General features: G+C 42.0%; 1 protein-coding gene across 1 annotated transcript; it reads right to left on the bottom strand.

Moving 5' to 3' along the window:
* Positions 1-19163: 19163 nt before the first annotated feature.
* On the bottom strand, positions 19164-62882 carry LOC148025469 (nucleolar protein 56-like). The gene is made up of 9 exons (XM_087692611.1): positions 62750-62882; positions 61622-61823; positions 61209-61423; positions 60622-60779; positions 60289-60476; positions 20976-21228; positions 20147-20295; positions 19871-20047; positions 19164-19774 (listed from the first exon to the last, which is right to left on the bottom strand). The coding sequence occupies exons 1-9, from the start codon at positions 62771-62773 to the stop codon at positions 19458-19460; spliced, it is 1683 nt and encodes a 560-aa protein (XP_087548737.1). The 5' UTR covers positions 62774-62882; the 3' UTR covers positions 19164-19457.
* Between the last annotated feature and the right edge of the window lie 9207 nt (positions 62883-72089).

Raw genomic sequence — 72089 nt, 5'->3', positions numbered from 1 at the left:
GTGAAGGAAGTTCCAAGAGGTGTGAGCTATGGCTGCCCACAACTTGTTTACAGCCTGTGAGACTTAAGAACTGAAGTAAAAATCTGAAATAATGAAGCAATACCTCAATGTCAATGCTTTGATGGTGCCTCAATAGGCTGCGAAGAAGTTCGGAAATCCGGGGAGTGACAGGAGCTCGAAGGAGTCGGATATGGCTGCCGGGAAGGAGACCCAATGCAAGTAGGGAGTCGATGGGATGCTGAGAATGCCATGCACCAAGCTCAAGAGTCGGAAAGCAAAGCTCTGATACCAGTTGAAAGGGAGCGACGGATCGAAGGTTGGACTCGAGAGCTATGGCGGGAGAGCAAGAGCAAGAAAGGGAGAGACTAGAAATGGGAACTCCAACAGTCACAATGTGTGACCGGGCCTTCCTTTATTCAAACTGTCACTAAAAGAATAAAGAATAAAGTGATGGTGACAGGCGCCCACCACCTGCAGTGTGCAGTGGCGGTGACTGTCAGTGTAGTAATACACGGGCGGCTAGGCGGAGGCGCCTTTACCCCCAACATCAAATACATAGTAAGAGATGTTAAAAGGTAAAAGAACTTATACTAAAAGATATGGAAAATCATCACAATCAAGGGTATTAAAGAGAAAAAAATGAGGAGAGGTTAGCAAGAGGAACTGAGTGCAATGGAATGGAAAGTTCCATTTGAACTCCCTATTATTTAGTTGGCTAAAGAATTACATGAATGACACTAACCAAATCTCCCTCTGTGTGAGCTAATTTCAATTTGTCATGACTTTTGAGAACTTTTTCCCTTGCTTGCCACATGAATGGAGTTGCTTCCATGCATGCCATGAGTCTCTCCCTAGTCGAGCAGATGTACGTCAAATCTTCCTCCTATCCTCCCCCATTTTGGGACAATCTCAGCCCCCATCATGCAACAAACACCCTCCCCCTATTCTTTCATGAACCAGGGATGGTAGGGTCCTTCCAATGCTCTTACGCTAATATTGTGGGGAATCCTCACTTTCACAAGCTCTCTACATAGTATTTGAATAGTTGAGCCCATAACCTGTGGGGGAGAGGACAAGGAAGCAACCTTGGAGTGTTTGGGAGTATCTTTTCTTTAGCTTGGGTAAATTCTATATCTCCATTCATTTCATTTAGATCTATGTTAAGATTGTCTATTGTTTATTTTCATTTTCCTACAAAAAACAAACAAAAAAAAGGTACTCCAAGGTAGGACAAAGTGACACAATAACCCATTTGGGTAGGGTAAAGAGGCTCAAAAGAAGGGCAAATCGAAAAAAATAGTACTCAAATAAATAAATTAACTATAATCTCATACAATTGTAAAGGTCTAACTAACACTAAGAGGGAAATTACTATCAAGGAACAGCTTAAAAAGGATGCCAATATCCCTAAGGTTATTTGCATATAGGAAGTCAAAACCACAAATGACTCTATCCTCAAGAATCTATCCTTGATCTCTCAAAGGATCATACATGGCATACAACTAAACATAATCATAGAAGAGGGGATGCATGCATTGGAGTTTCTAACAAGCTACAAGCCATTACCACCCACACAACAATTGATAAGGACAATAATTGGATAATTGCACACTTTAAGACCACAAATTTGCAGTTATATCATTTTATGCCCCTAACAACCCCTTAAAAAGAGGGAAATCTTGGGGGTCTCTAAAGGTAATACAATGCCCCATCATACTTACTGGGGACTTTAACATGGTGGAAACCATGAAAGACAGATATTTGAAAAAAGACCAGTGCATTTCAGGTATAGAAAAAGATAAATGGTTGATAACTAAAGCTTATCATGGTCTTGTAGAGCTAAACAATGATTTAGGCTTTTCATGGTCAAATAATCAAACTGGCCCTAGCCTTAGAAAAGCTAGATTGCATAGGTTTTACATTTCAGTAGGGTTACTAGCTTCATTTTTTAATGTCAATTGTAAAATTTTCCAAACTATTGTAATGTATGATTATTACCCTATTTAGTTAAGTCTTTCTAATCGTGATCAAGTAGTTAAAGCAAGCTAGTTTCATGCAAACCCTAGGCTATTGAAACTAAAAGAGGTTTGAAACACTATTCAACATATTTGGGGTATTTCCTTCCAAACTCTGAACTCCCTAGCTCAAGCCTAGACTAGAGCCATCAAAGAAACACAAGATCACCTTAGGCATGTCAAGGCCTAGTAGGTTAAAATAGTTGAAAAAGCTAAAGCAAGGAAATAGACCCTTAGTAAGGGTCTAGAAATTAAAATTGATGCATGGTAGGACTACCCTTGCAAGAAGACTTGATAAAAGTAAAACAAGAACTAAGGGGGTTAGAAAACAAGGAAGCCTCCAACATCCAACTCTTTACAAGATAGTGGTGGGCTAGCAAGGTTGATAGACCAACCCCATAAATGTTTCGCATCCTCAAGAAAAGAAAAGACAAAGACACAATTCCCCTTCTTACAAAAGAAGATCGATCCAAAGCCAAGGAGAATGCTAAAAACCTTGTAATAGCTAAGGATTTTTCCTCCAAAACCTTCAACACCCCTAAAGTCAATAACACTAAAGAAACTAATGCAAAAGCCACTATTTCCAAAGTAAGGAAGAAGGTAGTCCCTTGAGCTCTAGCAAAAATCCTAGAAGGAGACTTCACTACTAGAGAAATTGCAGATACCATAGATGCCCTAGCTAAAGGAAAGAGTCCATGCCTTGATGGCCTCCCTAAATATGAATTCTTTAAAGAATTCAAGGAAATTCTCAAACATATCCTCATTCCCAGTACCATCTACTTTTTGTCCTATTGGTAGCCATCTAAGTCAAGAATGAAGCAATGAGAACAATTGGGGAGGAACATCCTCTGGAGTAGGGATGGAGATAAGTTCAAGGTATCCAAAGTCTCTTGGGCTATCTGCACCACACCCAATAATTTAGGTGGTTTAGGACTACCAAACCTTCAAGCACAGGAAAACAAACTTGCTGCCAAGTGGGTTGCCAAGAATATAAATAGAGAAGAAGAAGGCTAGATAACTATTATTTATGCTTCTAGCAAAAATTTTCAAATAACAAGGTGTCCTACATGGAAGAACTTAACCCTTCTCACTACTACCCTCATCCCCCTATGGAAATAAAAACCAAACAATGCTCCATAATAACAAAAGGCATTTGGGAAGCATGGTTTAAATACAATAAACTTATTGTGCCTTATCCACACCCTAACTTAACCTTACCTTGGACCTCATTTGACTCTATCTAGTTCAGGTTCTTCCATAACTCCATCTCAAAGTTTAAGCTAAACAAAGCATTCAAAATCTATAGGAAAGGCATTAAAGTTTGGGGTGACCTAAGGGATTTCAACACCAAGACATGGGGCCGGCAGCAAAACAACTAAATATAAGTTCAGCATAAAACAAGCTAATGTGGAGTTAATAAGAAGCAAGACCAATGTCTGGGGCCTCACCTCCAACTGTCATCAACCTCACCCTCCCCTTCAGTTACATAGGAGAGTGCCTTATAGGAGATAAACCTCTCCTACCATGGCATGATTTGCAGATAGATACCAAGGAACTTTGCTACAAGCTAAACAACAAACGACACATCAAGTGGAGCCCTCAATAGTGGATCTAAAAATTAGTGATTGTGGCTACCTGTCAACCCAAATTTACATACCTAATGTGCTTGATAACCCTTAAAGGTTTATGGACTAATGAGAGGGCTCTCAAAGCAAGTTTGAGTAATGGATTGTGCCCAAATGTACCCAACAAGTAGAATCTATTCCCCATCTATTTTATATGTTGGCCCTAGAATATTATTATTTTTTTATTCTTGCAAATTGTAATTATGCCCTATCATTCAACTAGGATAACTTGGAAGGAGATTATTTTGGGGGAAATTTATGGCTTCCCTCTAGTACTGTGGAACTAGTTGAGGGGCTTCTATCTGTGGAACATATGGATTAGCAGGAATAAAAAGATATTTGTAAATATTTTAGTGGAACCATTGCATGGGTTTAAATCTAATTTTTTGTTGCAAGCTAAGAAGGATGCAAGAAATATGTAGAAGCTGCAAGAGGACTCTCAATCTGGAGCCAATGCTAAGGAAGTTGCTGACATGCTAGTGGAAATGAAGAATAAGTTCAAATAGGATATAAAGAATAGCCCCTTTTTTGTAGTGAAGTTTTTGTGATATACTATTTTTGAGCCTAGGATGCTTCCTTGTATTGAAGCATTTATTTGAGATTAACATGTATATACAAACTTTTTCTTTCTTTTACTATATATTTCAAGCTTCCTCAAAAAAAAAAAACAGAACTTATCCAAAAGCTAGTGGCTTTATGCTTTCTCATGAAGGGGACATTTCTTGGTATATGTTCTAGTTATTTCTAAGTGACCAAGGGCTTAGTTAGGTTTCTTTTTTAAAAAAATCTTAGTTAGATTTCTTTACCTTGCCTCCTTGTTTGACTTTGCATGCCAAGTTTGAGAAGTATAGAGTCAAACCACCCCAAAAAAAAAAAAAGTATAAAATTTTCACCAATTGGCAAATATTGGCCACTAAAATTTTCCTTGATGCAAGAAAAAGAAGTGCAACAAAGCTCCTTATATGAGAATGCCATTGAGAACAACAAAGCTATAGATCAATCAAGACTCCCTCCATCACGAAGCACAGTGCCTCCTGCTTTTGGATGCATTTTTTCTTTTTCATAATATTTAGTTGTCTTTGCTATTGAGCTTCCATAATATTTAGTTGTCTTTGCTAAATATTTTTTCATAATATTTAGTTGTCTTTGCTATTGAGCTTCCATACCCTTTAGCATCTCTTCTTTTAATTTATTCATAATGCTTCATAAGATTATGGAATTGGGTTCTTAAGATCTATATAAGAAGTACAAATTTTGTACTCAATATTCTTTAAATACTATAATACAATCGTCTATACAAAAAATAATACTTTGTAAAAAAATATTATTTCATATGAAAGAATCATTTTGTACAAAATAATAGAATTATTATGTACGAAAGAATTTTTCATGCAAAATATTAGTGATTATATGGTAGTTGGGGTATTATCTTGATTATACAAATGTATGGAACATATAAAACATACTTGTAGATAATATAAGCATATAAGTGCAACCTCAAGTGCATGTTATGAAACCAACCCTACGTTTTCAAAAGAATTTCAGGCGTACAATGTTTTTATGCTTGGTGGATGTCATGATTTTCTCTTTTTAGAGTAATCGTTGCACCCTTAGCCAATACCATCGTTGTTGAGGCTTTCTCTCAAACTCTCATTTTTTATACTTTTGTTGTCAAAAATGAAAAGTGTGCCTAATGTTCTTAATCTATAGTAGTGTGGCAAGGCCCCAAAATTGTCATGATTCTTGACCACGTTTATTTTATAAAGCAACTATGTCTTATGAAACACAAAAGTAGGCAATTTTTATGTTTTTGAAAATATATTTCATATTTCATATGCCATGTGTGTCTTATGAAATGTGAAAGCAGGTTGTTTTTGACATTTAGATTTAACAAATTGTTAGTGTTGAGGCACACCAAGGATCCTAGAGCATACTGGATCAAATGTAGTAGTATTCAACTAGAGATGTTTTGGGATGTGTTATTATTATATAACATGGTATACTAGAAATGGTTCGCAAATGTGCAGACCAACATTTCTGCAAGAGCTTAAATTTTCAATTCAACTCAACAATCATCCAATTAGAAAATCCAAGATACTTGGATGGGTTGCATGATTAAAGGATGAACACAACAATGACCTCAAAAAAGGTGAATATTTTGACAATTGCCTTTTTAGGTGGAAATACAATAATGAAATTGTGGGTGGAGACATAGAAGACAAAGGCATGCAACATGTCAATATAGCCACCCCTCATTCAAGAGAGCCTTCGTTGAGCACTAGTACCTTGAAATTACTTCATGCAGATTATGTGCCAAATGCTCAAGAAGGAAAAACAAAAAATTTGATAGAAGATGTCAATAGGAGAGTACCACTAGCAAAGCAGACATATGGTGATTGTCAACAAAAATTGGAGGATGCAAGAGCAAGGAAAAGTTTAGAGTAGCCATAGATCTATAGAAAGCTCAAAAGGAGTCTCCTAAAGCCAAATTGGAATCCATGTGACTTGAGGATTCCATCACAAGAGACACATTCAATGAGCAAATAGGCACAAGAGCCAATAAAAACCCTTGATGACATACATTCCTCTAGAAATATCGTTATGCCATGCAACTATGTAATCATCTTTAGTACACTCCTTCTCTACAATACATTTGATGAGGTAAACAATTAGATTCCTTTGTGTTAGTTGCAGCATTTAGTTATATTGCATATGCATCATCAATTTGTAATGCATTTCTCAACACATAATGATATGCCTTATAAGAAAGTACATTGTATCCATCTTCCTCATCAAAAAGAGTCTCAAAATCATCTAAGGGTTACAGGATATGGAAATCTTAGCAAGGAACATGTGCTTTGTTGAGATATTTATTCCAATGACTATAAACGCATGCATCACACAAGGAAGCCAATAGCAAAGGCTAGAGAAAAGCATGTATGCAACTCCATAAAGTGTGTGTCTGGCATAAGCAAGTTGGCAAAGGCTATATAAATCCTTGAGTATTAGGCTTAGTCTGCTCGTCCATTATTACTTGGGTGTTGTTGAATGGGGGGGGGGGGAGAGGGGGGGGTGGAGGGACAAAGGGATAGAGGGAGGGACGAAGGGGTGAAGGTTGGGAGAAATAGAGAAAAGAGAGAGATAAAGATGGAGAGAGAGTAAGAGCTAGAGAGGGAGAGAGTAAGGAGAAGGAACAAAAATAGAAAGGGAGATAGTAGAATAGAGAGGGAGAGAGTAAGGAGAAGGAACAAAAATAGAAAGGGAGATAGTAGAATAGAGAGAGAATGATGGATTGAAGAAGGAGAGGGCCTTGAATTGAGGATTGAGCACCAAGCTACTTCAACTCATACGCATTCCTTGCATGATTTACCTTTCCAACTCTCATTAGTCTATCCTACTAAACTCAACCCCTATATCCACCCTCTCCATCCATAAGCTTATCATATTTTCCATCACCTTACTATTAAGCCTACCCTCTTAAGCCAAACTTCTCTCTAAAACTTTGCATATACTTTCTTTAGTTTGTCTGTACACCTCAACAAGCCACAATTCAAAGAAACACAAGTCCACGAAGACTAAAGGCAAAAGGAAGGTGAGGGACATACCAACAAGATATCCCCAAAATGGAAAAACATTGGAATTGGATGAGAGGTAGCACGTGCAAGTGACATCCCCACCACACAAATCCAAAAAATAATGTTGATAATCTAGATTGCAACTATGAGGCATTTTGGCATCCTTGTGGGTACCTAAGATGTCTAGTAGACAAACAATGAGTTATAGACGCTTAAGAGAAAATTCAAATACGAGTCTATGATATGCTTTCATAAGAGATAAGCCTCTTAGTCTCCACATAAAATCAAAGAACAAAAGATTTGGGGGTAAGGATCGCCCAATAAAGGGCTTTGAGCCTTCATTAAAAGAGTGCAAGGACAACAACAATTTGATACAAGGAAGAAGGCCAAGGACAATATGACCGGTATCTTCATTCCATTAAATCAAAACAATGGTGTCCAAAGGTGTTTTCACTACAATGAACTAGGCGACTATAAAAGACAATGTCCCAAAATAAACCACCTTCCTTGACAATGATATTTTCGTGGCCAAAACAAAGGTGTAAGAGGAAGAGCTGATGCAGTAAACTATCAGAGGAGAGGAAGAAGAAGAGCCCTCAATGGAATCCAAAATGGAAAGATGGATCACTCGTGCCACTCTTGATAAAAAGGGACCAAACTAATAATTCTCAATAATTCAGACACCAATGAACCATCAAGGTGAACCCTTCTAAATTTTGATAGCTTGTGAAAGTTCTCACTCCTTTATTTCTCCAAAATGTGCACAGAATGTAGGCATAGAGATTGCACTTGCTTCTAAGCTCTTGGTAGAGTTAGAAAATGGAAAGGAAGTTGTGTCATCATAGCAAACTAGAAATATAGAGTTTGATCTAGGCAATGAACCCACAAGCAAAAGGTTCCATGTCATGAGCTTGGGTGCTTATGAATGCTTGCTAGGAATGGATTGGCTAATCCCTAATTATGCATGTCCATTGTGGTATAGGCCAAGTCTCATTCCAAAACTTGAGGGAAAATCAAGTGGCAACTCAAGGAAATGTCAAAAAATCAAAAATCCAGTTGCTTAAAGTTTCATGAATAGTGCAAGGGCTAAGAAAGAAATTACCTACATACTTAATCAAACTCAATAAAATTAGTCAAGACAATGAATCAAAAGAGGAACCTTCATGGATGAAGGAGTATGTAGGCGTTCTCCCAAAAGAAGTAACTAAACTTCCACCTTTAAGAGAAGTCGACCATGAACCTAAGCTAGTTCCAGGAGCTACTCCAGTTGCAAAAGGGCCATATCAAATGTCCATCCCTAATGCTATCAAGTTAAAAGAACTCAAGAAATTACTAGATCAAGGATACATTCAACCCAAAAATTCACAATGGGGAACCCCCATTTTGTTCCAGAAAAAGAAAGATGAAACTCTTCATATTTGGATCGATTACCATGGGCTAAATCAGGTCACGGTTAAGAACAAGTACCCAATCCCTAGGATTGACAAGTTGCTTGATCAACTTCAAGAAGCAAAGAATATTCAAAGATCGATGTGGGTAGCTCATCCGTACTTAAAAATACCAATTATCTAGGTACTATAAGATAAGGATTAAAACTAGAGGATATTTTCTATCTTTAATACAAGATACTGCCATTATGAGTTCATAGTTATATCTTTTGGACTAGCTAATGCTCCTAAAACCTTTAGCAAATTAATACATGGCATCTTCTAGCCTTATCTTACTGATTTCATTCTCATCTTCTTTGACAATATTTTAACCTATTCCAAGAAATATGAGGAACATGAACCACAACTCTATGTTGTTCTTGAAATAATGAAAGCGCACAAACTTTGTGCTGAGAAGAAAAAGTGTGCATTCTTTAAAAGGAAAATTGAATTTCTAGTGTTTATAGTATTAGATAAAGGGATTGATGTAGATCTTGCCAAGGTTAAAGATGTACAAGAATGGTTGCCCCCAACATTAATCAAAGAAGTGCACAATTTGTTAGTATTAACTGGGTGGTATAATCGAGTTTTTATCAAGGACTATGCCTTGATCACCACACCTTTTATAGACTTCTTAAAGAAGCATATCTACATAATATAGACTTCAATCAAGCAATCTAGCTTTAATCAACTCAACCAAAGCTTAGTGGTTGCTCCCATTCTCAACTTCCTGACCAAAATCAAGGATTTGAGATTATGACATATGTAAGCTCTCTCACATTAGGTTGTATACTTATGCACGAGGAATATCTAGTTGTATACTTATGCATGATGGATATCTCTCACATTAGGTTGTATACTTATGCACGAGGGATATCTAGTTGCTTATTCCTCAAGGAAGCTGAAAAGTCATGAATGAAACTATGCTACTCACAACTTAGAGTTGTTGGATGTGAACCATGCTCTCAAGTTGTGGAGACATTACCTACATGGCAAGAAATTCACCTTGGTAACAAATCACAAAAGTCTCAAATGGATCTTTATCCAACAACATCTAAACATGAGACAATGAAGGTAGATTGAAGTCCTACAAGAGTATGACTCCAAGATTTAATACATGCTAGGCAAGGAGAATATAGTTGCGGATGCTTTAAGTTATAAGGTGTTCCCTAATATTATCATTATAAAAGAACCCTCAAGGGTAGAATCACTAGTTGCTATAATGTCAACGCCGAGTTACCCCATCATGGAAAATGGCAAATGAAGATGCTACAAAGAACCCTAAGTACCTACAATTAAGAAAGGAAGTGTAACTAAATAATCAAGACCCTAAGTCATAACTCAAGTACTGATATTTCTCCATTAAGGGAAGAGCTTGTATATTCAAGAAAAGATTATGCATTCCTTATTATCATGAACTAAAAAAGAAGATACTCTTGGAAGCACATGACTCTTCATTTTCAAGATATCCTAGCTATGCCAAGACACTTAATGCAATTAGGAAAAGCAATCATTGGGAAAAATTCAGAGGTGATGTACTTAGATATGTCATTGAGTGCCTAAGCTGCCAAATGATGAAAGCAAAGCTTACTTTCGCCTCTTGATATTCCTTAGATGAAGTGGGATTTCATTATCATGGATTTCATAGTAGAATTACATTCAATCCAAGGAGGATACAACTCTATCATGGTGACGATGGATATACTAACAAAGGTTGCTTATCTCATACCCATCAAGACAAACTATAAGCTTCAAACATCGCAAGATTCTTTGTTAAGGAAATCTTTAAGCTTCATAGGTTTCTAGAAAGGTTACCTTAGGTTAAGGTCTACCTTGGCTATGTGAAGTTGTGAGCTGCACAATGGTGTGATTGTCATTACATCATTATATGTTTGAAAGGATTGTTTGTATTTGCTAGAATCTAGATCTCTGATTAAAAACATTGAGAAAGAGGATAAAATGAAAGATCACACTAAGCTACCCCCAAGCTAGCTGCGAGACCCTACTCGAAGGGGGTCATGGATATCACTTCAAGAGGCTTAGACCCGCTCTGTAGCGGAACGGTTTGTCTGTAGGGATAGTCTCAAGCAGTAGGAAATGTGGATGCTAGGGGGGGCTTTGTCCATAAATCCCACATTACTCCTAGAATCTGATGAGCCCCTTCGTGACCTAGGATGGGATCTTGGAACATGAGGGCGATGTCCGAGTAGTGCCCTTGGCCATCTTGGCTTTAGGTACCCATATCCACATATTACCCCCATGACTGTAATATCCTGGCCACCATAGCAAATGCACATATTTGTAGTATCTTTCAACTACCGCATGTAGCCTTCACGATATTCTTATGATGTTAACTAGGTGTAGCCATATAGCATGCCACAACTTCCACTACAAATGTTATGTCAAGGTGAGTAGCTATCATGGCATACATCAAACTGCCCATTGCGGACACATAAGGGATCTTGGCCATCCCAACCTTCTTCTCATCTAACTTGGGACAATCGATATGAGTGGCCTTTAGATGGGAAGGTAAAAGACAACCAATAGGCTTAACATCCTACATATGGAATCCTTTAAGCACCTTCTATATGTAAAGACAACCAATAGACTTAACATCCTGTATATGGAATCACTCAAGTACCTTCTATATGTACACTTACTATGACAAGTAAAGAAGCCCCTTAGAGCAATCACATATGATGCACATACCAAGATTATGTGAGGCATGTCCCATATCCTTCATCTTAAACCTCTTCTTGAGCTGACTCTTCAAGGCATCCAGCTCATCATGAGCTCTCCCAACAACATATCACCGACATAAAGTACCAAGATAATAAGGCTACCATCATGGCCTTCTTCGTGTATAAACACGGATCCATATCACTGTACATAAAGGCTCTTTATCAACTTGCACACTAGGTGTTTCCTGCCCTTTTTCATAAAACCCTTAGATTGCTGCATATAGATATACACATGTAAATCCCTATGGAGAACAATTGTTTTCACATTGATATGATAAAGGCCCAAAACTAACTATGCAACCAAGGCCAATACCAAGCATAGGATAGTCATCTTGACTACACAAGAAAAGACTTCATCAAAGTCAATACCAGGATGCTCCTGCTTAAAACCCTTAGCAACCAATCTAGCCTTATATGCTGGCTTAGGGTATCCAAGGGTAAACTTTAGCTTGTACATCTACTTGCATGAAAATGCATGTTTTTCATTGGGCAAAGAAACCAAATCCCATGCATGATTTTTATGTAGTGAATCAAACTTAGACTGCATGGCTCTCTCCCAAGAGTGACTATCAACTCTACACATAGCCTCCTTATAAGTAAGGGACTCACTGAAATATATCACTATAACATATTTCATGAAGGGCACAAACTGATCAAACTAACATTTATCTCTAGTAGACCATCTCAAAACAAACTATGGGGCATGTATATACTGTCCAACATCATGATCATGGGCCACTAGAACATCAGCCTTACAGGCTTCTAGATGGTTATACAATAATAGGAGACTCCTCTTGAAAGATCACTATGCGTACCTCAACTATTTGCTCAAGATGCTTATGCATCTTCCCCTCATGGAAAATAATATCATGGTTGCAGATGATCTTCGAAGCTTGTGGATCCCATAAGCAATAGCCCATCTCACATGTATCTTCATAACCAAGAAAGATGGATTTCATGGACTTAGGATCGAGATTATTATATTTTTCCTTGGATACATGGCAAAAAGCCTTACATCCAAAGACTAAGATGTGCATATGAATGAGGGAGGTTTTCTAAACCATACCTCCTCGATAACCTGACAACTAATAGCAATGCATGGGAATGTATTTATCGAATGTATGGCAATAGTAACTACCTCAACCCAAAAATTTTGTGGTAAGCCTACCTGACTATGGGTATTGTGAACCCTTTCCTGAATAGTCCTACTCATGCGCTCTACACAACACCATTCTAGGATGGGATGTATGGGGTGATCAACCGATGCTTAATGACCCTCTCATCACATAACTACTCAATACATCCAAATTGATTCTCAACAAGAGCAATCCAATGTTGAATAGTAGATAAGACATCCAATTTCTACTTAATAGGATATACCTAGACCTTATGTGAATAATCATCTATGAATGTAATAACAAATTACTTTGCACCACCCAATGACTAATAGGGCATGGGACCACATACATTAAAATACACAAGATCCAACGGCTTGCCCATGCGCGTAATGACAGACTTCATATGAGAACTGTGTATCTACCTACCGTAAAGACAATGGTCACAAGAATCAAAACATTTGTAATCAACAGACAGAAGATACTACAAATGAGGAAGCATTTCCATTCCCTTTAAAAGGACATGTATCCAAGGCGATCATGTCATAAAGATATATGTGGTATGTCAACCATAGCCAAAGCATGGTCAAGAGATCCAGATACAAATCAAGGATAGAGGATGCTAGCCTTTGCGCCTCGAGCAAAGATAAGATTCCCATGGTTAATCTTCCATATGCGGAATCACTAAAAGATACATAATAGCTTGTATCATCCAACTACCCAACAAATAGAAGAATTTTGGTCAAAGAAGGTACATGATGCACATTATGTAGAGTAAAAGAGCTGCCTAAGGGAAACTGCAATTATACATCCCCGATACCAACAACATCCAATGCCACAAGTGGTTTTCCAATCGCACATAACCTATCATGCTACAATAAGACTGAAACCAATCCCTATGTGGGATAACAAGAAAGAAAGCCCATGAATCAAGCAGCCAACACTAAGAATATGTAGAGAAAGCATTGGTCAAGTAAGAAGCATCAATAGAGGAAGCTACTAAGATGTACTTATCATCTGACTCTAGCTGCATTGCATTTATCTCTTCAGTGTCTATAGTAGACTTACTAGGGACAATGTTGTGATCATCAAACTCTTCTTGCACTTTGCCCTTACCTTTCTCTTTGTGCTTATCATCGCATATCTAATAGCACTATGGTCAAATATGACCCTGTTGCTTCCCATAGTAATAAGATGTCAGAGAGGACTTATGACCACCACAAGACTTGCTGTGAGACTACTCGCGAGATTGAGACCTCTGTGAGTCTCTACTACATTAGTCATTATCACTCTTACTATCATATCTGCCCCTAACAATCAATGCATGAGATGTATATGTTGCATCTACACTGATTCTGTTTATCTCCTCCGTGAGTAAAATACCCTCAATATCTTGGAGTTTCAAGCTATCCTTAGGCATATTATCACACATGGCTATACGAAGTGTCCCATACCTTAAATAGTATCATAAGCAAGAACAAGGGACGCACACTATCCTTAAACTCAATGCCTTGCAAAGTCAACTAGCTAAAAATCGAATAAAATTCATTCAAATGTGTGGAACACACTAGTTCCTTCCTTCATGTGAAGGTCTATAAGCTATTTCAACCAATACATCTAAGATGCAAGACATTACTTGTCATAAAGATTGCAAATCCTTTTCCATAACTGCCAGGCATTATCCTCAAGTGCAACAACATTGAAAAAACATGTTTAGACAATGACAATATAAGGGTGGATTTACATAGCTCATCGAACTCATCCCAATTCATGTCTTCACACTCTTGGTTTTCAATAGCCTAACCTGCTTCTTTTGGGTCCATACCTACATATCCGCATCTTTCAATAGGTGAAATTTGTGCCATCAAGTTTTTTGATATTGAAAACGATACTAGCATTCGAAAAACCGGTCATAATGACAATATATCAATATAAAATCCAACAAAATGGGCTACTGTGTAAATGGCTGCGAATCAACCCCAAAAACTCGGCCAAGGGCAACATAACAGGCATAATTCATGTTGCTTGTTGCTACTACCCACTCTTGGTGCTACAAGGCTCACTTCACAATGCTTGGTGGGTCCTGGGAAAGTTCTATGAGCAAGTTGAGAGATTATCTTGAAGGTTTGAAGTCATGATTGCCATAAAACTTTAGCTATAGGTATTTTAATCCAAGATAAAGTGAATGATGAAGAAGCTCCTCGAATTGTGGGCTTTGATACCAATTGAAGGGTAAAGTCCAAGTGGAAGCATGAGCAAGCAGAAACAAAAGAGATGCGAGCTATGGCAGATGGAGAGAGAGAGAGAGAGATGCACACACAATATGTGGAAACTTTAACAATTAGAATGTGTGACCAGCCTTCCCTTGTTCAATAGTTATTGAAAGAATAAAGAATAAAGTGACAGTGGCAGGGCACCTGCCACCTACAATGTACAAATGTGCAATCACAATGTGTGTAGTAAATACAAGGCGGCATAGGCACAGGTGCCTTTACCTCCAATACTGATAGCCAAAGAAAGCAAGTCAATCAGATCGTCATAGAGGATATCCTAAGGGATAATATTACAGAGGACCTAAGGAGCAGATGCAATACCTATCCTTAATGGAATTTTCTTACAATGCTTCTTACCACCAAAGCATTAAGATGACTCCATTCCATGCCTTATATAGGCAAGACTGTCTTACTCCCCTCAACTTCTACAATCCAATGCTAAAGGTAGAAGCCTCCAATAAGATGCTAGAGAAGATGGATAAGCAATTCAATGCCATAAGATAAGACATTCAAGCTGCCAAGGATCGTCAAAAAGCCTACATTGATCTAAACAAGAGCGGATCTTCAAAGAAGGAATATGGTATTTCTTCGTGTCTTCCCAAAGGAGAGCTCATTATCATTTGAAGAATTTAAGAACCTCGGCCCGAGATATTGTGGATCTTGCAATATCCTCAAGTGCATAGAGACCATGCATACAAGCTATAACTTTTCGAGCACTTAAAGATCCACAATGTTTTTCATGTTAGCCTACAAAAGGCTTATGTATGCAATCCCGATCATGTACTAGATTATCACTAGATTGTAATGCCGAGCAAAGTCCTTGAGCTACAATCTAATATAATACTTGACATAAAGGAGAGAGTCTTTAAAAGCAAAACTTTAAGGGAGTACCTCATCTAGTGGAGCGACTGTCATGAAAGGATGCCACCTGGATCGATATGAAGAAGCTCTATGTAAAAATATCCCTAGTTTCTTTAGAGATGTGGACATCTTGACTCCTCTAAGAGGGAGAGGATATAATAACCTTAGTAGTATAGGAAACATCTTACAAATCTTAAAGCTTAAGCTTTAGGCCAACATCGGATTCACAATAATCTTCAGCATCTTCTTATCGTCATCAACATACGTCATCTCAAAATATGTCATCACCACTATGGTCAGCATGCTCAGTACATAAAGCCCGTCAATAGTCAATTTGAATATCTTTCATGAATATCGATTCGTATCAAATGAATGACCAATGCGAGAAAAAAGCTCGTAAAGCTCACGATCACACCAACAAGCTCCGATCAAATTGACTATCAAAAAGATTGGAGAAAAGCACGTATACGACTCCATAAACTGCATGTGACGTAAGCAAGCTGGCAAAGGCTATATAAAGGCTAAAGTATAAGGCTTAGACTACTCGTCGATTACTACTTGGGTAGTATTGGACGAGAGAGAGAGAGAGAGAGAGAGAGAGTGTGTGTGAAGGAAGATGAGTAACAAGATGGCCCCAAAATGGAGAACTGGAGTACAAGTGACATCCCCATCACACAAACCCAAGTCCTTGTAAGCTATTTATTTGTATTTTTAAAAAATCTTGAGAAAATAACGCATAAAAATTTGGATAAATAATGTTGATAATCTAGATCGTGCACAATAGGAAATTGGATAAATATTGTCAATAATCTACATCACAACTAGAAGGCATTCCGGGATCCTTAAGGATACTCGAGATGTCAAGTAGACGGACAAAGATTTATCAATGCCTAATAGGAATTACCCTCCTCTGATGATGCCAAGTCCTTAGTTACGAATTTTTAATACAATTGAATATTTTTGTGCTAGCGATAAACGACTGGTGTAAGGGATTCATTGCAAGCATGGGTCTTTGAGAAAGCCCCCATACTAGATGAGGGTAGAGTACGTTTATTTTGGCCTTCCGACCAAGTTCGGAAATGGACTACAATAGCTATTGAAATAAAAATAGATAAGATAAAATTTAAATAAATATTTTTTTTCCAAAAGGATTGTATTTCTTTGTATTCATATATATATGCCTAATTTATGTGAAAAAATATTGTTTAACGGATTAATTAACAAAGTTATTTTTATGTGTTAAACTAAATTGTGTTAGGATAATTAGAAAACTAAAAATATTCCTAGAGGAAAGTGTAGTTAAATCCCCAACGGATGTATCCTATAGTATGTGGTCTTCGTTAGCAGGGCGGCTTTCATAAAAGCTTTAATGCTAGATTAGGTAAAGCTAGAAAGGGCCAAATGTTGACTATTCTAGTGTCATCCTAGAACCCAACCAATTGCGTTTTAAGGGAGCAGAGTTGAGATTATACCTTATAGGTAGAGAGCTCGTTACGTATCACTCCCCCTCATATCTTTCTCTCTTTGAACAAAGTGCAACAATGTGTTGCTTCAACTTGAGGGATGACAGTAATGCAGTAACCTCAAAAGCTAACACTAGTTGCCTAGTAGGAGAATATCATATTTAAATTAGGCCTTATTTTCAAGCCAACCCTTGCAGAATTGAGGTGGAGCATTCCCTAAAGATAAACTCAAGTAGTTCAAGGTTACAAATGTTCGATTATTCTAAGTTCCAAAAGCCAGTTATTTTGATTTCTTCTTGACGGACTTCTAAAGATACGTGCTATCGAGATTTGCTAGATAGGCATGTTACAAGAGCCCATTGATCAAAATGGCATACGTTAATTTATAGTTGTTATCAATACAATAAAAGAAGCAAAGAGCAAAAGAAAAACAGCCATACAACAGAGGTGTGAACCATACAACAAAGGTGTAGCTGGTTACTAGAATGTAAATTCTTTTTTGATTGATTAACAAGCAAAAGAGACTGAATCAGCTAATCAATCATGTTGAGATAGGAGGGAGGGTGCACTTCACAGATGATGGGCGTGGTGGCCCAATGGACATATGAGCAGGCAGGGAAGCTAAGGTCAAGTTGCCTCTGTGTAGGCATAGCTAGGTCCATAAGATCTCAGAGCAGGTCTAGTCGTTAGCTATGAAGCAGCCTGGGCTGGTGTGGTGAAGAGGGGCCCAATGGCTATCCAGTAGCTTACTGTTAGCTGCTTTGCCATAGCTGCAACAGCAAAGAACATGGATGAAGGCAATTGTATGAAGAGCAGCTGTGCCAATCATAAGATGAGTAGAGAGACGATGAGACACGATAACCATGGAAGGGCAGTGCAGCCCCTCCACCTAATCATTGCAAAAGCAAGAGCTTTTTGAATTGCAATTTAAATCAAAATTATAATAATAATGTAGTCAAAATTTGAGTGTGTGTGTGTGGGCACAGAGAGATTGTCTCAACTGGTTTGTCAAAAACTTATTCCGAAAGTGTGTGCCCATGCATGTATGTATGCATGTGCACATGCCAATACCTCCAATGCCCCCTCCTTTCTGATACAAGGTCACATCAATGATGAACATATGCAAAAGTAACCCGGACACCACCAAAAGTCATTGTAGTAACTCGAATGTAGATCATGCACACACCAGAAGACGAAGCAATCACCCCTCGACTGTTTCAGACACCTAAAAAGAGCTTCGTCATCAAATAATCATAAGGCAAATTCTAAAAACTAGTGAACCTACTGCGTGCAGGATATTCCAGTTCCAGTTTGTTAAGCAATGGTCACAAAAACAATTGTAAAGTAAGGTCTTTCTGTTCTCCCCATTTTGTTTTCTGTAGGCTTTATCCCACTTCTCCAACATAGAGTAGCAGTGGCAGTGGAAATTAACTCACACTATTAGGGAAGATACCTGCACAAGACGGACTAAAGCTTATGTATTACTTGAGGCCAGTGACCCTAAAAGTTAAAATTTGGAGAAAATTATTCCTCCATGCAACTAACGCAAGTGGCTATGGAGACCAGTGTAAGAGAGTATTTGAACAAGGCAGGCGTAGTAGCATTCTTTTGCACGATGAAAAATTTTTGAAAAGCTTGCAACTGAGACTTGGTCCAATGGCCAGAACCATGTGAAATTTCTTGTTGGCAAGTGTCTTCCATCAGAATATCGCGAAGAATCAGCACCATGGTGCAGTATGGCTAGTCAGGCGCCTGCTCTAATGGCAATAGTCTTACCCATGCACCTACAGAAGAGCTTGAACAAGGACAATGCTTCGCTTATGTGACAAAAGTATGAACATCACCCTATCCCTTCTACTATACAAGCCAAGCAAACCTAAGGACAATGCTCATGTGCACGGTGCACTCCTTATTTTAGCAATGGTATATGAGGTTCATTAATATTGGGCTGATCCTTTCTTCGAAAGATCCTTCCTTTAGGAGCTTGATCTTCAATAAAATTTTAATCCAATGTTTCAGCATTACCTAACTCCATACTAACTGTCAAGAAGCCAAATATCCAGTGAAATATAGCATGTAAAGAAACCGTATAAAACAAGGTGCAAACTTTCGCACAGAAAATTAGGTGATGGAATGACTTTAACTGCCCCATACATGCCAGCAAAGTGCTGATAGATACAAGACCTGCTTTTCCTGGGATACTCCCCAAAAAACGTCTTAAACTGACAAAAACCTTCCAAGGCATTTTAGTAAAAAGTACAATGACCCAGAAGACTTGCATCAATTCCCAGCCATCCAAAGGCCAAAAGTACAACTGTCACTACATCAGTAGACTTGCATGGCTCCGTAGCATATTAAACCCCTATTCAGCCTCAACCTTCTTTTTCTTTTTCTTCTTTGTTGATGTGCTTTTAGGTATGTCAACATCAGTTTCAGTCTGTGCATCAGCGTCACCGGCAACTCTCTTCTTTGATTTGGACTTTGTTTGAGGTGTCTCCTCCTGTTCTAAATCAGCCTCTGGCTCCTCTGTGCTTTGAAGACCTTTAGATTTCTTCTTTTTCTTCTTCTTAGTTGAATCTTCACCTGCAGTATTTGCAGCCTCCACTTCATTTGCAGGTTCTATCTCCATTGCATCACCTCCCTTTGACTTCTTTTTCTTCTTCTTCTTTCCTTCACCATCTGCAATGAAATTTGAGAGTAAAGTGCAGGAAGTCATTAGGCCCTGCAGAAGAACTCAGAACTAGAAGAAATTATACATAGGGATAATTAGCTTACTCTCTTGGATTGCATCTTCATGGTCTCCATTTGCAGCCACTCCCCCTTCAGAAGCGGCTTTTAAAGCCTCTTTCATAACGTCCACGTTTTTGCGAGGTGCAACACCCTTGTCATAGAAGTCCAGCCTTTCTTCCACTTGTTCCCGCAGCTTTTCCCCAAATATGTTTGAGCTTACCTCTTGAAAAAATCAGCCATGCTCAGTTAATTCTCAGAGACCACCTCAATTTCACTGGGAGCCAAAGATTTGTACAAAATAAGAGAGAGAGACTGTGAAACCTGAAAAGCAATCGATTCTTGATGCTAATGAGCATTTATTGGCCAGATAACGAGATATTCTCCCTTTATTACGAGCAGTGGCTCTCCCAATGAATGAAGAATGAAAAATGAGACCGTACTTTGGAGTATTACCTTTTGTCTTCAATGCTCTGTTCCAACATTAGCATACATGACATTTTTTTTCTCACATACTAAAGCAGATTGTGCATTTTAAATTGTGCGAGACACAACAGAATTCAGACTACAAAAGTACACCTTGCAACACGCCTTCATTCTAGCTTGCATGAGAAATGGAACAATCTTTATTCACCATGCAAAAGGAATTATATATCATTTACGTTACACGTTCAAGCCATCACATCTAAGATTCCAGCAAGAATACAAGACATTATATATCATTTATGTTACAACACAGACCAAGCACACATTCAAGCCATCACATGACAAGGCTTCCATCTAAGATTCCAGCAAGAATACAAGACATTATATATCATTTATGTTACAACACAGACCAAGCACACATTCAAGCCATCACATGACAAGGCTTCCATCTAAGATTCCAGCAAGAATACAAGACATTCTTACTGGTAGAGCAACTCACTGGCAATCACGCAAAAAGAAAAACGTAATGCTAGAGCAACACATAGCAGATAGTCGAGCTTTTTTTTTTTAAAGGTAACTTTTGACAACATGAGGTAAAAACAAAAGAAACATGCAATCTTAGGCCGTTTAGTGGAAAGTGAAGCTTTGACCTAAATTTGGGTCATAGGCACTACATGCAAAAGGAAGAGCATAGACAAATGAGCACAATAAGAACTGGTGTTAGGACCTGAAGAGTGCCTTCTCTGCACCCAATATTTGAACAGTAGAAGCAGGACACTTTGCAAGGTTGGTCAGACTTCCAGCATGAGAAATGAGTCGTGCACCCACCATTTCTCCAATAAGAGCAGCCAAGTTAGGAGCAATGGCCTGCATCTTGGAAATGAGATAAGAATGGAGCTGCTTCCTGTACTCTGACAACTCCAGAACACGCTGGGCAAAGCTTTCGATATTCAATAGATCAATCACAGAAATATCCTGCCCTGCAACACAGTCAAGTTGTATGAACATAAGACTTAGCCAGACAAACATAATTTAGAAAGTGAATAGGGCACCTACTATTGCCTTTCAAGGACATTTCACACAAGCAATGTAAACATTTTTCCAAAATTCTCTTTGTATTTTCCAAATCAACTTCAGTCAGTTTCAGCAAGTTCTTTACATGAGACAACATACAAACTAGCTCATGAAAGCACACCTTCAACAAGAATCACTAAATGCTGACACACGTTCATAGTGATTTTGGCAAACCACGTGTAGCTCTCTTCAAAGCATACAAGTTGCAAGAAACCAACAAACATTTGCAAACCTGCATTACTAGTCGTAATAGATAATTGACTTAAATCACTAAGGTTACCATGACCCCTACAAAATGCTTGCTTGAATGCAAGCCCGAAGAATCTAGGCCCATGAGCCATAAGGGCAACAGATGCACCCCTCCTATTCAATGAAGCTGCAACTCATTTTCTGTGGAAAGACAGAGATTGAGAAAATATGTAAATCAGAGATACTTATGAGACCAGAGCTTATGATAAATTAACAATCAAATGAGGCAGTGATAAAGAGTCCCCTGATTGCGCAAACAATCTTCTTGACCCTTCATTAGGGATTGTTGAGAATATTGATGAGTCTAAACACATATACAATCCCAAGTTTTGTAATGCAGGAAATATGCCTGCAAGCCTTCATAATAAAGCTAGAAGAGAACCACTAATTTTGGGGCTTTAGGGGTCTGGTATAAAAGGGCACAAGCTGCCATTGCAAAAAACTTTTTGTTCATTTGACAAATTACCAAGAACTGATTTAGCACTAGCATTAGTTTATTTCTTGTACTTTGCAGCAGCCATGGCTTCATGGTGTAGTTAGAACAGGCCTTCTTTACATTGGTATCAAAGCAGTAGTTTAGATCCAACCGTACTATCATTTCCAAGCTTCAGATATGGTGGCAATGGTTAGGACCGGTAATTGGAGTTACATTCCTGGCTACTGTAACTAGTTTGGGGTAGACTTCTGCAATAAACTAAGGTCAAATCTGAGACCATTTCAAGCAGATCTTCACAAAAATGGCAATCTTCTTGCCATTTTGGCAGGTCGTCATCAAAATTGGAGTCATTTTGAAGACCTTTTGGACAAAAGAAGAGCTCCAGGAGGATAGAGACAACTAGGGACACTTCTACTTTTTGAAACAAGGTTTTCTTTCCTCTTTTTAAGCTTTCTTTCAAAGCTTTCATGAAATCTTGACTAGAAATCTCTTCCTCTCTCTTGAATCTTCATCTATCACAACAAATGATTGAAGAAGGCAACTATTGATCTCTCAAGCTTGAGGTAGAGCACCATTTAGAAGTGGAGTATTCATCTTTTCAGGCAAAAGCTGCCAACACAAATTACTCTGAAATTTCAAGCCTGTAGACTCCATTATTAGCAAGCTTCTACTTCATTACTTCATCTCTACTCACTACTAGAATCATCAAATGGAATACTACTTAACATGATTAACCCTCCATGGCCTTTATTTCAAGGATTTTTTTCTTCTCAAAAACCCTCATGGTAGACAGGTCTCAAATGAAGCATGGACAGCCATTTAAATGAACAAAGATCAGCCACATTCTTTAGGCCGAAGGACATTACGAAGCAATTCTCCATTCATTGGTCACCTGCTGGATGTACATCAGCATCATGGCAATGCCTAATGAGTGAGCAACCAACATTAACAGCAGGAATAATTGCAGGTTCTCAGTTCAAAGTGCAGCAAAACAGGGAAAAATCTTGAAGAGATAAAGAAGAGACACAGGTAGACTAAGCCTTGAAGCAAGCCATGGAGAATCCATTCTAATCCTCCTCGATACATCCACTCCCGTGCCAAAGACAGAGATAGACTGGGCCTCGAATCACGCCATGGAGGATCCATTCTAAGCCTCCTCAATACATCTGCTCCCGTGCCGCATCTACACAACCATTTTGCAAACTTCTACATCATCAAGATAAGCTTTCATGGCCTTTTAGCACAATAAACAGCTTGTCCTTGTTAGCGATTATCAGGTCCTGGCGGCGCAGGCAGCCACGTGGCAGTCTAGTCAGACTGACCAGTCGGCCAGCCACGTGGCAGTCCAGTCGGACTGACCAGTCGGCTGCATTTAATGCAGCCGACCTGCTTTTTCTGGGCGCATTCTTTCTGGCTATTTATAGCCGACGTTCTGCACATCTTCACACACTTCTGATTACAGATCTCAGGCTGGAGATTCGTGCAGATTACAGGCTGGAGATCGTGCAGACTGCAGCATACTTCGAGGTGGACAGCAGGTTGCATCGTCGAGGTGGAGACACACAGTCCCGCGCACTGCGCCCGTGTACATATCTGCATATCTTTGTATACAGCACACTTTATAAAGCAGATCTTCATCTTCCACTGTCTCTTTCTCTCTCTCTCTCTTCTCTCTGCGTTCACTCTCTCTCTCAGTCTTGGTCCCACGCTTCCGCATCACTGCACTCTGACATGGTATCAGAGCAGTGAAGAAGGGCTGACTGAGTGAAGAACCTTCCTGGAGAGGAGATTCCATCGCGACACAAGGCTGTGTTTCCAGCGTTTGAGGGCAAGCGGGAGGGCTGCGCATCGGAACAAGACTGAAGCGAGCGTGGGCGCGCGGGAAAGGAGTCCAGTTGGTGGATTTGCTGCTGTTTACTGCTGTTGAAGAGGAGGACGGCTGTGTTTTCAGCTTTCAAGTGCAGGTTTTACTTTTTCATCACCTCCGGCGGGTGAAGAAGGTTCGGGACGCGGAAGAAAGAGCCCTAGCAGGCTGCGTTTTCACAGTCAGAGGGGGCTGCTTTTGCGTTTGTGAAGACATTACAGGTGAAGATGTCTACAGAGATTGACTTGGAGTTCCAGACGATCATGGATCGGAAGGTGCCTATCTTACCGGCTCTTCCCGCAAATCAAAAGCTCGATGGCGACAATTACCACATCTGGCGCGTGATGATGACCATCCTTGAGTCTTACGATTTGGCGGAGCTTGTACAGGAGGAGATCGACCGGCCCTCAGTGAGAGATGAGTCCAAACTCTCTTCCGATGCTCGTGCGGAGTTGGCCAAGGCACAGTCTCACTGGGACAAACTGAATGCCCGGATTCGTTCTTTTCTTTTTCTGTCTTGTACTACAGCCGTGATAGCCCACATCGAGCACTTGACGGTGACTCGGGAGATATGGCTGGAGCTTGACCAAATGTATAACCGGATGACCCTTATGAAGAGGGTTTTTTTGGAGGTGCAGATGCAAACCTTGTCCGTGAACAAGTCTTCTTCGTTCCGGGAGCACATCAACAAGCTTAGACAGCTTCAGATGCAAGTTTAGAATGCGGGGAAGCCGATTTCCTCCGAAGACATGGCAATCACACTCTTGTCCCAGTTGCCACCACGATTCGGTGCTTTTTACTCCGCCCTTATTGCTTCGGGGCGTGAGTCTACTCTTCGGTGGGAAGAGTTGGTTCCTATGGTCTTGGACCAAGAGGAACAACTGAAGGGACAGCATGCTTCCAAGTCGGAAGCATTGACAAATCAAGCCTCTCAGAAGAAGGGGAAGGACCAAAAGAAAAAGAAGGAAGACAACAAGTCAAAGAAGGACAAGGAAAAAGAATCCACATGCCATATTTGTGGCAAGACCGGCCATTGGAAGAAGGATTGCCCCGACAAAGACAAGAAGGATACCAACAAGAAGGACACGAAGGATTCTGGAGCGGTGGCTGCACCCTCATCAGCTGCGTTTCTTCATCTAGCAGTCATTGAGGACTCTACACCGAAGGCTTCTGATGCTGCGATGACAGCTCCCCAGGCTCAAGAGTGGATCGTTGACAGTGGTGCCTCCCAGCACATGACTCCTTCATCAGTTGGTGTTGCCCAGTTGCGACCTTCGCGTGGACAAATTCTCATCGAAGATAGCTCTTCGGTGTCTATTGCACGACGGGGTGAGATGCAGCTTATTCCAGATGGACGTGGTGGTACTCATACCTCAGAGGTCTTGCATGTGCCAGGTTTAGGGTATCATCTACTTTCGGTTCATAAGATTTGTTCACTTGGACTTTGGTGGAGTTTGATAGTGATTCGGTGCGAGTCCTTGATCATGGGTCACGGAAGGTTCTCTCATCAGGATAAGAGGAGAACAGCATCTACAAATTGACGTCTTCTACCGCTCTTCCTACTCTTCTTCTTACCACTCAGACACAGTCAGAACTATGGCATGCTCGGTTTGGTCACCTTAACTATGATTATCTTCGGCGGGCGTCACGTGGGCAGCTTGTTCGAGGGTTGCCGGACATAGTGGTGAGCCAATAGCCATGCGTCTCCTGCATTCGTGGGAAGCAGCACAGGGATGCGATTCCCAACAAAGCTTTGCAACGGTCTACTTCACCAATGGAGCTTGTATCTACGGATCTTTGTGGCCCTATGAGGAACGAGTCCTTGAAAGGGAGCTCGTACTTCATATTGATCATCGATGACTACAGCAGGATGACTTGGGCCTATTTCTTGGCGTTGAAGTCGGAGGCTTTCTCCCACTTCAAGGATTGGCTTCTCTTTGAGGAGAACTGATCGGGCTGGCGATTGAAGACCTTGCGATCCGACAAGGGTGGTGAATTTGTTTCTAATGAGTTTTTATGCAAATAAAGGCATTCACTAGAAGTTTGCTAACACCAACATTCCTCAAGAAAATGGCATTCTTGAACGGAAGAACCGAAGTGTGATCGAGATGGCGCGCACCATGATGGAGCACCGACAGACACCTCAGTTTCTGTGGGCCGAGGCTGTGGCTACTGCAGTCCACATCCTTAACCGATCGCCCACTTCGGCCGTTGATGGGATGACACCTTTTGAGGCTTACTTTGGGACTAAGCCCGATGTTTCTTATTTCAGGGTTTTTGGGTGTGATGCCTATGTTCACATTCCCAAGACTCATCGTGATAAATTTGAAGCGGCTTCTCGGAGACAGGTGTTTGTTGGCTACAGCTCTCAGTCCCAAGGCTATCGTTTGTATGATCCCGTAAAGCGGGATGTGTATGTCAGAGATCATAGCCTGTTTAGGCAGCTGCACAGTCAGCAGCAGCAGTCGGACCAGCAGCTGCAGTCGGACTGTGCAGTCGGACGGCAGTCCGACTGCCTGCAGCCGTTTTTACCAGGCTGCGCCCTATTTCTGGCGCCCCGTTCTAGGTGATTTTTCGCCTATTTATTGCTGACGTTTTCAGCAGTCTGGCCACTATTCTCTGTCGCAGATTACAGACCGGTGCTGTGCAGATTTCTGTCTCTGTTCACAGATCTCAGACAGCAGACAGTGCAGACTGCAGCAGACTTCGAGGTGGACAGCAGGTCGCATCGTCGAGGTGGAGACACGCAGTCCAGCGCACTGCGCCCGTGTATATCTTTGTATTCAGCATTCTTTATACAGCAGATCTTCAGTGTACACTGTCTCTTTCTCTCCCTTCTCTCTCTGCGTTCTCTCTCTCTCAGTCCTACGCTTCCGCACCGCTGCACTCTGACATGGTATCAGAGCAGTGTTTGAGGGCTGACTGAGCGCAGAATCAACCTGAAGAGGAGTTTCCATCGCGACACAAATTTGCGTTTTTTGCGTTTAAGGGCAGACAGGAGGGCTGCGCCTTGGAACAAGGCTGAAACGAGTGTGGGCGCACAGGAAAGGAGTACAGGTGGTGGATTTGCTGCTGTTTACTGCTGTTTGACGCGGAGAAAGTTTGAGTTTTCAACCTAAAAGTGCAGGTTTTGCTTTTTCATCACCTCCGGCGGGTAAAGGAGCTTTGGGACGCTGAAGAGCCTTAGCAGGCTGAGTTTACTCAGTCAGAGGGGGCTGCTTTTGCGTTTGAGAAGGCATTGCAGGTGAAGATGTCTACAGAGATGGACTTGGAGTTCCAGGCGATTATGGACCGGAAGGTGCCTGTCTTACCGGCTCTTCCTACATATCAGAAGCTCGACGGCGACAACTACCGCATTTGGCGCGTTATGATGTTGGCCATCCTTGAGTCCTATGATTTGGCGGAGTTGGTACAGGAAGATATTGACCGGCCTTCGGTAAGAGATGAGTCCAAACTCTCTTCCGATGCTCGTGCGGAATTGGCCAGGGCCCAGTCTCATTGGGACAAACTGAATGCCAGGATTCGATCCTCTCTCTTTCTATCATGCACTACAGCCGTGATCGCTCACATCGAGCACTTGACGGTGGCTCGTGAGATATGGCTGGAGCTTGATCAAATGTACAATCGGATGACCCTGATGAAGAGGGTTTCTTTGGAGGTACAGATGCGGACCTTGTCCGTCAATAAGTCTTCTTCGCTAAGGGAACACATTAACAAGCTAAGGCAGCTACAGATGCAGGTTCAGAATGCGGGGAAGCCAATTTCCTCCGAAGACATGGCGATCACACTATTGTCCCAGTTGCCGCCACGATTCGGTACATTTTACTCTGCTCTTATTGCTTCGGGGCGAGAGTCTACTCTTCGGTGGGAGGAGTTGGTTCCTATGGTCTTGGACCAAGAGGAACAGTTAAAGGGACAGAATGCTTCCAAGACGGAGGCGTTGACAGGTCAAGCCTCTCAGAAGAAGGGGAAGGACCAAAAGAAGAAGAAGGGGGATAACAAGTCCAAGAAGGACAAGGAGAAGGACAAGGACAAAGACTCCACATGTCATATTTGTGGAAAGACTGGCCATTGGAAGAAGGATTGCCCTGACAAAGACTCGAAGGACACCAAGAAGAAGGAAACCAAGGATTCTGGAGCCGTGGCTGCACCCTCATCAGCTGCATTTCTACATCTAGTTGTCATTGAGGACGCTTCACAGAATGCTTCTGATGCTGCGATGGCGGCTCCCCAAGCTCGAGAGTGGATTGTTGATAGTGGTGCCTCACGGCACATGACTCCTTCATCCGATGGTGTTGCCCAGCTGCGCCCTTCACGTGGGCACCTCATTGGAGACAGCTCTTCAGTTTCTATTGCAGGTCGGGGTAAGATGCAGCTTATTCCGGATGGACGAGGTGGCACCCATACCTCAGAGGTTTTGCATGTACCAGGCTTAGGGTACCATCTCCTTTCAGTTCATAAGATTTGCTCCCTTGGTCTTTTGGTGGAGTTTGACAGTTCTACAGTGCGAGTCCTTGATCGTGAATCGAGGAAGGTTCTATCATCAGGATATGAGGAGAACGGCATTTACAAACTGAAGTCTTCCACTGCCCTCTCTACTCTTCTTCTTACCTCACAGTCACAGTCTGAATTATGGCATGCTCGGTTTGGTCACCTGAACTATGACTATCTTCGGAGGGCTTCACGTGGCCAGCTTGTTCGAGGGTTGCCGGATATAGTGGTGAGCCAGCAGCCATGTGTCTCCTGCATTCGGGGGAAGCAGCATAGAGATGCCATTCCCCACACCGCTTCGCGGCGGTCTACTTCACCGATGGAGTTAGTATCTACGGATCTATGTGGCCCTATGAGGAATGAGTCCCTGCGTGGGAGCTCGTACTTCATGTTGATTGTGGATGACTACAGCAGGATGACATGGGCCTACTTTTTGGCACTAAAATCAGAAGCTTTCTCGCACTTCAAGGATTGGCTTCTCTTTGAGGAGAACCGATCAGGCCGGAAGTTGAAGACCTTGCGATCCGATAAGGGAGGTGAATTTGTCTCTAATGAATTTGCTCGGTTTTGTGCAGATAGAGGAATTCACCAGGAGTTTGCCAATACGAATACTCCACAAGAAAATGGTATTCTCGAACGGAAGAACCGCAGTGTGATCGAGATGGCACGCACCATGATGGAGCACCGACAGACCCCCCAGGTTCTGTGGGCCGAGGCTGTGGCTACTGCAGTCCACATCCTTAATCGATCTCCTACTTCGGCCGTGGAAGGGATGACTCCATTTGAGGCGTATTTTGGGTCGAAGCCAGATGTTTCTTACTTTCGGGTCTTTGGGTGTGATGCCTATGTTCACATTCCCAAAGCTCACCGTGACAAATTTGAAGCGGCTTCCCGAAAACAGGTATTTGTTGGCTACAGCTCCCAGTCCCAAGGCTACCGACTGTATGATCCCGTCAAGCGGGATGTATATACTAGCCGTGATGTGCGGTTTGTGGAGGTTCCGGCTTCTTCAACGGGTGAGGAGCACCCCGTTCTTGGAGATCCAGGGGAGAGTTTGGCTCCTTCTACAGTTCCATTGGAGCCTGTGCGTCCGTTTGATTATGATTCTGTTTCTGACACAGAGTCTACTGTTCCACCGGACCCTACTGAGGAGTTACCACCGGTGGACATTCCAGAGTCTTCTACTGATGGAGAACGACGAGGGGAGGTTCGGCCTCCTCCTCGCTGGGCCCGTGACACACTCCGTGATTCAGGGATCGAGGGGGTTCCTGAGGAGTGGGGACCGCAGGATGGTCCGCGGCGGTCACGGAGGCACCAGGCGCATTCTTCGGAGCTTGTTTGCTCCAATTATTGTTTGATGTCCCGTGTTATGCAGGATCGAGAGCCCACCTCCGTGAAGGAGGCTTTACAGTCCGCCCCATGGAAGAAAGCTATGGAAGCTGAGTTGGAGGCTATTGAGAGGAATGGCACTTGGTCACTTGTGCCACGCCCCCCGAAGAAGAAGGTGATTGGAGTCAAGTGGGTCTTCAAGACCAAATATCTCAGTGATGGTACTTTGGATAAGCACAAGGCTCGCCTTGTTACTAAGGGTTTTGCCCAGCGCCCAGGTATTGACTGTCATGACACCTTTGCCCCTACAGCTCGTATGGCAACCATTAGAGCTGTTCTTGCTTTGGCTGACCATAGGAGATGGCCTGTTTATCAGCTGGATGTAAAGTCGGCCTTCCTGAATGGTGATTTGAAGGAGGAGATCTACGTTGAGCAGCCTCCTGGCTTTGGTTCTTCAGATGGGAAAGTCTACAGGTTGAAGAAGGCCCTGTATGGTCTCAAGCAGGCCCCGTGAGCTTGGAACGAGAAGATTGATTCGTTCCTCCAGTCTCAGTTGGGATATCGGCGGTCCAAGGCCGATCCGCAGCTGTATGTTCACACTTCCGAGGATGGTTGTGTGCTGTTTGTATTATATGTTGATGATTTGATTGTCACAGGTGATGATGCACAGCAGGTCCAGGAGACAAAGTCAGCTTTACATCGGACGTTCGAGATGACGGATTTGGGGCTACTCCATTTCTTTTTAGGCCATGAGATTTATCAGTCTTAGAGGGGGATTTTTCTCTCCCAACAGAGATATGTACAGGAGCTCTTGGTGTCTTTTGAGATGGACGATTGTCGGGCCCTCTCTACTCCTATGGATCCGAACTGGAAGGCCACTTCCCACTCAGCTTCTCCTTTGGCGGATGCGTCTCGCTATCGACAGTTGATCGGGTCCTTGATTTGGCTTCTCAACACCAGGGTTGATCTATGTTTTGCTGTTGGGCTCTTGGCAGGGTTCATGAGTGAACCTAAGACGGTGCATTGGCAGGCTGCTCAGAGGATACTTCGGTATCTGAGGGGGACGTCTGATTTGGGGATTCATTACCCCGCAGGGACAGATGGGTCAGATCTTGTACTTGCAGGTTGGAGCGACTTGGATTGGGCCGGTGACGTGGACCACAGGCGGTCTACAACAGGTTACTGCTTTACTTTGGGTGCAGGTGTTATTTCTTGGAGTAGCAAGAAGCAGCCCACGGTAGCCCTTTCGTCTACTGAGGCGGAGTATCAGGCCGCGTCTTCCACCACATGCGAGGTTGTATGGCTTCGGAGACTGTTGGAGGAGCTTGGGTGCCCCCAGACTCGTCCTACATTGCTGCGATGTGACAATGAGAGTTGCATTGCCTTGGCGAGGAATCCTGTTTTTCATGCCCGGACGAAGCACATTGAGATCCAGTACCACTTCATCCGAGAAAAGCTTTTGGATGAGACCATCACTGTGGAGTATTGCAAGACGGAGGATAATCTTGCGGATTTGTTTACGAAGGCGCTTCCTCAGGCTCTACTTCGGCAACATTCCAGATCCCTCAGGCTTCTGCCCTGCTCAGGCTCTGAGAGGGGGTGTCAGAGATCATAGCCTGTTTAGGCAGCTGCACAGTCAGCAGCAGCAGTCGGACCAGCAGCTGCAGTCGGACTGTGCAGTCGGACTGCCACGTGGCAGTCCGACTGCCTGCAGCCGTTTTTACCAGGCTGCGCCCTATTTCTGGCGCCCCGTTCTAGGTGATTTTTCGCCTATTTATTGCTGACGTTTTCAGCAGTCTGGCCACTATTCTCTGTCGCAGATTACAGACCGGTGCTGTGCAGATTTCTGTCTCTGTTCACAGATCTCAGACTGCAGCAGACTTCGAGGTGGACAGCAGGTCGCATCGTCGAGGTGGAGACACGCAGTCCAGCGCACTGCGCCCGTGTATATCTTTGTATTCAGCATTCTTTATACAGCAGATCTTCAGTGTACACTGTCTCTTTCTCTCCCTTCTCTCTCTGCGTTCTCTCTCTCTCAGTCCTACGCTTCCGCACCGCTGCACTCTGACAGTGTACACCAGTCGAGATGTGCGGTTCGTGGAGGTTCCGGCCATAGCAACGGGTGAGGAGCATCCCGTTCTTGGAGATCATGGGGAGAGTTGGGCTCCCGAGACGGTTCCTTTGGAGCCCGCGCCTTTTGATTCCGATTCTGTTTCCGATACAAAGTCTACTATTCCACCGGTCACCCCCGAGGAGTTACCACCGGTGGATATCCCAGAGTCTTTAGCTGATGGAGAGCAACGAGGAGAGGTCCGGCCTCCTTCTCGTTGGGCCTGTGACACACTCCGAGATTCAGGGATCGAGGGGGTCCCTGAGGAGTGGGGACCGCAAGATGGTCCGCGGCGGTCACGGAGGCACCAGGCACATTCTACGGAGCTTATCTGCTCTAACTATTGTTTGATGACTCGTGTTATGCAGGATCGAGACCCCACCTCCGTAAAGGAGGCTTTACAGTCCGCACCATGGAAGAAAGCTATGGAAGCTGAGTTGGAGGCTATTGAGAGGAATGGCACTTGGTATCTCGTACCTCGCCCCTCTCATAAGAAGGTGATTGGCGTCAAATGGGTCTTCAAGACCAAGTACCTTAGCGATGGTTCTTTGGACAAGCACAAGGCTCGCCTTGTTGCTAAAGGTTTTGCACAACGCCCCAGGATTGACTATCATGATACTTTTGCCCCCACTGCTTGTATGGCGACTATTCAAGCTGTTCTTGCCTTGGCTGGCCATAGGAGATGGCCTGTCTACCAGTTGGATGTGAAGTCGGCCTTCCTCAATGGTGATTTAAAGGAGGAGATCTATGTCGAGCAGCCTCCTGGCTTTGGATCTTCAGTTGGGCAAGTCTACAGGTTAAAGAAGGCCTTGTACGGCCTCAAGTAGGCTCCGCGTGCATGGAACGAGATGATTGACTCGTTCCTACAGTCACAGTTGGGATATCGGCGTTCCAAGGCCGATCCGCAACTTTATGTCCACACTTCCGAGATTGGTTGTGTCCTCTTTGTGTTATATGTTGACGATTTGATTGTCACAGGTGATCATGCACAGAAGGTCCAAGAGACGAAGGCAGCTTTACATCAGGCGTTCGAGATGACGGACTTGGGTCTCCTCCACTTCTTTTTGGGCCATGAGATTTATCAGTCTCAGAGGGGGATTTTCATCTCTCAGAAGAGATATGTACAGGAGCTCTTGGTTTCTTTTGCGATGGAGGATTATCAGACCATTTCTACTCCTATGGATCCGAACTGGAAGGCCACTTCACATTCAGATTCTCCCTTGGCGGATGCTTCCCGCTATCGTCAGTTGATTGGATCATTGATTTGGCTCCTCAACACTCATGTTGATCTTTGTTTTGTTGTTGGTCTCTTGGCGAGGTTCATGAGTGAACCTCAGACGGTGCATTGGAAGGCTGCTCAGCGGATACTTCGGTATTTGAGGGGGACCTCTGACTTAGGGCTTCATTATCCAGCAGGCACAGGTGGTTCAGATCTTGTACTTGCAGGTTGCAGAAACTCGGATTGGGCTGGTGATGTGGACCATAGGAGGTCTACTACAGGCTATTGTTTTACCTTGGGTGCAGGTGTTATCTCATGGAGTAGCAAGAAGCAGCCCACGGTAGCCCTTTCGTCTACTGAGAAAGAGTATCGGGCCGCGTCTTCCACCGCAGGTGAGAATGTGTGGCTTCGGAGATTGTTGGAGGAGCTTGGATGCCCCCAGACTCGTCCTACTTTTCTGCAATGCGACAATGAGAGTTGCATTGCCTTGGCCCGGAATCCTGTTTTCCATGCCCGGACGAAGCACATAGAGATCCAGTACCACTTCATCAGGGAGAAGCTTCTGGATGCGACCATAGCTATGGAGTGTTACAAGACGGAGGACAATCTTACAGATTTGTTTACGAAGGCGCTTCCCCAGACTCTACTTCGGAGACATGCCAGATCCCTCAGGCTTCTGCCCCGTCCAGGCTTTGAGAGGGGGTGTTAGCGATTATCAGGTCCTGGCGGCGCAGGCAGCCACGTGGCAGTCTAGTCAGACTGACCAGTCGGCCAGCCATGTGGCAGTCCAGTCGGACTGACCAGTCGGCTGCATTTAATGCAGCCGACCTGCTTTTTCTAGGCGCATTCTTTCTAGCTATTTATAGCCGACGTTCTGCACATCCTCACACACTTCTGATTACAGATCTCAGGCTGGAGATTCGTGCAGATTACAGGCTGGAGATCATGCAGACTGCAGCATACTTCGAGGTGGACAGCAGGTTGCATCGTCGAGGTGGAGACACGCAGTCCCGCACACTGCGCCGGTGTACATATCTGCATATCTTTGTATACAGCACACTTTACACAGCATATCTTCATCTTCCACTGTCTCTTTCTCTCTCTCTCTCTTCTCTCTGCGTTCACTCTCTCTCTCAGTCTTGGTCCCACGCTTCCGCATCGCTGCACTCTGACAGTCCTATGCTGTTTTTCTCCGTGGACCATGAGGCAAGACGTTTTCCCAGCAAAATATCCCTGGGAGTGAGGTGAGCAGCCAAGAAGTAGAAGCTCATGGCTTCCTTCCCATTCTCCACTAGCTCTAAAGAGATCCTAATTCTTATGTTTTCTGTCAGAGAGAGTTTCTCTCTTCTGCTCAACCAGAGCCTCATTCTCCATGGATAGTCAACGAGTTCTGACTGTGGCCTCAAGGGTTGCGCAAGGAAGATGATGCCAATCAAATTTTCCATAGCCATTACATGACTGGCAAAGAGATTGTGACTGACAAGCACAATTCACTGTCTGCTCCTTGCTTAAAGGCAGTTTTTTTTTTTGAGCTATTGGAATAGTCAGCACAGTCAGTTTTCAGAAAGGAATACAACTTGAACAGTCTGCGCAGTGACTACAGAATAACCTCATTCCACCAAGGTGTTGAGATTTATGTTTAGCCATGCCACCACAGAATGCGCTGATTTACATGCAGCAAGTCAGCGTGCATGTTTTGTTTGGATCAATTGCTTAATCATTACTAATCAGATTGATCAGATGTAGTCAACAAACTAATCAAAGATTACTCGTGCAGACTCTTTAACAAATGCAAATTACTCTTCAGAATAACCCAACAACTCAATTGCAGCACAGAATGATGACAATCAAAAAGAACTTGCAACCATGTGAGCTATCTTATAGGCAATCAGTGAGTACAAGCTTGAAGATAAGTATGCTTCTACTCCCTTGGAGAAAGAATTGCACAACTGGAGAAGGCAAAGTTAGACAGGAAACGTTCTGCCAATGTTGGGAAAAGTGAGCAAACTAAAAAGGGCACTCTCTTACACGTGTTCCAGAAGTAACATCAGCAGTAGCAAGAGCAAAAGATCGGCCAGCTCACTGTCATTCCAAGCATCAACACCAGCAGTAGCTTATCAGCTCACTGTCATTTTTAGGAGTCACTCCAGCAAAGTAGCGGAAACTCTTAGCTCACCTCGATTCTCAACAGTTATAGCAAATCTGGAGATGCTCTAAAGTGGGATGCTCAATGCAAATATCCAGGCCAACTACATACATATTAACATTGATGACCTGATTTCAATCAAGGTCACTTGCAAGATAGAGCAGCAAACATATTTTTGGGATTCAAGAACACTGTTGTCAGAAGTGGATGCAGCAATGGAAGCATAAACAAGTGCTGAAATAAACTGCTGAACACAAGACAAAAGAGAAAGAAGAGAGAACGCTACAAAGAAGGAAACTCAAAAGAATGCTCACGAAATGGAATCCATATACTAGACAAGAGATAGTCACATATAACAATGAGTCATTGGCTGCATGGGCTTTAGCACTAGCTCCTATCTCCTATCTCCACCTTGTAAATGATGATGATAATGACTTAGAACGAGGAGCCCCAATATACAGGTATAAAATAGGCTCCAAATAAATACTGGCCGACTAGCATCATAAATGCCAAAATTCACATGAAATGGCCGCAACAAAAATGCCTAAAATAAGTACAATGTGCTCGGCCCTACATGGCATGCACAAACTCACACATGAGCTGACAATCTTGCTAACACCCTCTCAAATCATGGGTGATCTGATACAATGACACAAGGAGAATGACTCATCATAGTCCATACAACATAGAACCACCAAAGTAGAGCCATGGATACCCAAGCAATAGGTGATCAAGCCACCACCAAGGTGCCGCAGAGAGAACCTAATGTCGATGTTGATTGTACCAACTACTGAAAATAGAGAAGAACCATAGCATGTCTATGTGTGTGTCATCATAGTCTTGCAATAGCATACAAAACCAGCTTGTCAAAAATGCCTCTATACATATGTGACCATGGCAAGACCACCAAGGTGTCCCCTCATGGGAGCACAAGACTAGGAGCCAATCCTACTCTCTATCAAATAACCATCTCATCATGAACCTGGATGTCAATCCTAGCTCCAAGGTTTAAACCTACGAGACTTTAATCAATGAGTCAAGGATATCCCTCTCTGGAACTTGTGCACCTATATACCTGTATAGATGAGGCTCAACTACCCCATCTCACCACCCTCTCACACTCCCTCGTTGACACTAGAGAGTCCTGAGGGATGACCACATCACCTATACTAAAAAGCAGAAAAAGGAGAGGCTACTGCATCCTTCCCTTGATCAAAAGACAAGGGTCCCTTCTACGCCTTGGTCTTCACTTGGGCTAGAGAATCAGAATCGAAGTCTAAGGAATAGGATGACACAGGAGAAGAGTCCCAGTCTTGCTTCTTCTTCTTCTTCTACATCTTCCACAAAGCCACTAAACTAAATCTTCAGAGCCCTTCTGCAAGTGTCCCTTCTTACCACAGTGATAACATAGTGCCTTGGACCCCTTCTTTTCGTTACCCCTCTCTAAAGCTACAAGAGCCTCACCAGAAACTCCATGATGAGACAGAAATCTGCCCTATAAACACAAAGATACCTCATGCTCAAGTAGCATTGAGGACATGAGTAAAGCTCACAAGTGTAGAGGATATCTATGCCTTCAGAGCATTTGCTACTCCATCAAACTCGGGAGGGAGCTTGTAGATTGTTGTTCCCACAAGATGTGCCTCTTGAAGGGCAAAGTGCATGTGTCGAAGCTAGTCCTATATTTATGTAACACGGAGCAAAATGATTGAATGGTGTCCTTAGGCTCAAACGTCATTTGCTAAAGTTGTCCATAAAGTATCACTGCACATGGTGAAAAGTGCCTCCTACAACAACTAAAGCTTTAACCATACTTCTAAAGATGTCTTGCGAGAGGTAACCACCAATAGAACTTCTTTAGAAGTATATCAAAGAAGAGCAAAATAGGCACCCGCATCAACCGTTTTCCATGTAAGCACAGCTTTCTCATGGTTGTCCTCATCGAAATCTTCAAAAAGTGAAAAAGAACACTAAGGACAAAAAATAGCTCCACAAATAATGTACCAAAACCACTTCTACACAAACCAAGCTTTCATGACAACATTCTAGTTGAGATAGTCAGGTTCATGTAACTTATCATTAATAGAAGTGCATGGAGGAGCCATAGGGAGAGAATAAGAAGAGAAGATAGAGGAGTGAAGATATGGAGAGAGAGAGAGAGAGAGAGTACAACCAGCCAAAAAGCAAAGAACGCACAATAAGAAGAGTTTAGACATAGTGGTAGCCAAAATCAGATCGAAAAAGAAGGATCACTACTATAGGAAGTGGAAGACAAAGCCCAAAAATGCCAGAAATAGCAAAGATAACCTGTATAGAGAGTCGCCCAATCAGCAATCAAGAGAACACCAAAACGCAAGCTGAATGGAGTAACAAATACTGCAGACTAACATGGACAAGTGAAATAGCTGTCGTAGGCTGAAAACGCAAGCAAGCTAAAAAGTACCAAGCAGCAGGTCACCTGATCAGGAGGAGTACAAATAGTACTAATATTGCTACAAATAATTCGACAAGTCCATCCTCTAATATTGCTACAAATAGTACTAATTGTACCCTCCTAAAAATCGAAGATTGCACCAGCATGAGATTCTTACTTGGTTTCATCTAGTACAAACTATGAGCTTGGAAAGGAGAAGACCTGAAGTGATTTGAGACAATGTATTTTACAAGGATCTTCTTATAGTGTTTTAATCTTGCATCTTTAAAATTTCTAAAAGTGCCAAAGATGGATCAAGTGGACTTTAGTAGATCACAAACAAGGGATGGAACTCCATTGTCATCATATTCACAGCCACTTGGATCTCAATAGGGTTGTCGTGGGTTTTGTGAACCACTACACTATGATCATACGTATGAGCAACAGCATGCATATGATAGTGATATAAATTCTATTGAACATCAACATGCATACTATGGGCATGGGCAGCATTATGCTAATGAATATGGACAGCATGTTGATCAATATTTCTATGATGGTTAACCATCCCATGGTTAGTATTATGGTGATCATCAACCATTTCATGGACAGCAACACCAACATCATGGTCATCAATTCCTTGAGCAGTTTTCTTTTGGATGCACATATGACCATAATTCTTTGGGGTAGCATGATACGTATGATCAGCATTCTTTTGGGCAGCATGATACGTATGTTCATGATGTCTATGACATAGATATACAGCCTTCTTATTTTGACCCATATTTGAAAGGTGGACAGTATCCATGCATTTGGGCAACATCATTATGAGAGGCCTCAACAATGTTCTCCTCTATTGGACAAGCTATCTACTTCCTATGCAAACTGCAGGTCTATTGCTAAAGCAAAAAATGATAGCAAGTTGAGTGGTTATGTGGGAGAATATTCAAGCGAGGTTTCTCAAAGGAGATACTAAAGTGACACAATAGGAGAGTTGAATGCTCAAGGTTTATATTATAAATGTGCTGAAACAATATCTTCCAATCATAAAGACAAATGGAAGGCTAAGAATGCAAGAATAACTTGGTGTTGAGCTCAAAGGCGCGAGGATCGAGACACGCAGTGCTTGCTAGCAGCACAGAGAGAGAGAGAGAGAGAGAGTGTGTGTGTGTGTGCAGAGTAGATAGTGAGAGTGAGCACGACTTGTGGGTACAATGACGAGTGTACCTCTTTAGGTTTTTAGATAGATATATATATGAAAGTACAATTTGCTAAGGGTGAGTTCACACCCGTGCACATATAAAGGCACGATGGCCCTTTATTCCCAACAACCTCCCACCTAAAGACAATGTGCTTGAAGAGGAGAAAAGAATCAACTAAGTCTAGGTATGTACAAAGCTGAAATACATATATCTATCCAACCCCCATCATCTGTCGGCAATGAGCAAACCGCTCTGTTGGAAGACCCTTCGTGAGAAGGTCTGCAATATTATCATCTGTATGCACTTTGGCAAGCTCAGTGCTCTTGCTGTCAAGTACATCTCTAATGAAGTGGTACTTCACCTGTATGTGCTTCATCTTTGCATGAAAGATGGGATTCCATGCTAGTATGATAGCACTCTAACTATCACAAAGGAGAACAGGTGATATCACAAAGGAGAACAGGTGATTGTAATTCCAAGCTCTCCCACCAAACGTGAAAGCCATTTGTTGAGCTCAAAGGTGCGAGGATCGAGACACGCAGTGCTTGCTAGCAGCAGAGAGAGAGAGAGAGATAGAGTGCAGAGTAGATAGTGAGAGTGAGCACGACTTGTGGGTACAATGATAAGTGTACCTCTTTAGGTTTTTAGATATATATATATATATATATATATATATATATATATATATATATATATATATATATATATATATATATAAGTACAATTTGCTAAGGGTGTATTCACACCCGTGCACATATAAAAGACACGATGGCCCTTTATTTCCAACAACCTCCCACCTAAAGGCAATGTGCCTGAAAAGAATCAGCTAAGTCTAGGTATGTACAAAGCTAAAATACATATATATCTATCCAACTTCCATCATTTGTCGACAATGAGCAAACCACTCTGCTAGAAGACTCTTCGTGAGAAGGTTTGCATGATTATCATCTATATGCACTTTGACAAGCTCAATGCTCTTGCTGTTAAGTACATCTCTAATGAAGTGGTACTTCACATGTATGTGCTTCGTCTTTGCATGAAAGACGGGATTCCATACTAGCATGATAGCACTCTGACTATCACAATGGAGAACAAGTAACACTGTAATTCCAAGCTCTCCCACCAAACATGAAAGCCATAAAGCCTCCTTGCATGCCTCAGTGGCAGCCACATACTCTGCCTTTGTAATAGGCAATGCAACACACTTTTGTAGCCTGGAGATCCAAAAGACTGCTCCTCCTGTGAAGATGAACACATACCCAAAAGTGGACTTTCTACAATCTGCATGACCAACATAGTCTGCATCTGTAAAGCCAACAACAAATACCTTTGAGGTATCTCATAATACATTTCATTGATTCCCAATGCTTTTTACCAAGGTTTGCCATATATCTGCTAACCACTCCCATTGCAAAGGCAATCTCAGGACATGTAGCAACCATGGCATACATCAAACTGCCAACAACCGAAGCATATGGTATCTTGGCCATTTCAGCCTTCTCATCATCAGATGTAGGGCTGTCCTTTGCACCCAGTTTCACATGTGGAGGCAATGGAACCCCAATTGCTTCCCCCCCTCCGTATTGAAATGTTGTAAAACCTTGGAGATATACTCCTGTTGAGATAGATAGAGTAATCCTTTTGACCTATCTCTGAGTATTCGCATGCCAAGAATGTGATTTGCATCACCAAGATCCTTCATGTCAAAGCTGTTGTGAAGACTTTGCTTCAGTGAGTCCAAACTCCAAGACATGAGTATCCCTGCTAGCAATCAACATGCCATCAACGTACAGAACCAAGATAATCAAGCTGCAATCTGCGGCCTTCTTGGTGTACAAGCAATGATCCACTTGACTTCTATGAAAAACTTGAGACTGCATAAATGTATCAAACTTATGATATCATTCTCTTGGTGCTTAATTCATCCCATACAAACTCCGTTTGAGTTTACATACTATCTTCTCTTTCCCTTTTGCCACAAACCCTTCAAGTTGCTGCATATATATGTTTTCATGAAAATCACCATGTAAGAATGCAATCTTTACATCCATTTGTTCATATCTTCAGCAACAACCAAGTCCAAAATGATTCTCAATGTAGTCATCTTGACTACAGGAGAGAAGATCTCATCAAAGTCAATTCCATGTTCTTGCTTGTACCCCTTCGCAACCAATCTTGCTTTGTACTTTGATGAGGAACCAAAAGTGGCCTTCATCTTGTAAACCCATTTGCATGGAAGGATTTTCTACCCTTTAGGTAGCTGCACTAAGTCCCAAGTGCCATTTTTCTCAAGAGATTCCATTTTTGACAACATGGCTTTACACCATTTCTTGTTGTCTTGCCTGTCGCTTCTTTGAAGCAAGACGGTTTACCATAGTCTATCAAAATGACATAATCAACCACATTGTCTGCACCATGAAAGAATCTATCAAGTTGTCTAGTAGCCCTAGACAATCTCCTCACCCAATGATCATTGTTTACTAGCTGTTGAGCATTTTCAGCTTGCTGTCCTAGCATTTCAGCCTGCAAATCAACATTAACAGCTTGCTGTCCTGGCTGTTCCCGCACATCTAGTGGCTCATCATTATGGGCAATAGCTGGCTGATCATTTTCAGCATTATTTTCTGCATTTGCAGGTTCATTTACAGCAGGTATTTGCTGCTGTACAGCGGACACATTTTTATGCCCAAAAGGTATTTCTTCCCGGAATACAACCCTACGGACCTCCTCAGTCTTTTCGAGCTATTTCCTACCAAAGATAACATCATTGCTACGTACTACTTTCCTTTTCTCGGAATCCCATAATCTATACCCTATTTCACCCTTGTCACCATATTCTAGGAAAATGCATTTACAAGGCTTTGGCTCAAGTTTGCTGCATTTTTCTTTATAAATGTGCACAAATGCTTCACAGCCAAACACTTTCAAGTGTGCATACAAGGGTGGCTTGCCCAACCACGCTTCTTGGGGAACTCCCTCCCCCCTCCCCAAAGACCTGTTTGGTGACCGATTAATTAAGTGTATAGCTGTCATAACAACCTTTGCCCAAAAACCATGGGGTAATGCAACATGAGACAGCATCGTACAGACCTTATCCTATATGGTCCGATTCATACGCTCTGCAACTCCATTTTGGGGTGGATTATGAGGTGCAGTGAGCTCTCTCTTTATCCCTTTGCTCTCACAAAATGCTTGAAAGGCCTTTGGACACATATTCCCCACCATTATCAGAGCGAAGACACTTAAGTGTCTTATCAGTCTGATTTTCAACCAATGCCAAGAATTTTTTAAACTTGTCAAGCACTTCATCCTTGCTACGAATAGGATAAACCTATACCTTCCGTGTAGCATCATTGACAAAGTTGATAATATTTATTTTCCCCTAAAGATAACCCTAGTATCTGACATACATCAGAATGTACCAACTCTAGAGAACGAAAGAAATTTCTTATGAGACGTTTGTGCATGTTTACCATAAACACAATGATCACAATGCTCATAATCAACATAACGAAGACAAGGCAAGTAACCCAAACGAGAAAGCACTTTCATTCCAATTTAACTTATGTGTCCCAATCGGCCATGCCACAAAGAAACACTTGGCTGCTCGGTCACAGCAACAACATAATTACTCACACTAGATACATGGAGAGGATACAAGGTATCACTTTTAAAACCTCTAGCAATCACTCTAGATCCCTTACAGATCTTCCATTTCCAATCACCAAAGGTGGTATAAAATCCATCGTCATCTAGCTGCCCTGTGCTAATCAAGCTCTTCTTGAGCTAACGTATATGCCGTACATACTGAAGTGTGAAGACAAAACCATGCTGAAACTACAACTGCACACTGTCAATACCTGCAATGTCACATGCATAGTTGTCCCTAAGATGGACGCCATGTCGACCCCCTGTATAGTCAGAGAACCACTCATGATGAGAGGTGACATGAAAGAAGCCATCTGAATCTAAACATGTCATTATCCGTATCTGAAATTAAAGCATATGTACTAAAGTGTGAAGAGACCAAGAGTACGTCATTCCCACTGTCACTGTCATGAGTGACTATATTCACCTCTTCAATTTTGACACTGCTCTTCTTAGGCTAACTCTCTCTTTCTTCTCTTCCTTGCTATCATCTGTCTTCTTGCCCTTTCCTTTCTCTTTCTTCCATTTGTAGCAATCACGTTTAAAGTGACCCTTCTTGCCACAATGATGGCATTCAACATCATTGCCACGTGATTTCCTACGTCCCTTGCTATCAGATTTGCCTTTCTGTTGTGATCTGCCCCTAGTATGCAAAGCACTGGAAGACTTACTGAATGCATTGTTCTACCGATTCATTTCTTCCATGAGTAGAGCACTCTCTACATCAGCATACAAAAGAATCGCATTAGAATTGCTCATAGCAGTCCTGAATGTATCCCAACTTTCTGGCAGAGTGCAAAGCACGAATGCAACCTTAAATTCTTCATCAATCAAGAACTTCAAGGCAACCAGCTGGCTGAAAATGAAGTTAAACTCACTCAAGTGAGTAGACATTGTTGTACCCTCTTTCATACACAAATCCATGAGCTTTTTCAGCCAATACACTTTGCTTGCGGCATTCTTCTGTGCATACAGTTCTTCCAGTCGAGTCCGAATAGCACATACAATCCAAACCTTCAATGTTAAATAGCAAGGCATCAGAAATCGATAGCTCGATGGTCGAGCGTCCAAGCTCATTTAACTCATCCCAATCTTCCTGTTCCATATCTGCAGGCTTTGCCCCTTTGGTCTTAATCGGCTTTGCCAACTTCTTCTACAACAGGATATTGTAGCGCTGTTTTTGCCAGACTGCTAAAGTATGTGCTCCTTCAAGCTTCTTAATGTGCATGAGACTACTGCTGTCATTGCTGCCAGCCATGATTTTCAGCCCAAATGTGACCAAAAAATTCAGCAAATGCAGGCCCAAACTGTTGCACAAGTGACCAAGGTATAAACAAGTACCGACCAGCAATAAATGACTACATAGAAGCAGAAATGTCAGATCTTTAAGTAAATTTTCAGAAGCACCATGTGCTACAGCACTCCACAACTAATTACAGTTGTTCCAAGGGCAAATACATCACATTACATGAGAAGTCCCAAATTTTAGCTGCAATTTCTGTTGTGCATGTATCCACAGGCACAAAATTTGACACGCACAATGAAAAGCCCCAAATTTTTGTGCTCAAAGCATCAACCATGCATCTGCACTGTCTTTGACATGCATAGAATAGGCCAATTTTGCCAAAATAGGGCAGTTTCAACAAAACCCCCAAATTTTTCGAAGTGCTAGATGTCCAAATTGCATGGAATTAAACCCGCATATACATAAAATGACCAAATGGTGCACAAATTTTGCCCAAACTGCAAAAGCCCCAAATTGCTTGAGGTCCAATGTGCATCAATGTCGAGAAATTTGGTAAATTTCAACCCAATTTTTGCATGTACATGAAAAGCCCCAAATGTCGGAGGCAAAATGTCACAAATTCCTGCAATTTCTGAGACAAATGGTCTTGATCTGCATCACAATCCCCAAATCCGGGAAAAGCCCCAAATTTCCAAGCCAAGATTGCACAAATATGTGCTCTGTGCTTATGCGCGCAAACTCCGGTTAGAGGGAGGAGTTTCAAAAAAAGATTTTGAAGAAAATAATGTTTTGGATGACGGGTTCGTTGACCCGTCAAGACTGACAGCGCCCGTTCAGGTCGCGCGGGTCTCGTCAAGTGCCGCGTCCGTCGTCAGCGCACCTGCCAGTCAGTCGCCGTGCATCAGCTGGTCGCCGTGCAGTCGCCCATCACACAGCAACGCCGCGTCACGCAGCACCATTGCCTTCAGCCCCGTCGCGTGCCCTGCTACCTGCTTCCGTTCCCCAATCATCTACATCAACACGCGACTGCCCTATTGTGCTAAGAATTGCTCTTAGCCACTTAAACAGCCCCAAAACATGCTTATTTTAGGCTTATTTTAGCCAAAACCCTAAAACGGGGAGCGGATCAAGAGAGTTAAGTGGGAGAGGATCTAGAACCCTAATTTTCTATAAATTGGCAACCAACCCTCCACTCTTCCCTTAATCTCGTTTTTACAGGTTTCAAGTTTTATCAGCTTGCTGCCCACACCCCATTCACAAAGGACATCTCAACCCTTGCTGTCCATCACTATTCCCTACAATCAGGCGCCTGTTTCCAGCCCTCCACACGCTGATTGCTGCTGTTTCTGCCTTGCGAGTGACTGCTGATCATCATCACTGCTGTTGTACAGCCTGCCACATCAGCAAACTGCTGCGTTTGCAGGCCCCAGTTGCTGCCCTAACAGTTTTCTCTCTCTTGCTGCAGTCGCTGAAGTCTTTCTCTCACCTGTCAGCTGTCATCTGCAGTTTCCTCTCTCCTCCAACTGCGTTTGGCAGTTTTCTCTCTCTACCTGCTGCGCCTGACAGTTTTTCTCTCTCAGCTGCTGTCGCCAGCCTCCACACTGCCTGCATTTGCTATCTACCTCCCTCTACAGCCTGCGTTTTCTGCACACTCTCTCTCTCTAGACTGCAGTCCACATCAGATCCAGCTCACATTGCTACGTTTGCTGGTGTTCGACATCCAGAGGCTGCCTTGCTGCGATTCGGGATCCGTTCGGAGTATGACACTCTCTCCAGCTCATTACCTGTCACAACTCTATAGAAACAGAATTTGTATCCTTTTTCATTAATTTGTCTATATAATGATTTATTAAATTTATTTCCTTTGCACTAATTAGATATAAAGAAAAGTGCATTGGAGCTGGCCACTGATGAGTGGTCACAGGTTATGGTGGACCCACGCGGTGGGTTAGAGAAAAGATAGTTCACACTTCCACCTATATGACCCGATTGGGCGCCTGTGACTAGAACTCACGCATATCAGGGTTAGACTCGCACACAGAAAGGATTGATGCCTTGAAGTGTGGGCTAGATCCACCAGAACAGACAGTTACAATCAACAAGATGGCATGATCATGAAATGCTTGTATAATGTGCATGTGTGGGCTGAAAGCTTGAAATGCACATTTCTTTGCATAGGAAAGTCACATGAAGATTCGGATACCATTTTTGCGATGTACACGGAAAAAGCTTTCATATGATACCCATATTGGGGGGGTCCCTAAATTTTAGGAGATCCCTAAATTTTAGGAGGTCCCTAAATTTTAGGAGCCTCGAATTAGCCTAAAAATGCTAGTCCTAAAAAATAGGGATGTCATTCTAAAAATAGTAAGTTCTGTACTCTGACTGTGCTTACTAAATTTGGTTGTTTCTATTCTTGACAGTATTCAACCCAAAAAGGAAGGCCATAGAGAAGAGACAAGTGTCAAGACACTTGTCACACAAGTTTCCAAGTGTCCCACCACTTATCACATCTCATGACATGTGGCTGGACACTTGTCTTGTGCTACTCCACTTTCCCCTTTTGTACTAGCTCTCCCCTCTCCTATAAATAAGAGCTCGTTTTTCTTCATTGATCATCATTTTTCTTTGCTGTAAACTCATGTACAGCACCCACAAATAGCCAGAAACTGGCCCCATCCATCCCCATCATCATCCCCCACTTCTCCATTATCAAATTCCTCCATATTCCCTCTTCTATCACTGCTGTTTTACAAGACAGCAAGCCTGTAAATTCATTACAGCACCTCCTTCTCGAGCTCTTTCTTCCATTTTAGCTACAAGAAGCAAGCCCTATCCATGTACTGCTGATCAACGATGGAGAAAGGCTGATTTCCCCTTTTTCTTCTCTCATATTGTAAAGAAATCAGTTCTTATCATTGCATAATAGATAATGCACGTGTGTTTGTACATCTTTGCATGATCTTGTGAGAGTGAGAATTACCTTTTTCTCACTCTCAGGTTGATTGTAACTGAGCTCTTCCCTAAGGGACTTGGGTTGAGCAGAAATACATTCCTTCGGGGGGGGTTGCCCATCTTCAACCCTCAATCTTGTCTCCATTACTTTTACATTTTCATGGCTATAATTTTGTGAGTAATTTTCATTTTTAGCTTTAAGTGTTCATTCTCTTTTATATTAAATCTTGAAAACAAGCGAATATCATAATTGTTAAGCATACTACGTTGTTCGGGGCGTTTACAGTGGTATCAGAGCTTTGGCTCGGTCCTCACCCCCAACACTGGTAGTGCTTACAACTATAAGTTTGTTTGTTTTCAGCCCTTGCATTGAGTGCTTGAGCATATTTTTTTTCTTTAGTCTCAATGGATCAATCGAGTGCTATCCTTCAAGCCATTCAAAGTCTTAGAGAGGAGAATCAGCAAATTCGTGAGCAACTTCTCAAACTAGAAAAAGTTGAGAATCCCAAAGAATTCAAGGAAAGAAGCCCATCTACTTCAAGGAAACAAAGCCATACCAATGAAAGGAGCCGATCAAGAAGTCCAACTACTTCTAAGAGGCAGTCCCATTCTACTTCAAGAAAGAGATCGCGTCGAAGCTCATCCTCTTCTTCAAAGTCATCTCGCGCCTATTCTGATGGATCCTCTTCTAGTAATGAAGAGTCACACCCTTCTCGTGGAAGACCTCATCATCGTCAAAGGCGTCGACATTCTTCACCCTCGTCTCCATCTTCATCCCCATCAAGCACTTCATCATCTTCAACCTCAAGATCCGAGCATGGACGAAGGCATAAGAAGAAGAAGAAGACTAAGTCACTATCTCAACTTGAAAAGAAGATCAAGTTTAGTATGTATGATGGTTCCCGAAATCCTGATCTTCTTCTGAAGTTTATTCGTCAATTTCAAATTTTGTATGGTCGTGACAAGTATAAAGAAAAAGAAAAGATTAAGTTTGCAGCTTTACATTTAACCGACTTAGCTCATACTTGGTGGACGGGGTTGGAATATGATCATGCTGCCCCAAAATCATGGCGGTCCTTTGTTTGCTCGATACAAAGCCAATTTCTTCCTGTTCATTTCAAAAGAGATGTAAAAATGGAATGGGATCGGCTTTGGCAAAGGAAAAATGAGTCACTTGGTGACTATACCAAGAGATTTTGGGAGCTACTTTTGAAGGTCCAACATTTCAAGAAGATCAGCAGTTCGGAAAAGCTTAGGAAGTTTCAAGGAGGTTTGCATTTTAAACTTCGTACTGCTCTTAATCATTATCATTGTTCTAGTCTCAGGGAACTCATTGACCATGCTGAGACATGGGAAATGGAGCACAATGGCAACAAATCATTCCAAAAGAATGATAAGAAGAGAGTAGCTGATGATGAGGAGTATTCAGCCCCAAATGAAGGACAAAAACAGTGGCAAAAGCAGCCATCAAATCAAAAGAAGATGAAGCCCTATGCACCTCCTAATGCTCCTCAATTTCGCTCCAATCTATACCCACAAGCAAAGCAACTTTCCGAAGAAGAAAAGCAACGCTTCATGAAAGAAGGGAAGTGCTTTAAATGTGGACAAACAGGCCACATAGCGAAGCAATGTCCAAACAAGGGACAAAGCAAGGTTTCTGACAACAAGCCTAAGTCGCCAGTGAAAATCAATGCTATCAGTGATGTAGTTGCAAACACAACTCACACTCCAGAGACGCGCAAATTATTAAAAGCTTGGGACAGTTGCAAGGTAAGCAAGCACTATTCTTGATAGATCTTGGGGCAAATGAAAATATCATTTCCTTGCAATTAGCTAAAGAGCTTGGATTAAAGAATGAAGAGATGGACACTCCGGCAGAAGTTCGCCAAGCTTTAAATGCTGATGAAGGTGACACAGTGAAGACTGTGATACCCTACATTGGCAAGCTCAAGTTTCAAATTCAAGGCTACAGTGACGAAGATACCTTCTGTATCGGAGACCTTGATGGTTGCGATGTGATTCTTGGCATGCCCTGGAATCATAGAGTAGATTCAACCATTTTCTCTCAGAAAAAGAAGGTAGAACTCACCAACAAAGGCAAGAAGTACGAAATCCAAGCTGGAGTTTCTGGAGACACCATACCTATGGTAAGCCATATGCAAGTCTCTAGAGCAATTAAGGATTGTGTTCAATGTTGTCTGCTTTATGTCACTGATGTAAAAGATAATATGAATGCTGAAAACCAAGAGCAACTTCAGCTCTTGGAAAAGTATAAAGATTGTTTTCGGAAGATCTTCCTTATCAGCTTCCCCCAGAAAGGCCAGAAGACCATCATATTGATATTATCCCGGGCAGTTCTCCTCCTAATATAGCACCATACCGTGTGAGCCGTCCTCAACAAGAAGAAATCAGAAAGCAAGTCGAAGACCTACTCAACCGTGGGCTAATTAGGCCAAGTAGCTCACCATTTTGTTCACCGGTTCTTCTTGTTCAAAAGAAAGATGGCACATTCAGGATGTGCATTGATTATCGAGCCCTCAACAAAATCACTGTGAAGAATCGGTTTCCTATTCCCAGAATTGATGACATTTTGGATCGTCTAGGAGGCTCAAAGGTTTTCAGCCGCATTGATCTAAAGAGTGGTTATCATCAAATTAGGGTAATACCACAAGATGTACACAAAACTGCTTTCCGCACTTCATACGGTCTTTATGAATTCTTGGTGGTTCCTTTCGGATTAACCAATGCACCAGCCACCTTTAATCGAATGATGGAGCGCATCTTTAGAGAGCATCGACAATATGTCGGTACTTTCTTTGATGATATTCTTGTCTTTAGTAAGAATGAAGAGAAGCATCATCAACACTTGGAAATTGTTCTACAATTACTACAACAAAATCAACTCTTGGTAAATGGTAAAAAGAGTGAATTTTTCATGCATAAAATAAATTACCTTGGGCATGTCATCTCTTCTGAAGGGATTCAGATGGATCCTGAAAAGATCAGGATAATCCAAGAATGGCCTCATCTTCGTGATGTACATGAGGTGCGATCGTTTCTTGGCTTATGTTCTTATTACCGCCGCTTCATCAAGCATTTTGCACATATGGCTTCTCCACTTCATGACCTTACAAAGAAGAAGATCTCTTTCCAATGGAAGGAAAAAGAGAAGGCAGCCTTCACAAGGCTGAAAACAGCTCTTACTTCTGGACCTGTTCTTATCATTCCAGATCTGGTAAAACCATTTGTGGTGGAAGCAGATGCTTGCGGTGATTGTATTGGTGCAGTGCTAAATCAAGAAGGCCATGCCGTAGCCTTTGAAAGCCGCCGTCTAAATGATGTGGAGAAAAGGTATGACATTTATGAAAAGGAGCTCTTAGCAGTGGTTCATGCTTTAAAGATATGGAAACATTATCTTTTAGGCAATGAATTCCTTATTAAAACCGATCATCAAAGCTTGAAGTATTTCAAGACTCAAAAGCATTTGCAGGAGAAACATGCAAGATGGGAAAATTTCTTGTCTATGTTTCATTTTCAAATTATGTACACTCCAAGGAAACAAAATGTAGTTGCTGATGCACTTTCTAGAGTGCCTCGCATTGCAACTATTACAGTGGCTCATCATGAAGATTTTCAAACGATGAAGAATACTTATGATGAAGATACTGATTTTGCAGCAATTTGGTCAAATTTACAGCAAGGAGGTTCTCATCCAGATTATTCCATCAAAGACGGTTACCTTCTCATGAACAATCGCCTTTGTGTCACTCTTCCTGTTCGACAAAAGGTGCTTAAAGAAAGTCATGAACCCCCTTATGCAGGGCATAGAGGGAGGGCAGCCACTCTAAGTGCAATTGAGCGCTACTTTTATTGGCCAACATTACGAAAAGATACACATAACTTCATTGAGGCTTGTCTGGTATGCCAAAAATCCAAATATGATAGGCAGAAGATTCCAGGATTGTTGCAACCTCTTCCAGTGCCCAAAGATCTATGGGAATCTATCACAATGGATTTCATCTCAGGTATTCCAAGAACACCTCAAGGTCATGATATGATTTGGGTTATAATTGATAGATTCAGCAAACAATCACATTTTATTCCATGTCATAAAACATTGAAATCCGCACAAGCTGCAAGACTTTTCATTCAACATATCTTCAGATTACATGGTATGCCTTCTGAGATCATTTCAGATAGAGACTCCAAATTCACAAGTAACTTTTGGCGTGCTTTATTTGAGAATTTGGGAACCACTTTAAAGTTCTCCTCAGCTTTTCATCCTCAAACTAACGGCCAAACAGAGGTGATGAATCTCACTCTTTTGGATATGTTGAAAGCTTATGTTAGTGAACATAAGTCACAATGGGAGAAATATCTTCCATTATTGGAGTTTGCTTACAACAATACAGTGCACTCATCCACAGGGAAAGCTCCAAATGAAATAGTACAAGGTAAAGTGATTCCTCCTCCAATTATTCGCACTAAAGATAAGATTTTTGCTGCTGATGAGTTTGCTTCAGATTTAAAAACCACAATGGATCAAGTTTGAGCCACTATCAAAGTTTCCCAAGAGCGACAAAAGAAGCAAGCAGATAAACGAAGAAGACCTTTGGCTTTTGAAAAAGGTCAATATGTCTTGCTAAAGTTTGATAAAAGCAAGCTCAAACAAGGTTCTGGTCAAAATTCATCTTTTCCAAAGCTCTCCAGTAGATACTTTGGACCCTTCAAAGTGATTGAGAAAATAAATGAAGTTTCTTATCGACTTGAGCTTCCTGCTCATTGGAAAATACACAATGCTTTTCATGTAAGTTTGCTAAAACCTTACATAGGACCAGAACCAAAGGAACCCATTACTGAAGATCCCCCAGAAGTTGAAGAAACAGAGCAACTCTTGGAACCTGAAAAGATTTTATTTCTCAAGGATTGAACCACGAGAAGTGGCCTTGTGACACGAAAATTCTTACTAAAATTCAAAAATCTACCCACAACAGATGCACAGTGGGTAGATGAAAAATTCATGAAGGATTACCCAAATATTCTACAGCAATATCAAGAAGCTTTTCAGCTGAGGACAGCTGAATAAAAGCCAGAGGGCTGTCACAACTCTATAGAAACAGAATTTGTATCCTTTTTCATTAATTTGTCTATATAATGATTTATTAAATTTATTTCCTTTGCACTAATTAGATATAAAGAAAAGTGCATTGGAGCTGGCCACTGATGAGTGGTCACAGGTTATGGTGGACCCACGCGGTGGGTTAGAGAAAAGATAGTTCACACTTCCACCTATATGACCCGATTGGGCGCCTGTGACTAGAACTCACGCATATCAGGGTTAGACTCGCACACAGAAAGGATTGATGCCTTGAAGTGTGGGCTAGATCCACCAGAACAGACAGTTACAATCAACAAGATGGCATGATCATGAAATGCTTGTATAATGTGCATGTGTGGGCTGAAAGCTTGAAATGCACATTTCTTTGCATAGGAAAGTCACATGAAGATTCGGATACCATTTTTGCGATGTACACGGAAAAAGCTTTCATATGATACCCATATTGGGGGGGTCCCTAAATTTTAGGAGATCCCTAAATTTTAGGAGGTCCCTAAATTTTAGGAGCCTCGAATTAGCCTAAAAATGCTAGTCCTAAAAAATAGGGATGTCATTCTAAAAATAGTAAGTTCTGTACTCTGACTGTGCTTACTAAATTTGGTTGTTTCTATTCTTGACAGTATTCAACCCAAAAAGGAAGGCCATAGAGAAGAGACAAGTGTCAAGACACTTGTCACACAAGTTTCCAAGTGTCCCACCACTTATCACATCTCATGACATGTGGCTGGACACTTGTCTTGTGCTACTCCACTTTCCCCTTTTGTACTAGCTCTCCCCTCTCCTATAAATAAGAGCTCGTTTTTCTTCATTGATCATCATTTTTCTTTGCTGTAAACTCATGTACAGCACCCACAAATAGCCAGAAACTGGCCCCATCCATCCCCATCATCATCCCCCACTTCTCCATTATCAAATTCCTCCATATTCCCTCTTCTATCACTGCTGTTTTACAAGACAGCAAGCCTGTAAATTCATTACAGCACCTCCTTCTCGAGCTCTTTCTTCCATTTTAGCTACAAGAAGCAAGCCCTATCCATGTACTGCTGATCAACGATGGAGAAAGGCTGATTTCCCCTTTTTCTTCTCTCATATTGTAAAGAAATCAGTTCTTATCATTGCATAATAGATAATGCACGTGTGTTTGTACATCTTTGCATGATCTTGTGAGAGTGAGAATTACCTTTTTCTCACTCTCAGGTTGATTGTAACTGAGCTCTTCCCTAAGGGACTTGGGTTGAGCAGAAATACATTCCTTCGGGGGGGGTTGCCCATCTTCAACCCTCAATCTTGTCTCCATTACTTTTACATTTTCATGGCTATAATTTTGTGAGTAATTTTCATTTTTAGCTTTAAGTGTTCATTCTCTTTTATATTAAATCTTGAAAACAAGCGAATATCATAATTGTTAAGCATACTACGTTGTTCGGGGCGTTTACATTACCCCTGCCCTGATCCTTGAGATATAGGAGTTCGAGGTTCAGTATTCATTCACTGCATAGTGTGTTTGCTGCATGAGCATCATATTATTAGTAGTCATATCATTTCATTTATTCACTGTGTTCATTGTCTCTGAGCCCTAGCTGAGTTATTTTATTAGTCTATGCTTTGTCGTAGGGTTTCTATTTATGCTTCTATGTTAGGGTATTTTCTTTACATGGTATCAGAGCCTAGTACTCTCTGAGATACCTAGACCTTTGATCTGAGAGCTCTTCGCAAGAAGCAAGAACTACAGTAGGTTCAAATGACTTCGAACACATCAACACAGATTCAGTCTCCAGAACACCCTATGCCGAGAACCGAGCAAGAGTAGGCCGATCAGCTTGCTCCACAAAGTTCCGACATGGTGAAAGACACATCTAAGTACATGGAAGAAAAGATAGGGAAGCTGACCTTTGAAGAATATAAACTAATCATAGCCGATCGACGAAAGAAGATTGAGGAGCTCGACCAAAGGATTGCCCTTCAAGAAAAGCTTTTGAATGAAGGTATGCATGATTTTCACTCTTCAGATGTTGCGCATAAGTCTGCTGATGTTGCAGGGCCGTCGAGACCTCCCTCAGGGATAGGCCCCCCTTTTGGAGAGCAAGATCCAAAGTATATTCCATTTTTTCAGACTCTTCCATCCTCTCCGGTGCAAGGTACTTTTGATTCGTCTTTTGTGCCTTCTTCTTTTACCTCTTTTGTTTTGCAATATACTGGTAGAGATCATGTGGAAGAAAGAGTCCAGACTGTTGACTACGAAAAAGGTCCTCAATTCTTGTATGTTAACACACGTCAAGGGGATTATAAGAAAAAGCCAGGTAACTCTTCTTCTGCCCTTCCTTCTTTTCCGTCTACTTCACATAATCAGAATGAGTTTGGTGTTCCTTTCACTTCATTACATGGTGCATCATCATCTTCACAGTTTCATTTTCAATCTTTAAATGATAAAAATGAACAAAAAGAATCTGCACCTCATACACCTCACTTTCAAAACCCACCCATCCCACCACCTTCTTCCGCTGCTTCACCACTTTCATTTATACCATTTACATTTCCATTTCAAACACCTCATGTCGCACCGCACATCACACCGGGGGGTTATGGAAACATAGGCACATTCTTTAGGACCTCATCCTTCCCTCAGCCAGGTGGCGTTCCAACTACCTCATACACACTTTCGGGATCATTGCAACCTGGGTATCCCACTCAGTCTCTCTGGAGTGTGGATCAATTGCCTCCACAGTTTGCCTCCATGGCATTGCCTAGTGGACCTTTTGGTCATACTGCTGTGTCCCAGCCTCACTTTGGACAAGGCTACCGTGTCCTAGTGCCTCCATCTACACCGGCCCTTTATGGAAACATTCATGTTCCAGTGCCTCCGCATCAATCGACACTCATTGGACACTCACACCTTACTTCTACCTACCCACCTCTTCCCCCTCCCTCTTTCTCATATCAAACACATCCACCTCCTACTCGACACCTCATGGTTCTAGCTCATCTTCTGCCAAGAATGCATTTAATGACAAGACTCGTTTTAACGGGTCAAATTTTACTACTTGGTCGAATTTGATGAGGCATGTCCTTGACTCACAGAACCTATGGGATCTTATGCAGGGGTTGGAACCACAACTCGATCCCACATTTGTTCCATACTAGGTCGTCCACTCATGGAAGGCTAGGAATGCCTCCGCTATTGTCGAGCTGATGCAGGGCTTATTGCCTGAGTTTCATTCTCAACTTCAACATTTTGACTTAGCCTCAAAGCGATAGGCACAGTTGACTGACCGCTATGGGGCTTGGGATAGAACCTGTCATATTAATCTTGACCATGAGCTTCAGCTTTTCAAAATCACTGACCGGGATGACTTGAAAGTCAAGTTGGCTGAGTATCAGCGTCTTCTTGCTGAATTCCCCACTACGGGGACTCCCAAGTCCTCTGACGATCACGTCACATTGTTCCTCAATAAACTCCCCAAGAAATACTTCAATTTTGTGAAAGGAATAGTTTCAAAGCCTACCATGCCTACATTCTATGAATTTGAGTGTCAGTTGTTGCGTTACTCACGGTTGTTCGATCAGTTTCATATGAATTCCTCTTCAGAGGGAACTCTTCTTGCTCATTCTCAGAAAGGGCAACAAGGGAAGGGCAAACCAAATCAAACCTCCACTCAAAATCAAAATCAAACTCAAAAGCTAAATTAATCTAGGGATTCTCAAGGAAACTCCTAGTCACCACTTAAGCCAGGATGGCAGAATGTACCTAAAAAGAATAGGTATTGTCAACATTGTCAAAAGGCTAGCCATTTTGATGACAAGTGTCAATCAAAAGCACGAGACACAACACCAAAACCTAAGTCTCAGACCCCCGTCCCACAGTCGGGCAACCCCCAGCAGGGGAGGCAGGGTGATGGCAAGGGACTGTTTAAAGGTCAGACTCACATTGCCACCGCACAGCCATCTCAATTGACAACGTTCTCAACTCCAGAGGGCTTGTCTGACTGGTCTGCAAAGGCCCACATTGTCTTCGTAGAGACGTCCAATACGAGTCTCGTCCACATCTGTGAGTTGCCTCCTGATGAGGTTACTACAGAGGCCCACTCGTCACAGCCGAGCACTTCAGCTCCAGTTTGGGTTGTGGATAGTGGAGCTACACATCACATGACTCCTATAGAAGACATTTTCCGTACCCAAGCCCCTGCAGCAGGGCGGGTCCGTGTAGGAAACAACTCCTCGGTCAAGATTCAGGCTCAAGGTTGCGTCAGTTTTGCCACTGACAAGGGTCCGGATCTGGCTTTGCTGGACAATATATATCATATCCCTCAACTTGGGGTGAACTTGTTATCTGTTCAGCAGCTTTGCCGGTAGGGGTGAGCAGTTTTCTTTACAGCAACCACAGTCGAGGTCCTTGACTCTCAGACTAGTTTAGTAATTGCTCGCAGTGAGACACAGCCTAATGGCCTATACCACATGACTCACTTTCTCACCGAGCCAACTGCCGAGGGCTCCGTGTTTCATAGCTTCCATGCCTAAGCCACATCTTGGGAGCCTACGCACAATGAGCGTCTTTGGCATTTTCGCTTGGGGCATCTTGGTTATGACTCACTTTATGAGTTGTCACGCCATGAACTAGTTGAGGGTCTTTCACGCCTAAAGCTAGCTTGAGATGTCTGTAAAGCCTGTCAGCTCGGGAAGCAGCACCGTACCCCATTTCCTCAGCAGTCTACACATAGAGCTGAGGAGCCTCTTAGATTGATTCACGTTGATCTTTGCGGGCCGACATCCACTGTCGCTTTGAACGGCACATTGTACTTCTTTTTGATAGTGGATGATCATTCTCGAGGCATGTGGCAGTCAACTTCCATTTTTCCAGAGAGCACGTTGAGCTAGGCACTATTCGCCTTGAGTTTGTGCCTTCATCAGATAATTTTGCAGATATCTTAACCAAAGCGGTCAACCTGCCAATTCTTCAGTACCTGCTACCCAGGATCGGCTTGGGTACACCCTCCCCTACTTCTTCAACTTGACAAGGAGAGGGTGCCTCCCTCTTGCTTTCCCTTCCAGTTTGAGAGGGGGCGGCTTCTACTCTTGATAATGACAGTGATGATGCTTACATTCTTTAAACATTACATTCCTTTATTCTTTTGTATTGTATTATGGACATTTGTAATCCGCAGTCAGGATGACCTGATTGTAAAAGAGCACTTGAACAAGTGAACAATTCCCCTACAAGGGCACTATCCCAGTGGCACCATTGCATCGCATATTGCATGAGCATGACATCTTGCATCTCCCTTTGCATTACCCTATGCATTGGTATTCTGTTTATATCAACATGCATCTGTGCGCATTTATCCCTTTTCGGTCTTTTGGAGTGGTGGACTCTAGGATTCACCATATTCGTAGCATCACACATGGCAATTCTCCTAAAGGCAGTTTCCCTACCCTTGCTTGCTTGCTTGCTTTGCTTGTCTTGCTAAGCCCACCATCCTCTTTTTTTGCCTTTCCATATATTCACCATATGATTGGCACATACACACTTTTTCTCATCCTTAGGCACTTATCCTAGTCAGTGCGAGGGATTGGGTTGCTAGTTTTGTGTTTGACTTGGGTTTAAAACTCTCTTTATCTTTTCCTATGTCACTTAATCGGCCGCTGCTCCTATATTGCTTATGTATTTTCCAAAATAAATAAAATTAAAAAGACAAGTCCATTGATTCCATCCACCTTTGTAGGACTTGGTAGGCCCTTGGACAACCTCCGAGCAACCTTGATCCGATTCCTTGGCCTCTCTGAGATGATCACTTGGGCTCCCTTGGTAAGATAACCATCGCCGCTGTCGTCTTAGTAGGCCACTGGGTAGCCGACGTGCACCCTTTGTCTGATGCCCTGGCTGCTTTGGGGTGGAACGCCTTGGGGTAAATCAAAATTTAAGCTGGCCTACTTTTCTCGCCCTATTTTAAGCCTGAGAGGGGGTGTTGAGCTAAAATTTGCTCTTAGCCACTTAAACAGCCCCAAAACATGCTTATTTTAGGCTTATTTTAGTCAAAACCCTAAAACGGGGAGCGGATCGAGAGAGTTAAGTGGGAGAGAATCTAGAACCCTAATTTTCTATAAATTGGTAGCCAGCCCTCCACTCTTCCCTTAATCTCGTTTTTGCAAGTTTCAGATATTATCAGCTTGCTACCCACACCCCGTTCGCAGAGGACATCTCAGCCCTTGCTGTCCATCACTGTTCCCTACAGTCAGGCGCCTGTTTCCAGCTCTCCACACGCTAATTGCTGCTGTTTCTGCCTAGCAACTGACTGTTGATCATCTGCACTGCTGTCATACAGCCTGCCACATCAGCAAACTGCTGCGTTTGCAGACCCCAGCTGCCGCCCTAACAGTTTTCTCTTGCTGCAGTCGCTGCAGTCTTTCTCTCACTTGTCAGCTGTCGTCTGCAGTTTTCTCTCTCCTCAGCTGCGTTTGGCAGTTTTCTCTCTCTACCTGCTGCGCCTGATAGTTTTTCTCTCTCCTCAGTTGTCGCCAAACTCCACTCAGTCTACGTTTACTGTCTACCTTCCTCTACAGCCTGCATTTTCTGCACACTCTCTCTATAGACTGCAGTCTGCATCAGATCTAGCTCACATTGCTGCGTTTGCTGGTGTTCGACATCCAGAGGATGCCTTGCTGGGATTCGGGATCCGTTCGGAGTATGACACACTCTCCAACTCATTACCCCTACCTTGATCCTTGAGATACAGGAGTTCGAGGTCCAGTATTCATTCACTGCATAGTGTGTTTGCTGCATGAGTATTGTATTATTAGTAGTCATATCATTTCATTTATTCACTGTGTTCATTGTCTCTGAGTTACCCTAACCCTAACCCCTAACTGTGTCCTTTTATCAATCTGTGCTTTGTTGTACGGTTTCTGTTTATGCTTCTGTGTTAGGGTATTTTCTTTACATGCCCTATCCTACACCTGGAGCAACTATCGCCTATCCACGACCTGTCGCACGCCGTCCAACATTGCTGCGCGCCCCTAACAATCCTGTCACCCACGCCTGCAACTCAAAGACTTTAACTTCGTCAATCCTATCGCCCAACTTGCAACTCCGACTCTACCGACTGACTCGTGTACGACTGATGGAGCATTCAACACCTGCACTCTGATACCACTTGCTTGAGCTCAGAGACGCAAGAATCGAGACACGCAGTGCTTGCCAATGCTAGCAACAGAGAGAGAGAGAGATAGAGTGCAAAGTAGATAGTGAGAGTGAGCACGACTTGTGGGTACAATGACAAGTGTACCTCTTCAGGTTTTTAGATAGATATATATATGAAAGTACAATGTGCTAAGGGTGTGTTCACACCCGTGAACATATAAAAGGCACGATGGCCCTTTATTCCCAACACTTGGGTCATTGAGGAGGATGTGGATAAGTATGACAGGTCCAATGAAAACAATGTACGACATTCAATGGTTCTATAGACTCTATCATCAGATAGGATTGGGTCACAGAATCAAATGAGATAGGTGTGGTAGCATGATCCAAAGAGCAAGTAACAAGCTGCATGCCAGAACCTTTTAAGTCCCAATAAACATCATAATCCTTGTAATGAGTCATGTTTCCTGCAGTATCCAGTGAAAGGGCAGTTGTGAATTCCTGGAGAAAAGTTGTGTTTCCAGCAGTAATATCCAGTGAAAGGGTAGCTGTGAATTCCTAGGGAAATGTAGCAAGCCATCATTCCATGAGGTAGATTCGGGGTGTGACTTTGGCATCTATTACTACAACTGCTATAGTAGGTCAGTCAACCAGTCAATCAGATGGCTACATGCAGAACCCTTGAGCACAAAATTTGTCAAAACATAAGTCAAATCTTAGACAACATACAAAGCATCAAGTTCACCAATTGAAGTGCATATCCAAGGCATGTATTGGCTCTCTTTAAGACTCAGAGGCAAACTTGAGAATGAGAAAACTATTGGCCATCTGAGCCTGTTCCTTATAGAACATGTGTGAATGTTCAGCCTCACCACAACAGTTTCTGCTCTTAATGAGTAAGTTGGCTGGTTGATGGTGACCTGATCTAGAGCCAAGGCCTGTATGGATCACAGTAATGTAAGGAGTGATAAGGTTCAAGAAAAACCCTCATCTGATCGACCAAAGCCACCAATTCACCTTGGAAGCTGACAAGCAAACACAGCTTGAATGACTCAGAAAAGCCCAATTAGCAGCTGCCAGCACCATCAGATAGACCCATCGTACAATCAAGACACAATAACAAGTACTTGCAATAACATGACAACGTTCCACTTGTTTCAAGATCCATATCAAAAAGACCACAACTGCATATCTCCACAGCAACCAACTGGAATAGCATGTCACTTAAACTTTTTCTTAAAGAGAGATCTGTGTATCTGCGCAAAGAGCTTTCAAAACTGCAATCAACTCATATATCTGCATAGGCATCATACAATATAGACACAGACAGAAATGCATGCAAGATGCATTATTGTATGTTCTGAGATGCATATCACTTGAAAAAACAAAAGGAAAAAGTCCATTCAGTACCCATAGAGGCTTTTGCAGCCTCAATTATCTCTCTTGCTTTGTCTTCATCTCCAACAATTTCTGTTAGCTCAGGCAACGAATCATCTGTCAACTTGGACTTATCCTTCACAAATTTGGCTGTTTTTGCATAGATGTAATTGTCATTAACAATTTTGACCAGCTCTGGAAAGTGCCAAGAATACCATTCCCTATTTATCCATCAGAAGGTTAAGACAATCAGTACAAATCACTCAAACCTTCACATAAAACAGAATCCATTCACCATTTCAAGCGCGCAATTGCAGCAAAATTGCACCAAGTTACAATGAATGGTATGCAACAGTCCACAATCACCTGACGCGCATCCCAAAGGTGTTGATATCCTTATCGAGTGTATCAAGTAATGCAATGGCTTGGATAACCATATTGTCCACTCTGTTAACATTAAACTTCACCTTGGCCCTGCTGTAGCTATGGCCAAGCCCAAGCTGCGCTTTTTCAATATCCCCTTCCTGCTCAAAGTAAAACACACTCAACATAGCAGAATATCTCAAAGCACGACCAACATCATAAACAATAATCTAAAAGTTCCTTGGGAGTATTCTCAATGGCGGACAAACATTCCACCCACTCGCAGCAGCACATACCCTTTACAACCTCCCCTCATATTACCCTATCTAATGCAAGCAGCAAGATGCACTCCTAAGCCCAGTTCAACTGTGAAGTGCACCCAGGCACCATATTATCATCTGCCTGATCAGTAAAGCTATCTGGTGTTCCAATCTCATGGCTTCATGATGCCCATTACTGGGAGTGACATAACAGTTACAGAGAGGAACTTTAAGGTCTATGCACAGAATGACAACAACGTCCAGAGTAAGCTGAAAAAAGAAGCACTTGCTCTCTTGACTTAAATGAATGAGTTTTGTTTTAAATGGTACCTTTAAATCTTTGACAAACTTTGCAAAGTGTAACCTAATCCCACGCAACAATTCAGACACAAACTCGTTGCTTTGACATGGAATTCGCAGCGACTCCAAAATTTGTGAGCCTAGTTTAGGTTCCGCAACCCCAACAGAGAATTTTGCTTTCTTCCCTTCTTTAACCTTGGGCAAATTTAACTCCAGAAAATTTGAAAGATCTTCTGTCAATATCCCTGTAATAAGTTTGATGTGTTACAATGAGCTTAAGTTTCAGGTTAGCTAGGAAGTTGCACCCACTACACACTAAAACCAAGTATAGGACCACACATGGACAATTTGAGGCACACTTTTAACCCCTTGCAGCAAATTGATAACGATTTTTTTCCCACCAGCATATAACTCATACTCTAAATAACAGAGAGTGATCAAACCTTCAGACACAGCATTGCACTGTTCCAGGGCATTCAGCGCTGAGCTAAAAGGTTTGAAGGCTATAAGTTTCACAACCTTCCCAAATCGTGTAAGATCAATCACAGACTGCTGCACGGCATCTACAGTCTGTCCTATTTCATCCAGACCATAGGCTTGAAACAAGGAGTACCCCGAAGCAGACTCATACAGTAAATAGAGTGCCTGCAGCAGATACACAATATTCACCAAATTTAATTAAAACAATAGGCAAACAAATATGCTTCAGGAGACTAGACATATGAGCCTCGATACAATAATCTGCATATCCCTTGAAAACCTAAATCTAGTTTTCAAACAGTGCAAATAGTTGAAATTGATCAGAGTGACACTTCATCATTGTAGTTCAAAGTCCTTATCAGCAGACAGGTAAACTCTCTCTCAGACAGGTAAACTCTCTCTTGAAAACCTAAATCTAGTTTTCAAACAGTGCAAATAGTTGAAATTGATCAGAGTGACACTTCATCGTTGTAGTTCAAAGTCCTCATCAGCAGACAGGTAAACTCTCTCTCAGAAGTGTCCAATAACAAACTTAGGCTTCTTACTTTTCCCCTCAACTCTGTCCTAGTGTGTTGAGTCTATGTCAATATTCTTGTCATTTTATAGTCTCCATTGGCAGGAACCTAATAATTCCCCACACTGACGGAATCAATAGCATCTCCTTCTGTCTACTTGCATGTATATTGGCAAGTAAAGAGCGTTTCAGAATACAAGGTCTACATGCTTGGGAAATTCAGTGCAAACGTTTTTCAACTTTTGCTGCTTCCCAACCTTCTCCATTTCCTGCTACTTCTGTTCAAAAACCAATCAGGCACCCCTGCTACTTGAACGTTACAAAAAAAGTCCACAGCCAAGTTGTAGTGTGCACACACAGCATGCGAGCATGGGAGCATGAGTGCGCGAACGCTTGAAAGTAGGCAGGAGGCGGGTTATTTCTTCTTGTAATGGGAGAAAGCCTAGCCATTTCACTACCTGTTGCGGAAACGAGGAACAAACTGTAACATGTTGAAAGCCTAGCCGTTTCACTTCGTTTTGCGGAGTTAAGGAAAAAGAAATGTAACACGCTGAGACAGACAAATCGTTATGCGTACCTGTTGCTGCTGAACGTCCGCCATTGAACCTGCTTCGTCTGCGTACGCCCTCGACTCAAGTAAACCTCCTAAACCCTTTTGTTCTTGTGGTCTCTTACAAAAACCCTGTTCACATGCTTGATCATTCACATTGTTCAGAAAGAACCCGTTTAAAATCCTGTTCATATGCTTGATCATCACGTTGTTCACAGAAATGAATTGTACATTTTTAAAAAAGAAAACCTTCAAAATTCCATAAAAATTGTGTAAAACCTTCAGCTTTACAAAACTTTTAGTTATAAATATTACAAGTCTATATTATTTGATTTTAAAATATCCACATTTTTTAGTTGAATGTTTTTGTACCTACTATCAAAAATGTTTTTCATGAGCACCACATCACACCCGCATGGAATCATGAGCTACAATACCAACCATTTCGGTATGCGCATATGGAGCGGTCATGTTCAAAAGTAAGTTGAGTTCTCTTTTGGCCTATGAAAGACTAGGCCAACCTTTTTTTGTTTGGGTGTCTCTTATTTTTCCTTAAGAGCAATGCATTATTAAAGGAAGATAGATGTTAAAAATTTTAGTGGGTGAAATTTAAAAGCATTCACAAGTGTATATGTGTGTATATGTATTTGTGTGTGTGTGTGTGTGTGTGTGTGCAGATCACACACACGCGTATTTTTTTCCTTTTTTACGCTTCTTGTTTTGCTTATGCTCTATGTGTATGAGTGCATATATGTATGTATCTATGCATTTATTTATGCATGTGTGTCTATTTGTGTGGTCTCATAAATATGCGTCCTCTCTCTCCCTCTCATCATTTTTATTTTTGTTCCTTTGTTTACATATACATATGTGCTTACACATCTATGTGCATGCATACATGTGTATATGTGTTTGTATTGTTCATGTGTTTTTATGGTCCAGTGAATTTGTATGTGGTTTTAAAGTATGTATACATTGTATGAACATGTTCAACCATTAAAATTATTACCTCATCACATATGTTCAATTTAAACATAATTCAACTATTTTTCAATAGTGTATGTACATTTGTGAATATTTTTAGAGTATGTGCACAATGCACACACACACACACACAGAATATGGCCCCACTCACCCTTCAAGAAAAAACCCTCTTTATTTCTTGAATATCAAACTTTTTATCTTTGTGCCACATAAGCTTGGAAGCCTTCTGGTTGGTTCAGGATCCCCAAGGCAAACCCTTAGATAATATATAGAATAGATATTCAAAAATTAAAATATCATATCATCTCATGTTTGTGTATGTGTGTGTGTGACATGCGCATGATAGTATCCTATGTTCAATTTAGAGAGAGAGAGAGAGAGAGAGAGAGAGAGAGAGAGAGAGAGAGAGAGAGAGAGTGTGTGTGTGTGTGTGTGTGTGTGTGTGAGAGAGAGAGAGTGTGTGTGTGTGTGTGTGTGTGAAAACAAGTATAACCCCTATCTTCATGTGCTATTATAATAAGGAGAATAGGGTACCTATGCCGTACAAGTTACAACAAAGCTTCAAAAAAGGCATCTCTTTTCAATAAAATGGAATCGTCCCCTTAGTTGGTGGGGTCCCATGGCTTTAAGGTAATTACCAAGGGGCAAGTATTTAGATACCTTGGTTTCCCACTTGGGTTGGGGATGATAGGCTACCAGAAGTCAAAGGAAAGGTGAGGAAGTGGGGACTCCAAGCAGCCTCCTTGCCATGCAAGATAATCGTTTTGGATTCGATGTTGGTCTCCTTGGTTGTCTTTATTGTTGCGATGCTTGCATTTAGCACTAGAGCATGGAAAGAAGTGGAAAAGAGTTTCCATTCCTTTCTCTAGCAACCAAGGGATAGACATGCATGGCAATATATGTATTGACATCATGCTGCTAATCACACACAAGTCTTTTATATTGTGGAATAAAAGGGCAACAATTAAAAATAATTGCTATGTGGAGCACAAGAGACTAACTTTGCCCAAGTTGATGTTTATACATTATGAAGACACCTTAGTGCTAAGCCTTTACAACACTCAGTTAAAATGTGAGAATCTACTTTGATATGATCAATGCCAAATTTAGTAATTACGAATAGGAGGATCTACTTTGACATGTCATAGTAGAATTGATTTGAGGTTTTCAAGCAACTACAATTTTTTATGATACATTATTCTAATGTGGGTTGTGTAAACAAGGCTATATATTTTTTAATGATACATTATTCTAAAGTGGATTGTGTAAACAAGGCCATATATTTTTATGTCAAGCAAAATGAAAGAGTATAAATTTTTAGTCATTTGGATTTTTGTATAGTTTGGGTGGGGGGTTGGTTAGTCGAGGAGTTGATTTTCAACTGTAGTAATTCTTTATCTTCACCCTACTCTAAGTTATTTTCACTTGAGTATTCCTTTGATTGTCCATCAATGCTATTCATATGAGTCAAACTCCACTCATACAAATTTTCTTGAGTAGACATAACCTTTTTGAAATAGTTGTCATCATGATGCTTACAATTGCAACAAGTAGAGAACCAATCTTTAGGCTTGGGGTCTTAATAGACATTTGTGAACTAGAGCCACTTTAGGGTTTCTTAGCTAGATGATGATATCCATAGCCCATTGGCTAATTATTGTGGAATATTGGTTTACTTGTATACTCCTTGTTCAAAGCTTAGCCACCTTTCTCTAGAATACCTTAAATGACTTTCCACTTAATGTAAGAACTAGCTCCTCACATTCTTTGTCAATGGGTTAATTTGCCCTCTTAACTAAAGTAAAAGCTAGTGAGAGTTTAATTCATTGCAATCAGTATCAAAGTTGTCTATTGATCCATAAGTGATGACCAGTTGTAGTAGCAAGGGTTTATTCTTATCTTTTAGTGCCTTCGCGACCAATTAGTAGTTGGGATTGAACTTGGCTAAAAATGTGCTTCTACATTACCATTTCATACATTGTTACTAAGGGTCAATAGCTAATATGGCATTTATCTTTTAGGGCCTCTATCATTTTCAACAAATACTTGGTGAAGTTTTGCCTTATTGGAGTATTGCATGGTCAGTTTTTTTCATCTCAACAAAAGGAGAGAACTTTTCATTCATTTAAGTGTAATCCACCATAACAAAAGCTTAAAACCCGATACTATTTTACTTGATCAAGTTGTCACTGATCATTTTGGAGAATCATGAATGCTAAGTAGAAAGCAATGTGGAGATTAATCAACTTAAGGACAAGCCATGGAATCAAACCAAAATATGTGGTGCAACTTAAGGTAGCACATGTCCCAAATCACGACTCCTTTAAGGCCAAATCAAATTTTCTTTCATTTTCATGTTTCTTGAAGACTTATTGAAGGATTGAGCAAGAGCAAGTAGCAAGAAAATAGCAAAGGATCAGGGTTTTGAGAAAAAAAAAAACGCAAAAAACTCAAGCACGGCATTTTAACATACCATTTGTAAAAGAGAATGAAAGAGAGACTATCTTATCTATGAGCTTCCATGAATCTCTTGTTCTTTCATTTGGTATTAGAACCACCATCCTTGTGGCCATGCAGATGTGCATCCATCATCCAAGGAAATCGTTAAAGATTAAAGGTAATAAGAGGAGTCTTCTTGAAGCAAATTAATAAGCCATCGTCAATCAAAGCATTGAAGTATACTAGGTTCTTTAAGCTTATCAATTTTATTATGTTTCATTTGGTGGTTATCAAGTGTTATTGCTAAGCAAGAGGGCAACTTAAGTAGGGCCCAACTCAAGCTAAGGGGTTACTTATGCCATAAGCAGAGGGGTAGCTTCCATCACAACAAGCTAGGGGGCAATGTTTGTCTATGAGATAGAGAAGTGAGAAAGAGAAGAGGGGGAATTGATGCTACTAATTTGGAGCTTCATTGAACTGCTCTTCGAGACATAGTGCATCAAAGGGACCATTGTTGAGACCTCCTCAAAGCATGCATCATCTTGAGATTGGAAAAACATTGCCATGTTGTCCACCACTATTACTTCCTTTCTTCTTATTGTCTTTATTAAGCTAAAGATTAATAACCTTAGCCCAAAAAAGCCTCTTTCACACTTAAACGCTTTTGCAAATCGGTTTGGCTTTAACCCCTGTTCACACTAGTGTTTGCAAATTGGTCACTCGCAAGGGTTGGTCTCATTGCTTGTTGTCCTAAACAAGCCTAAATTATGTAAATTACATTCATATGAAACGGGTTTGTTAACTCTTGTTCATGCACATCTAGTATTTGGGGAATCTCGTTTTGTAAGGAATTAGACACTGTTGTGGGAAATAACCAAGTAATACCTCTCCATAAAAATCATGGCTTCAACTTCCAACATTTCATTTGGCATATAAAAATTCGAGGGAGACGAGAGCAAAGTATCACAACTCATATACAAATTCTAATCATTAGTTTACATCTTGCTCCAGTCCTTATTCATCGGATTAACATCAAAGTAATAGCAAAGAAAGTGTGGAAGGAGTTAAATAATATTTTTGGTGCAAAAGCAAAAAATCAAGAGATATATTTAAAAATTGATTTCTATAGTTTGCATCATGAATACAATTATTCAATTGCATAACATGTATCAAAATTAAGAAGCTTAATCAACCAACTTGAAGGTATCCAAGTTAAAATTCGTAATAAGATACAATACAATGCTACCTGGAATGTGCATCATTGAAAAAAAACTCAAAGGTCAAGTGAGATCGTCAACAAGCACATACATTGTATTCTTTACAGAGAAGGATTCCAAGGAATGCTACCATTGCAAAAAGAAATGACACATTAGCACATAATATAGATTGAAACACCTACCTAGATTCAATCATTGTAAGAAAATCAAACATCCATGAAGAGACATGTAGGTTTACAAAACAATCAAATTTCATGGAGGAAAATAACCAAGACAAAAAGGTAAAAAGACACATTTTTTGCTGAAGATAAGGACTTGAAGATAAAGAGGTTGACCACCCACTAGCAAAAGCCATAAAATGCACCTATCAGTGAGGGACATTGCAAAATCGATCAATGCAACCACTTGACCACCTTGCAGAATAAGGCACCAAGGGGGGGTGTTGAAATATGCCTTCCTTGTATGCAAATGTAAAATGAACTAGACCTTATAGTGTTGAGAGATAAGGATCTTGAGTTGGATGGATAAAGATGTGAAGTGGCAAGTCAAACTGGACTCAATACAATGTATCCAATGTACTCATGTGCTTATTTAAAGATGCAAGTTTTATGCAATGAAGTATGTGGTTTTCTTTGCTTTCTCAAACCTATATCTTGTCTATGAACCTCCACAAATCTATTGTTCTTTCATCAAAATGAATAGGAATGTACACTCAATATTTCTACAAGTTGGTATCATATTTGGAATATCCCAATGGTGAATAGAAAATATATTAATAATTGAGCACTTCATCTTTCAACAACAAAACTTAATGACCAGATTGAGAGATCTCAACAAAACTTATTCCAATAAAGACAACAACTAGAAATCCCTTAATTAAAAGAGAGTTTTTCCCTAACAAAGCATATGGGTTGTATACTATCAAAATATTCTCGAGTCAAATGCATGATCTCAAGCATGTTTTTTAAACATCGTGTTACCACCATAATACAAATATTGACTTTGCACGGTAAAAAGTCTTGTTCGCAAGTAAAGAGACGGTGTCAACTTGAATAGATTGATAAAAGTGAACATCAACAATCAATCATAGCCTTCTTTTTTAGCTCTTCTTCAAGCTCCCATCGCAAAAATAAAGCATAGACTTAATCTTCAAGAGTTGATCACTCAGATAAACAAGAAGGCAAGGCAAGAGTTCAAATAAGTGGCAAGAATTGAGCCTATCCCTAGCTATTCCTTTTCTTATTTATATACAATTTTGCCCTTTGTGTACTTAAACTTGATAATAACTATCTTTCAAAAACAATAATTACTTCGTCTACATTTGCTATGTTTGAAGTTTGTATTAACCCTCAGCACATATTAGCCATAACCACTAGGGTACCTAATAGTCCAAGCTAGTACTAATAACCTAACCTAGTGTGAATAAACCTTAAGGACCCCCTTTGGCATCTCATAGGGTTATAAAAACCCTAGTAGGATCATCCCTTTCCTATGTCCCTCACAATGCCTTTGCCATATCCTAACTAATCCTCTCCACTCCATCCAAATTTGCAGCTAGTTCTCCTCTATGACTTTCACCTTGCAACAATGAATATCACAGCTAATATGGCATGCAATTGTTTCGTTGTGACACGATTATTGCATGCAAATACACCATGGTGCTTTTTGCACCAATGACTAAGAATAAATAGTGTGGGAGCTTTCGCTCAACCGCCAAGACCCACGGACCGCTTATTATTTCAAGCGTTCCAAGCCGAGCACTAATGGCTACCTCTCACATAGCCGACGCACCATCCATATCTATGGGTGTAGTGAGCTTACCTCCATGCCGTTCGAGTTACCTCCTCTCCCGCACACTCCGGTAGCTCCACGATCTAAGTGCAAGCTTTAAGCAAGCTCCATCCTCAAGCTCCACGCTCCAAGCTCGACAAGAGAAGAGAAGAGAAGAGAAGAAGAGAGGAGAAGATGGAGAGCTTCTCCTCCTCGGTCCCTCACCCTCACACACACACTCCCTCACACTCTCACACTTCCTCTCTCAAGCACAAGCTCAAGCAAGCAAGAAGAAGAAGAAGAAGAAGAAGAGGAGAGCTACTTTTGGCCACCCACAAGAATGAGCTTCTCATTCACTTTTCAACTTTATATACAAAACCCTAAATCCCTTTTGGGCGGTCATCCCCTTTTCCCTTTTTTACATGGCCGGCCGTAGCTTAGGCCCTTTTTCCCATTGTCCTTCTATCTTCCTAGCTTCCCATCCACCGCCCGTCTACATTTACAAATTGCACGGGTGAGAGCCCGGCGCTCTTTTACAAGATTTCAGGGTGCGCCTTTTTATTTTAAAATGCGCCTTTCCCCTTTTGCCTTTGCCTTGGACTTTTAAGGTTGCCCTTACGCTTTTGGCCTTTTCTCCTCTTCTTTCTTCAGTCGGGCTACCTTTTTTCCGCCTTTGCCTTGCGTCTTTTCCACTTCCTTTTGCTTTCTTCGTGTTGGGGTTAACATTACCCCCCTCCTTGACGAGTGCCAGTCCCATGGCACTCACCATCGTAGGTAGCAGGCTGTAGCATGCACCTAAGACGTGGGTGACAAGGACGCTCGTGGTTTATGTGGAGGAGTGTTGGGGGTGGTGTGGAAGAAGGTCCTGGGGCCTGTTGGTGGCCAAGGTAGTGGGTGGAAGGTTGTTGGAGTTGGCAGTAGGGCTAGTTTGTGTTTGGGATTACATTGATGGCCAGCACAAGTGTTGGTTTGTTGGGGATTCTGCACATGTCGATTCTTTGCGGGCTTGTCGGATGGTAAGGGATAAGCATGCAGGGTTGGGTGTCGCAGAAGAGCGATTGAAATTTTGTTGGAGGCTGCAATACCTGCCATTTGAAAACCTCTCGTGTGGTCGCTCCCTAAGGGGTAGTGCTAGTCTTCTTGTCGTGCACAATACATATTTGATTAGTTTGGGAGACAGGTCGAACTTTAAGCAAGCTGAGAGTATTGTCCTGCACTTGAGGACCCAAACTGTGTATATACTTCGATGCAAATATTATGTAAGTGCTCGTGCATACTTAGATATTACGTAGTTAGAAGACCGTGGGCTAGTTTCTCATAATAATGTGTGGATGAAGCAAAGTTGTCCATGTTGAGAAGAAGTACACGTGAAGGTATATGAGACATCCTTTGCATTGTGACTGCACGACGGAGCATAATTGAATACAGGGACACCGCACTTTCAGTATAGCAGGAAGCTATTGGACTTGCTTGATGAGGACGGGGTACATTTCATGGCCAATTCGGTGCTTATCACAATGGATTGCAATGGTATTAAGGTAGAGTGCAAGAGGGGATTGTGCAAGTGGGTCAGGGTGACAGGTCTAACCATAGGCGAGACAAGCTCCCCAAGTATGTCCTGCCCTTAATGTGCCCTGAATAATTCTGGGTGATGGTAAGGGGCTAGGGGACTAGGGACGAAGCCAGTTGACCAAGGTCACTAGAGTACCTAATTTGAGGACCCCTAGGTGCTGTGCTGTGATCGTGGGTGCTTCTTATCTTTTCATTATTATTATTATTATTTTTTGACTTGCCTGCGTACAACCATTACAATATGTTGAGGCTATCAGCCTCTCAATGGGTTGGAAAATGTCAAGCTTCGAAGGCTCAGGAAATGGATATTACAATGATGATTGTGTCCTAGCCTCGTTGTTAGAGAAGCCATTGTTGAGATGGGGAGACACACTTTGAGATATTGCAGCTTCCTTGCGACACACACGATGTTGGTACGATTGAGGTAACGACTGCCGTGAGCCAACTATAGAGCTTGACCCAGAAAGGGAGGGTGACCCATGAATGTGCTTTGGGCCATGTGATGTGGGCGGTCGGCAGGGTGGCTTTGTCGCGGCTCTTTGTGGGGTCGATGGTTTTGCGGTGATCAAGCATTAAACACTTTCGCCCAAAGACCTGTCTCATCCTGTATCCACTTGTCGCTTCATGAGAGTACATGCATGGTATATGCCGCAACTATAATAAACCAGTGCAATGCCAGGGGACATCACTCATCTGAATTCCATGGTGTTGACTTAGACATTTATCACTTGCGCTTGATTAGCTTTTTCTTTTGCTAAACACGTGAAATATATTAGACACAGATATGAAAAGTTCATACAAGTCGGGAACATGTCAACACTTAACCATTTAAAGACAAAAAGTTATGGCCAGTTAGCATTTGATAAGCCCTTTATGCAACATGGGCTACTCGATTTGTACTAGGCGGGGCGAGTCTGGGTGGCCGGGTGATTGGGGCTCTGCTGGTGTGGGGCTCCCGTGGGGTTGGGTAGGGAACATGTCAGCCGGGACATGAATGGTGTAGTCTCGGCCCGCTACCGTCTCCAGAATGTCTTTAAGTAATTCATTAAATTCTTCTCTTTCCCGAGTTGCCCTTTTTGCCCTTGAGCATCTGGGGCCCGGGCGTGAGCTGGGGGTTCGTGCCACTAGTGTTGCCACCTGTTGCACGTTTTGAGTCTTGGCTTTCTTGACTCGAGGATTCTTCGGCCTTCGCCCTGGACAGTGTCGCTTAGGGCCTCGCTTCTTGGCATACCTCTTGATGGTGGGCACATAGCGCTCCGGTGGAGGGGCGCATGCCACATGCTCTCGTCTTTTGCGAAGAGCGTCTTTGCATGCCAGATCGCCATGATTCTCCATGCGTTCCGCCAAAAAAGGAAGCTTGCAAGACGCAATCCAAGCATTAGACC

This window comes from Lygodium microphyllum, chromosome 14 (assembly GCF_053477565.2).
Source record: "Lygodium microphyllum isolate KBCC chromosome 14, Lygodium_microphyllum_v1.1.10, whole genome shotgun sequence".
NCBI classification, from domain to species: Eukaryota; Viridiplantae; Streptophyta; class Polypodiopsida; order Schizaeales; family Lygodiaceae; genus Lygodium; species Lygodium microphyllum.
This window is presented reverse-complemented; position numbering and strand designations above follow the sequence as displayed.

Excerpts from the sequence above, each read along its gene's own strand:
- LOC148025469 (XM_087692611.1), bottom strand. The coding sequence starts at position 62,773 with ATGGCGGACGTTCAGCAGCAACAG. Across the intron at positions 61,424-61,621 it reads GTGCAATGCTGTGTCTGAAG|GGATATTGACAGAAGATCTT; the intron begins GTTTGATCACTC and ends AACTTATTACAG. Across the intron at positions 20,296-20,975 it reads GCAGAGAAGGCACTCTTCAG|AGCATTGAAGACAAAAGGTA; the intron begins GTCCTAACACCA and ends ATGTTGGAACAG.